General features: G+C 47.9%; 5 pseudogenes; all 5 read left to right on the forward strand.

Annotated features, from left to right (window-relative positions):
- The first annotated feature begins 9563 nt into the window (after positions 1–9563).
- On the forward strand, positions 9564–10604 carry LOC129782943 (NADH-ubiquinone oxidoreductase chain 2-like; annotated as a pseudogene).
- Positions 10605–20606: 10002 nt separating this feature from the next.
- On the forward strand, positions 20607–21173 carry LOC129782973 (NADH-ubiquinone oxidoreductase chain 2-like; annotated as a pseudogene).
- A 10834-nt stretch (positions 21174–32007) lies between these two features.
- On the forward strand, positions 32008–33048 carry LOC129782935 (NADH-ubiquinone oxidoreductase chain 2-like; annotated as a pseudogene).
- A 6777-nt stretch (positions 33049–39825) lies between these two features.
- LOC129782940 (NADH-ubiquinone oxidoreductase chain 2-like) lies at positions 39826–40866 on the forward strand (annotated as a pseudogene).
- Positions 40867–51225: 10359 nt separating this feature from the next.
- Positions 51226–52266, forward strand: LOC129782949 (NADH-ubiquinone oxidoreductase chain 2-like; annotated as a pseudogene).
- The last annotated feature ends 19823 nt before the right edge of the window (positions 52267–72089 follow it).

Genomic DNA, 72089 nt, shown 5'->3' on the forward strand with positions numbered 1-72089 from the left:
CCATGCTGGCGCCTCAGTAGACCTAGCCATCTTCTCCCTACACCTCGCAGGTGTGTCTTCCATCTTAGGGGCCATCAACTTTAACACAACAGCCATTAACATAACCCCCCCTGCCTTATCGCAATATCCAACTCCCCTATTCGTATGATCCGTACTCCTATTGCCCTCACTTCCAGTCCTGGCCGCCGGCATCACCATACTACTGACCGACCGAAACCTAAACACTACATTCTTTGACCCCGCTGGAGGGGGAGACCCCATTCTCTACCAGCACCTGTTCTGATTCTTTGGCCACCAGGAAGTTTACATCTTAATCCTTCCCGGCTTTGGAATCATCTCACATGTTGTAACGTATTACGCAGGCAAAAAAGAACCATTCGGCTACATAGGAATAGTAGGGCTATACTATCGATTGGATTCCTGGGCATTGTCGTATGAGCCCACCACATATTCACTGTAGGAATAGACGTAGACAGCCGAGCATACTTCATCTCCGCCACTATAATCATCGCCATCCCATCCGGCATTCAGGTATTCAGCTGACTAGCCACACCACACGGAGGCACCATCAAATGAGATCCACCGATACTGTGAGCCTTGGGCTTCATCTTCCTCTTCACACTTGCCAATGAGGTGTCGGTGGAATTGGTGGTCAGCCTTGATTACTGCGTAATCCATCCCGTGGATCTAAAAAGAATTTTATATATATATAATATTGTACGCACATACATACATATATATATTATATAGGGCCAGGTAGGACAGGCCACCGCTTCTGTCTCGTGCCCTAAGTAACTGCCTACTGCCAGTATTGGCACTGACTCACCAGCGGTCAGCTACAAGCACTTCTGCTCTTCAGCAGAGCACAAGCATTCCTCTGCTTTGAGAAGAGAGCATTGTGCTCATGAAACACTGAAAAGACTGACTTCTATGCCTCTCCAGCTATAACCAAGAGAATCCTTCCTTCTCCGCACCAAAAAAATTAATGCTGACTTTTCAAGGATGCTATGGATGAGCTTCATAACCAAGGGGTGTCATCCACCTGGCCACACAATTTGTCTCCTGCAAGTTCGATTAAGCATGCCAAGACATCCTATGGATGTGACAAACACCTCATCACCTCTGCTCTGTTGCCCCTTCTTCCCCCAGTTTCTTACTGGAACTAGTAACTCCAGCTCACCAGTTCCTTGAGCATGGCTTCAATCGGTTCCTGAGCCACATGCACATCTTCTGTAGGTCCTTCCAAAGTGATGTTATCCTGTGGCGAGCAGCCTCACAGTTTGCCCTCTTGCCTGTGATAACAATTGTCTCCGAGTTGCTGTTCTTTGCTGGGAGATCAATTTTGGTGTTGCTTTCTTTACGGATCTGCCACAAAGGAAAAAAAAAAAAAAAATCATCTCAGAAGTGTCCCATGTCAGAAGAAAAACCCTCGCAGGCTATATTGGACACCACCAATGGGCAGGAGAGAGCATCCAGTGGGATTTTGCTGCAGGCAGTGATCATCACGAGCACTTGAGTTAGGAGCAATATCTCACCTTCTTGATGTTGGCACCTCCTTTCCCTACGATGTTCTTGTGGAACTGTTTGCAGATGGGGACAGAAATAGAAAAGCTGTTTTCAACCTAAGGGAGAAAGGAAGGGAGAACTGAAGATTACACTGTCGTGGCAAGGGAGGCCCGACTTCAGGAACTCTGATAAACGAGCTTTTGAAAAGAGGCTTAGACCCAAGGAAGTTCTCTATACGAGGGACTTGTAAGACTAAACAAAGGCAAGGACGTTCCCCTATAGCCTTCCCATAACAGGTACTACCCCCTGCCTCCATTCAGCCAAAACAGCGTCGACAGCTCCCTCCTCTTGAGGTGTTTTAGCTCTACCCAAGCCAGTAGAGCTCTGCTTTGCCCCAGGGTTATCCAGGCACGTAGGAGGGAAGTGCAGGCAGAAGACCTCCTTACCAGGTCTGCCACCGTCTTTGGCATGTACTCGGTGCACTTCTCCCCCTCGTTTTTGGGACCTCGGAGTTGGACGATGTCACTCTTGTGTGCAGGGTCTGGGAAGTTGATGATAACCTGCAGGAGCGGTCATTTATAGTTAGCTCAAGCAAAAGCAAGAACCCTTGTGTCAGACACATGCAAAGGTTGGGGGGATCCTACACATGCCCTTTTCCCATTCAGAAAAGGGGAACCGTGTTAGCGGCCTCTGGCTAAAAGAACTATCTTCTCAGACACTTGCGCTACAGAGCCACTAAAGTTACGACTTCTGTGACGACAGGCCTACTACCCATGTAGGAAATAACCCCTCTGGATTCCTCCTCTCCTACAAAGCCTTACCTCTGGGAATTGCTCCCGGATTTCCCAGACCCGCTCAGCCTTCTGCCCAGTGATGGTCCGGTGGAATTTCTGCTCAACGATTAGGTCCGCAGCGTGTTGATTTTCCTGACGGGAACAGAGGGCACACTGAGTGTTCAGCCGGAGAGCCATCTACTTTGACTTAGCGGTTTGCTGCCCGACGGTTTACTTGCCAGCACTGTCCCTCTTTTCTCCAGACCAAATTCACTCTGCGTTGACAGAGAAGGGCTACCCGAGGGAACAGGGGAAGACATTTGTGAAGAGGAACTTGCACTTGTCATGAGATCCAAGTGCTCCGTGGGCAAGGGGCACACACTCGCACCAGAAGGTTACAAGGGAACACGAGAGCCCAAACCCTGCAGTCTCCCAAACATCACGTCCTACCCACTCACCATACGGGAAGCGAGTTCCAGCAGCTCTTTCTTGGCCTGTGGGACCCCCTGTGGGTCTCCTTCCATTCTGATCGGGTTGCTCTTCTCGTTGTCCGGGGGAATGCGCACAGACACCTTGTACAGATCCTTCATCCTGTTCACTTCGAGGCAAGGACTGTGGTGACGCCGTCTGCTAGGCAAAGACCTGGAAGCAAGGCACCTTGATTATCGCTGCTCAGAGGCTGTTGAAGAAGTAAAGCCGCCTCTGGGAAGGGCTCGGTGGGGTAGGGTTGAGCCAGGGGAAATTGCCTCTTCCCCCTGGAGTTCAGCGAGAGCAGGCCTGTGCCACACGAGAGCCTGTCCAAGTAAATACCGTGGCATCTACAGAGCCCATTGTTCCCTTGTCAGAGCGAGGCGTGTTTCTTCCCCAAACAGTATCACATTTAGAGCAGAGGATAATCGTTCCTTTCTACCCCAAACTCTTGGCTGGGGACACGTTGCAGTGCTATCAAACTAGCAGACCGCAACAAGGCTTTAGCGTTGGCCATATTCTACTGCCGGTGCTGTAGCACCTTCCTCCAGAGGCCAGACCACACTGCTCCTCCTCCAGCTGACACCCTCTCCCACAAGCCACAGGGCTATTTAACCCCTTAGCGGGAACCAGCTACACCTGCACATCGTCCATGTCAATCAACCCACTGCCTCTGAGGCAAGGCCACAGCTGCGTGTTATCAATGCTAATCAACCCACCGCCTTCATTCCTCTACAGGGAGAAGCTCACCAAGCACATTTCCACCACCCACAACTGGCTGCTAAAATGTCATTCGCACAGAGCAACGTGTGGAAAAAAAAAAAAAAAAAAAAATTCCTCCAGGACACATCAAAGTAATTCCACTACTGTTCAGGCTCCCAAGGTACTTTCACCCGTTAAAGCCATCACAAGGCCTGACGGCCCATTTCTCTCCTTGTACCACCACCACTCCAGAAAAGCAGAGGAAATGTGATGGAGACAGCACACTGGGTGAGCTACAGAGCCCCTGATACCATCTCCTAAACACGAAGAGTGTGAGCATGGGAAGGACTAGAAAGGCACTCCACTTACCGTTTAGCTGCTTTCTTGCCAATGAGGTGTCGGTGGAATTGGTGGTCAGCCTTGATTATTGCGTAATCCGTCCCGTGGATCTAAAAAGAATTCTATTTTTTATATCTATCTATATATGTATGTATGTACATTATTTTATATTATAATATATAGGGCCAGGTAGGACAGGCCACCGCTTCTGTCTCGTGCCCTAAGTAACTGCCTACTGCCAGTATTGGCACTGACTCACCAGCGGTCAGCTACAAGCACTTCTGCTCTTCAGCAGAGCACAAGCATTCCTCTGCTTTGAGAAGAGAGCATTGTGCTCATGAAACATTGAAAAGACTGACTTCTATGCCTCTCCAGCTATAACCAAGAGAATCCTTCCTTCTCCGCACCAAAAAAATTAATGCTGACTTTTCAAGGATGCTATGGATGAGGTTCATAACCAAGGGGTGTCATCCACCTGGCCACACAATTTGTCTCCTGCAAGTTCGATTAAGCATGCCAAGACATCCTATGGATGTGACAAACACCTCATCACCTCTGCTCTGTTGCCCCTTCTTCCCCCAGCTCCTGTTCTCCTTCATAATACCTAGTTGTTCTCTCATTATGAATCCTCCCTTCCCCTTATCAGTGTCAATGGAATCTTCGTTCCATGGACAATGAGTCGTCCCGTTCCCCCGCTTGGTCCGAGAGTATTACCTCTGTTCAGTGGCTTGATCCAGGGTGATAGTGCTCGTTCTAGGCGCTGTAAAAAGCGAAATCTATATCCTATGTCCTGATTTTGGGTAGCTAACATTAATGCAAAACAGTAATCCTCACACAGTTTTTATTTCATTCTGTAGCGTCGGTGTCGGTATCAGCTGCCTGCGGTAAAGGTTCACGGAAAGGTCTTACATTCTTTGCTGGGATCCATCTAGGGCCTTTTTCTGTAGAGACACAAGCATAACCTTTTCCCCGTGTAACAAGAGGATATGGTCCCATAATTTTACCTGTTTCTGCATCTCGGACCGATACCGGGCCTTTAACCCGTGCCTCGACGGAGGTAGCTGCAGTGAAACGTCGACCTATCGGTGGGCCGTTATCTATTCAAGAACAATTCAAAAAATTAAAAACATACAACGCTTTCTGTAACCGTTCCTCGGGAATAGCCATGCCCATTCCCCCTTTTTGTTGTTGTCATAAACGTTTCAGAGACCGATGAGACCCTTCAATGAGAGATCGACCGGTGGGGGAATGAGCAATGCCGGTAATATGAGTTCTACCCCATAGGGCAAAAGAGGTTTTTACAGTTGTTGAAACGTAAAGATAACGACAGATAACGGTCCAGCTTAAGGGGATACCTAAAGCAGCAAAAGCACGCATTAAATGTCTACGAACAGCTCGTGCCTTTTCTCCTGTGTGACACGAGGCAACCAAGGCACCTGAAAATGTATCAATGGAAGAGTGGATATATTTAAGGCTACCAAATTCAGAATCATGCGTGACATCTGTTTGCCATAACGGTAGGCTTTGTAATCCTCTAGGATTAACTCCTGCAGCAACTGATGGGAAAGAATGTTTTTGACAATCGGGACAGACAGCAATAATACTTGATGCTTGTTGAGCAGCAAGGCCAAACTGTCGCTTAAGAGCTCCAGCGTTTCGATGGAAAAAAAGAGTGACTTCGCTTAGCTTGTGCAATACGGTCTGGCAGTACTTGAACTGGTCACGGCAATAGGTCAGCTCGTCGATTGCCTTCTGCAAGAAAACCAGGTAGCGAGGTATGAGACCTAATATGCATAACAAAATAAGGCGCAGATCGAGAGTCCAAAAGGAAAATAAGTTCCTGTAACAGGGTAAAGAGTTGTGAATGCGAAACACTCCGCAGCACAGAAGCTTCAGCTCGTGGAACAATACCTGCAACATAAGCAGAATCAGTAACAAGGTGGAGCGGTACATTCCATTCTCGGAAAACACGAACAACTGCATTCAGTTCTCCTGTTTGAGGTGAACCGGAGACCGTCTCTATGTCCGAATCCCATTGCCTCCGTTGATCATCCCACCACAGAAGAACAGATTTATGCGATTGGCCCTATCCATCTGTAAACACAGTAAGCGCCGGTAAGGGTTGTTTGCTTCTTCTGGGTTTAACATCAGACGAAAATCAACGTTAAACAGTTTGTGTGAAGGTGGATGGGAAGTTATTCGACCTGTATGTTCTCGCCCGGCACCTCCCCGGGACCTACAGCTTGACAAACTATTGCTGTACAATTCAACCACGAGAACCTCTAACACCTTTACCGCTCAAACCTAGCCTTCTCCTTAACATCTTATCTATCCCATAAACACCACCTACCCAAAACCTCAGCACTAAAATCATATTAACCCAAACCCCCCATACACACACGCCCCTAAGACTATAGGCGCCCAAACAGCCAACGAAACCAACAAAACCAACGAAACCACGTCCCCGTAGCTTACAATCCAAAGCGTGGCACTGAAGATGCCAAGATGGCGTCCAATATGAAAGCCGAGGACAAAAGACTTAGCCCTAACCTTACGGTTGGCTCCTGCTAGACCTAGACGTGCAAGTATCTGCGGCCCAGTGTAAATGCCCTAGGCCTCCTGCTAAGACCGAAGGAGCAGGCATCAGGCACACGCTACCAACTGTAGCCCAAGACGCCTTGCTCAGCCACACCCCCACGGGCACTCAGCAGTAATTAACAGTAAGCAAGAAGCGCAAGCTTGACTTAGTCACGGCAGCCTTCAGGGTTGGTAAATCTCGTGCCAGCCGCCGCGGTCACACCAGAAACCCAAGCCAACAGTCACACGGCGTAGAGAGCGGACCAGAGCCTGTCAGAATAACTAGGAAACCGAAACACAACTAAGCTGTCGTAAGCCCGAGATACCCCTAAGGCCAACCGAAAGATGATCCTAGTAAACCTGACTGTGGCCAATGAAGAGACGGGACGCAGCTTGATGCAAGCAAATGTCAATGCGTTGTGCAGAAGCACGAGGTTTTATACGCTTGCAGAAGCTGCGCGTTTTAAACCAATTGCTTCTTGAGGCTAAGCCTTGCATACTAGGCAATCCCTGATTGGTGGTTAACTACCGGCACTTAACAGCAAGGTGTTACCTTTCCTTGGCGCCATCCGTCTCCCACTCCCCTGTGCTCTGTAAACATGCCCCATCATGTTGTTAATTGTTGTCTAGACAAGCTCGAGCACACTCCCCTCAGCTGACCCATTGCCACGCGTGGTCCTAGTTTCCAGCCCGCTCCTGCACCTCCCCCTTCCTGTTGCACAAAAGAACCTTTGAAAGCGAACGAGGAAAAACAAGGCCTAAGCAACAGAACAAATAAAAAACCAACTAAGACATATTATCACTGTCAAAATAACCCACTGCCTTTGTTCCGTACAATTCTACAATTTCCCCTTTTTGTTTTTGAACAGCTAGTACCAGGTTTGCCATGTTCCGCAGGGCCCTTGCAAACATGACAGCAACCAAGGTAATAGCAAACAAACAATACTGCCAATCGAGGGAATGGATGCCAGAAAAGGCTGAAATTTTCTCAGATTTTGATAACATGTTGCTGCAGTGGGGCGCCTAAAATCCACGCAGCACATACCATCAAAATCCTCACAGCCACGTCCTTGAACCAACAACAAAAAGCAGCGGCAATTTTGACTCACATTCTTAACTGCCTACCAAACAAGGTGATTTAACTCTTTAATGCTTTCCCTGCTGTTACTCTGCATAAGAGAAGAACCGCTGCGACACGTTCCCATCCTAGCCTCCTACTACATTAGCATCTACAGAAAGACAATGCTCGACACGCAAAGTGTAAACAACATCACCTTCTTTTGGATTAAGGTTATACGTAGGCGGAAGGGCACACCAAACAAGAACCGTTTCCGTCAAAAAGTTCGAAACATAGCATGCCTTCTCTGAACATACCTCTGGGGTCATCCCCTTCATTCCCTCCTTTTGATGCAAAGAGAGACACTTTACCCTAACAGAAGCCCCTGTTTACATCTCTGAGCCAGGACACAAGCCGCAGCTGTGCGCGCCACCAGGCTCAGGGCAGAAACCACTCCTGTAGTTACCTAACTATATATCTCGACAAGCGTGCAGACACCTATTAAACACTAAACAACCATGTTTATCGTTCCTGTTCTCCTTCATAATACCTAGTTGTTCTCTCATTATGAATCCTCCCTTCCCCTTATCAGTGTCAATGGAATCATCGTTCCATGGACAATGAGTCGTCCCGTTCCCCCGCTTGGTCCGAGAGTATTACCTCTGTTCAGTGGCTTGATCCAGGGTGATAGTGCTCGTTCTAGGCGCTGTAAAAAGCGAAATCTATATCCTATGTCCTGATTTTGGGTAGCTAACATTAATGCAAAACAGTAATCCTCACACAGTTTTTATTTCATTCTGTAGCGTCGGTGTCGCTATCAGCTGCCTGCGGTAAAGGTTCACGGAAAGGTCTGACATTCTTCGCTGGGATCCATCTAGGTCCTTTTTCTGTAGAGACACAAGCATAACCTTTTCCCCGTGTAACAAGAGGTTATGGTCCCATAATTTTACCTGTTTCTGCATCTCGGACCGATACCGGGCCTTTAACCCGTGCCTCGACGGAGGTAGCTGCAGTGAAACGTCGACCTATCGGTGGGCCGTTATCTATTCAAGAACAATTCAAAAAATTAAAAACATACAACGCTTTCTGTAACCGTTCCTCGGGAATAGCCATGCCCATTCCCCCTTTTTGTTGTTGTCATAAACGTTTCAGAGACCGATGAGACCCTTCAATGAGAGATCGACCGGTGGGGGAATGAGGAATGCCGGTAATATGAGTTCTACCCCATAGGGCAAAAGAGGTTTTTACAGTTGTTGAAACGTAAAGATAAAGACCGATAACGGTCCAGCTTAAGGGGATACCTAAAGCAGCAAAAGCACGCATTAAATGTCTACGAACAGCTCGTGCCTTTTCTCCTGTGTGACACGAGGCAACCAAGGCACCTGAAAATGTATCAATGGAAGAGTGGATATATTTAAGGCTACCAAATTCAGAATCATGCGTGACATCTGTTTGCCATAACGGTAGGCTTTGTAATCCTCTAGGGTTAACTCCTGCAGCAACTGATGGGAAAGAATGTTTTTGACAATCGGGACAGACAGCAATAATACTTGATGCTTGTTGAGCAGCAAGGCCAAACTGTCGCTTAAGAGCTCCAGCGTTTCAATGGAAAAAAAGAGTGACTTCGCTTAGCTTGTGCAATACGGTCTGGCAGTACTTGAACTGGTCACGGCAATAGGTCAGCTCGTCGATTGCCTTCTGCAAGAAAACCAGGTAGCGAGGTATGAGACCTAATATGCATAACAAAATAAGGCGCAGATCGAGAGTCCAAAAGGAAAATAAGTTCCTGTAACAGGGTAAAGGGTTGTGAATGCGAAACACTCCGCAGCACAGAAGCTTCAGCTCGTGGAACAATACCTGCAACATAAGCAGAATCAGTAACAAGGTGGAGCGGTACATTCCATTCTCGGAAAACACGAACAACTGCATTCAGTTCTCCTGTTTGAGGTGAACCGGAGACCGTCTCTATGTCCGAATCCCATTGCCTCCGTTGAAAACCTTAGGAAGACAGGAATTGAACCTGCACAGAAGAGATCAAAGCGCTCCATACTCCCCTTATATTACTTCCCAGTAGGGTCAGCTAAACAAAAGCTATCGGGCCCATACCCCGAAAATGATGGTTTAACCTCTTCCTCTACTAAATGAGCCCCGTCACAAAACTAACGTTCTCCTTAAGCCTTCTACTAGGAACAACCATCACAATTTCAAGCAACCACTGACTGCTAGCCTGGCCTGGCCTAGAAATCAACACCCTTGCCATTATCCCCTTCCTTTCAAAATCACACCACCCTCGAGCTATGGAAGCTGCAATCAAATACTTTCTCGTCCAAGCAACCGCCTCCGCATTAATCCTCTTCTCAAGCACAATCAACGCACAGTTCACCGGACAATGAGACATTCCGCGACTAAGCCACCCAACAGCCTCCCTACTACTAACTACAGCAGTCGCAATAAAACTAGGCCTAGTACCCTTTCACTTCTGATGTCCAGAGGTCATACGAGGCTCACCTATAACCACTGCCCTACTCGTCTCTACATGAATAAAACTCCCCCCACTCACTCTTCTTTTCTTAGCTGCCCCCTCACTGAACCCACTCCTACTGACAACCGTGGCCATTGCATCCGCAGCCATCGGAGGGCGAACAGGACTCAACCAAACACAAATCCGAAAAGTCCTAGCTTTCTCATCGATCGCCCACCTAGGCTGAATAACCATCATCCTCATATACAACCCCAAGCTAACATTAATAACCTTCTACCTATACTCCTTAAGAACCGCCTCCATTTTCTTAGCCCTCAACACAACCAACTCCTCAAAACTATCCACAATAATAACCTCCTGAACAAAAATACCATCACTAAACGCATCCTTGATGCTAGCACTACTATCCCTAGCCGGCCTGCCCCCACTCACTGGCTTTTTACCAAAATGACTCATTATCCAGGAACTAACTAAGCAAGAGATATCAACCGCAGCCATAATTATTTCAATACTCTCCCTACTAGGTTTATTTTTCTACCTACGCCTTGCATATTGCTCCACAATCACACTCCCACCAAACACTACAAGCTTCATAAAACAATGATACAATAACAAATCCACAGGCACACCAATTGCTACCTTAATTTCTCTGTCAGTCCTCCTTCTCCCCCCTTCTCCCGCAATCCTGACCGTTACCTAAGAAACTTAGGATCCCCTGCCTACCAAACCGAAGGCCTTCAAAGCCTTAACTAAGAGTTAAATCCTCTTAGTTTCTGCCCACACCACTAAGGCCCGCAGGACACTAAACCTGCACCATCTAAATGCAACGCAGATACTCTAATGCAGCTAGGGCCTCCACGATAAGCCTAGACAGACGGGCCTCGATCCCATAAACTTCTAATTAACAGCTAGACGCTCAAACCAACGAGCTTCTGTCTACCAGACTCCGGCACACTCTCAGCGTACATCAATGAGTTTGCAACTCAACATGAACTTCACCACAGAGTCGATAAGAAGAGGAATTCAACCTCTGTAAAAAGGACTACAGCCTAACGCCTAAACACTCAGCCATCTGACCCGTGACCTTCATCAACCGATGACTATTTTCAACAAACCACAATGACATCGGCACCCTATAGCTACTCTTCGGAGCATGGGCAGGCATAGCCGAGTACCGCCCTCAGCCTCCTTATTCGAGCAGAACTTGGCCAACCAGGAACTCTCCTAGGAGACGACCAAATCTACAATGTCATCATCACCGCCCATGCCTTCGTAAGAATCTTCTTCACAGTTATAGCCATTATAATCGAAGGGTTTGGAAACTGACTAGTCCCCCTTATAATTGGAGCCCCAGACATAGCATTCCCCCGCATAAACAACATCAGTTTCTGAACTACTTCCTCCGTCCTTCCTACTGCTCCTAGCGTCCTCCACGGTAGAAGCTGGAGTCGGAACAGGATGAACCATATACCCGCCCCTAGCAGGCAACCTAGCCCATGCTGGCGCCTCAGTAGACCTAGCCATCTTCTCCCTACACCTCGCAGGTGTGTCTTCCATCTTAGGGGCCATCAACTTTAACACAACAGCCATTAACATAACCCCCCCTGCCTTATCGCAATATCCAACTCCCCTATTCGTATGATCCGTACTCCTATTGCCCTCACTTCCAGTCCTGGCCGCCGGCATCACCATACTACTGACCGACCGAAACCTAAACACTACATTCTTTGACCCCGCTGGAGGGGGAAACCCCATTCTCTACCAGCACCTGTTCTGATTCTTTGGCCACCAGGAAGTTTACATCTTAATCCTTCCCGGCTTTGGAATCATCTCACATGTTGTAACGTATTACGCAGGCAAAAAAGAACCATTCGGCTACATAGGAATAGTCTGAGCTATACTATCGATTGGATTCCTGGGCTTTGTCATATGAGCCCACCACATATTCACTGTCGGAATAGACGTAGACAGCCGAGCATACTTCATCTCCGCCACTATAATCATCGCCATCCCATCCGGCATTCAGGTATTCAGCTGACTAGCCACACCACACGGAGGCACCATCAAATGAGATCCACCGATACTGTGAGCCTTGGGCTTCATCTTCCTCTTCACACTTGCCAATGAGGTGTCGGTGGAATTGGTGGTCAGCCTTGATTACTGCGTAATCCATCCCGTGGATCTAAAAAGAATTTTATATATATATAATATTGTACGCACATACATACATATATATATTATATAGGGCCAGGTAGGACAGGCCACCGCTTCTGTCTCGTGCCCTAAGTAACTGCCTACTGCCAGTATTGGCACTGACTCACCAGCGGTCAGCTACAAGCACTTCTGCTCTTCAGCAGAGCACAAGCATTCCTCTGCTTTGAGAAGAGAGCATTGTGCTCATGAAACATTGAAAAGACTGACTTCTATGCCTCTCCAGCTATAACCAAGAGAATCCTTCCTTCTCCGCACCAAAAAAATTAATGCTGACTTTTCAAGGATGCTATGGATGAGGTTCATAACCAAGGGGTGTCATCCACCTGGCCACACAATTTGTCTCCTGCAAGTTCGATTAAGCATGCCAAGACATCCTATGGATGTGACAAACACCTCATCACCTCTGCTCTGTTGCCCCTTCTTCCCCCAGTTTCTTACTGGAACTAGTAACTCCAGCTCACCAGTTCCTTGAGCATGGCTTCAATCGGTTCCTGAGCCACATGCACATCTTCTGTAGGTCCTTCCAAAGTGATGTTATCCTGTGGCGAGCAGCCTCACAGTTTGCCCTCTTGCCTGTGATAACAATTGTCTCCGAGTTGCTGTTCTTTGCTGGGAGATCAATTTTGGTGTTGCTTTCTTTACGGATCTGCCACAAAGGAAAAAAAAAAAAAAAAAAATCATCTCAGAAGCGTCCCATGTCAGAAGAAAAACCCTCGCAGGCTATATTGGACACCACCAATGGGCAGGAGAGAGCATCCAGTGGGATTTTGCTGCAGGCAGTGATCATCACGAGCACTTGAGTTAGGAGCAATATCTCACCTTCTTGATGTTGGCACCTCCTTTCCCTACGATGTTCTTGTGGAACTGTTTGCAGATGGGGACAGAAATAGAAAAGCTGTTTTCAACCTAAGGGAGAAAGGAAGGGAGAACTGAAGATTACACTGTCGTGGCAAGGGAGGCCCGACTTCAGGAACTCTGATAAACGAGCTTTTGAAAAGAGGCTTAGACCCAAGGAAGTTCTCTATACGAGGGACTTGTAAGACTAAACAAAGGCAAGGACGTTCCCCTATAGCCTTCCCATAACAGGTACTACCCCCTGCCTCCATTCAGCCAAAACAGCGTCGACAGCTCCCTCCTCTTGAGGTGTTTTAGCTCTACCCAAGCCAGTAGAGCTCTGCTTTGCCCCAGGGTTATCCAGGCACGTAGGAGGGAAGTGCAGGCAGAAGACCTCCTTACCAGGTCTGCCACCATCTTTTGCATGTACTCGGTGCACTTCTCCACCTCGTTTTTGGGACCTCGGAGTTGGACGATGTCACTCTTGTGTGCAGGGTCTGGGAAGTTGATGATAACCTGCAGGAGCCGTCATTTATAGTTAGCTCAAGCAAAAGCAAGAACCCTTGTGTCAGACACATGCAAAGGTTGGGGGGACCCTACACATGCCCTTTTCCCATTCAGAAAAGGGGAACCGTGTTAGCGGCCTCTGGCTAAAAGAACTATCTTCTCAGACACTTGCGCTACAGAGCCACTAAAGTTACGACTTCTGTGACGACAGGCCTACTACCCATGTAGGAAATAACCCCTCTGGATTCCTCCTCTCCTACCAAGCCCTACCTCTGGGAATTGCTCCCGGATTTCCCAGACCCGCTCAGCCTTCTGCCCAGTGATGGTCCGGTGGAATTTCTGCTCAACGATTAGGTCCGCAGCGTGTTGATTTTCCTGACGGGAACAGAGGGCACACTGAGTGTTCAGCCGGAGAGCCATCTACTTTGACTTAGCGGTTTGCTGCCCGACGGTTTACTTGCCAGCACTGTCCCTCTTTTCTCCAGACCAAATTCACTCTGCGTTGACAGAGAAGGGCTACCCGAGGGAACAGGGGAAGACATTTGTGAAGAGGAACTTGCACTTCTCATGAGATCCAAGTGCTCCGTGGGCAAGGGGCACACACTCGCACCAGAAGGTTACAAGGGAACACGAGAGCCCAAACCCTGCAGTCTCCCAAACATCACGTCCTACCCACTCACCATACGGGAAGCGAGTTCCAGCAGCTCTTTCTTGGCCTCTGGGACCCCCTGTGGGTCTCCTTCCATTCTGATCGGGTTGCTCTTCTCGTTGTCCGGGGGAATGCGCACAGACACCTTGTACAGATCCTTCATCCTGTTCACTTCGAGGCAAGGACTGTGGTGACGCCGTCTGCTAGGCAAAGACCTGGAAGCAAGGCACCTTGATTATCACTGCTCAGAGGCTGTTGAAGAAGTAAAGCCGCCTCTGGGAAGGGCTCAGTGGGGTAGGGTTGAGCCAGGGGAAATTGCCTCTTCCCCCTGGAGTTCAGCGAGAGCAGACCTGTGCCACACGAGAGCCTGTCCAAGTAAATACCGTGGCATCTACAGAGCCCATTGTTCCCTTGTCAGAGCGAGGCGTGTTTCTTCCCCAAACAGTATCACATTTAGAGCAGAGGATAATCGTTCCTTTCTACCCCAAACTCTTGGCTGGGGACACGTTGCAGTGCTATCAAACTAGCAGACCGCAACAAGGCTTTAGCGTTGGCCATATTCTACTGCCGGTGCTGTAGCACCTTCCTCCAGAGGCCAGACCACACTGCTCCTCCTCCAGCTGACACCCTCTCCCACAAGCCACAGGGCTATTTAACCCCTTAGCGGGAACCAGCTACACCTGCACATCGTCCATGTCAATCAACGCACTGCCTCTGAGGCAAGGCCACAGCTGCGTGTTATCAATGCTAATCAACCCACCGCCTTCATTCCTCTACAGGGAGAAGCTCACCAAGCACATTTCCACCACCCACAACTGGCTACTAAAATGTCATTCGCACAGAGCAACGTCTGGAGAAAAAAAAAAAAAAAATTCCTCCAGGACACATCAAAGTAATTCCACTACTGTTCAGGCTCCCAAGGTACTTTCACCCGTTAAAGCCATCGCAAGGCCTGACGGCCCATTTCTCTCCTTGTACCACCACCACTCCAGAAAAGCAGAGGAAATGTGATGGAGACAGCACACTGGGTGAGCTACAGAGCCCCTGATACCATCTACTAAACACGAAGAGTGTGAGCATGGGAAGGACTAGAAAGGCACTCCACTTACCGTTTAGCTGCTTTCTTGCCAATGAGGTGTCGGTGGAATTGGTGGTCAGCCTTGATTATTGCGTAATCCGTCCCGTGGATCTAAAAAGAATTCTATTTTTTATATCTATCTATCTATGTATGTATGTACATTATTTTATATTATAATATATAGGGCCAGGTAGGGCAGGCCACCGCTTCTGTCTCGTGCCCTAAGTAACTGCCTACTGCCATTATTGGCACTGACTCACCAGCGGTCAGCTACAAGCACTTCTGCTCTTCAGCAGAGCACAAGCATTCCTCTGCTTTGAGAAGAGAGCATTGTGCTCATGAGACATTGAAAAGACTGACTTCTATGCCTCTCCAGCTATAACCAAGAGAATCCTTCCTTCTCCGCACCAAAAAAATTAATGCTGACTTTTCAAGGATGCTATGGATGAGGTTCATAACCAAGGGGTGTCATCCACCTGGCCACACAATTTGTCTCCTGCAAGTTCGATTAAGCATGCCAAGACATCCTATGGATGTGACAAACACCTCATCACCTCTGCTCTGTTGCCCCTTCTTCCCCCAGTTTCTTACTGGAACTAGTAACTCCAGCTCACCAGTTCCTTGAGCATGGCTTCAATCGGTTCCTGAGCCACATGCACATCTTCTGTAGGTCCTTCCAAAGTGATGTTATCCTGTGGCGAGCAGCCTCACAGTTTGCCCTCTTGCCTGTGATAACAATTGTCTCCGAGTTGCTGTTCTTTGCTGGGAGATCAATTTTGGTCTTGCTTTCTTTACGGATCTGCCACAAAGGAAAAAAAAAAAAAAAAATCATCTCAGAAGTGTCCCATGTCAGAAGAAAAACCCTCGCAGGCTATATTGGACACCACCAATGGGCAGGAGAGAGCATCCAGTGGGATTTTGCTGCAGGCAGTGATCATCACGAGCACTTGAGTTAGGAGCAATATCTCACCTTCTTGATGTTGGCACCTCCTTTCCCTACGATGTTCTTGTGGAACTGTTTGCAGATGGGGACAGAAATAGAAAAGCTGTTTTCAACCTAAGGGAGAAAGGAAGGGAGAACTGAAGATTACACTGTCGTGGCAAGGGAGGCCCGACTTCAGGAACTCTGATAAACGAGCTTTTGAAAAGAGGCTTAGACCCAAGGAAGTTCTCTATACGAGGGACTTGTAAGACTAAACAAAGGCAAGGACGTTCCCCTATAGCCTTCCCATAACAGGTACTACCCCCTGCCTCCATTCAGCCAAAACAGCATCGACAGCTCCCTCCTCTTGAGGTGTTTTAGCTCTACCCAAGCCAGTAGAGCTCTGCTTTGCCCCAGGGTTATCCAGGCACGTAGGAGGGAAGTGCAGGCAGAAGACCTCCTTACCAGGTCTGCCACCCTCTTTTGCATGTACTCGGTGCACTTCTCCACCTCGTTTTTGGGACCTCGGAGTTGGACGATGTCACTCTTGTGTGCAGGGTCTGGGAAGTTGATGATAACCTGCAGGAGCGGTCATTTATAGTTAGCTCAAGCAAAAGCAAGAACCCTTGTGTCAGACACATGCAAAGGTTGGGGGGATCCTACACATGCCCTTTTCCCATTCAGAAAAGGGGAACCGTGTTAGCGGCCTCTGGCTAAAAGAACTATCTTCTCAGACACTTGCGCTACAGAGCCACTAAAGTTACGACTTCTGTGACGACAGGCCTACTACCCATGTAGGAAATAACCCCTCTGGATTCCTCCTCTCCTACAAAGCCCTACCTCTGGGAATTGCTCCCGGATTTCCCAGACCCGCTCAGCCTTCTGCCCAGTGATGGTCCGGTGGAATTTCTGCTCAACGATTAGGTCCGCAGCGTGTTGATTTTCCTGACGGGAACAGAGGGCACACTGAGTGTTCAGCCGGAGAGCCATCTACTTTGACTTAGCGGTTTGCTGCCCGACGGTTTACTTGCCAGCACTGTCCCTCTTTTCTCCAGACCAAATTCACTCTGCGTTGACAGAGAAGGGCTACCCGAGGGAAGAGGGGAAGACATTTGTGAAGAGGAACTTGCACTTGTCATGAGATCCAAGTGCTCCGTGGGCAAGGGGCACACACTCGCACCAGAAGGTTACAAGGGAACACGAGAGCCCAAACCCTGCAGTCTCCCAAACATCACGTCCTACCCACTCACCATACGGGAAGCGAGTTCCAGCAGCTCTTTCTTGGCCTCTGGGACCCCCTGTGGGTCTCCTTCCATTCTGATCGGGTTGCTCTTCTCGTTGTCCGGGGGAATGCGCACAGACACCTTGTACAGATCCTTCATCCTGTTCACTTCGAGGCAAGGACTGTGGTGACGCCGTCTGCTAGGCAAAGACCTGGAAGCAAGGCACCTTGATTATCGCTGCTCAGAGGCTGTTGAAGAAGTAAAGCCGCCTCTGGGAAGGGCTCAGTGGGGTAGGGTTGAGCCAGGGGAAATTGCCTCTTCCCCCTGGAGTTCAGCGAGAGCAGGCCTGTGCCACACGAGAGCCTGTCCAAGTAAATACCGTGGCATCTACAGAGCCCATTGTTCCCTTGTCAGAGCGAGGCGTGTTTCTTCCCCAAACAGTATCACATTTAGAGCAGAGGATAATCGTTCCTTTCTACCCCAAACTCTTGGCTGGGGACACGTTGCAGTGCTATCAAACTAGCAGACCGCAACAAGGCTTTAGCGTTGGCCATATTCTACTGCCGGTGCTGTAGCACCTTCCTCCAGAGGCCAGACCACACTGCTCCTCCTCCAGCTGACACCCTCTCCCACAAGCCACAGGGCTATTTAACCCCTTAGCGGGAACCAGCTACACCTGCACATCGTCCATGTCAATCAACCCACTGCCTCTGAGGCAAGGCCACAGCTGCGTGTTATCAATGCTAATCAACCCACCGCCTTCATTCCTCTACAGGGAGAAGCTCACCAAGCACATTTCCACCACCCACAACTGGCTGCTAAAATGTCATTCGCACAGAGCAACGTGTGGAAAAAAAAAAAAAAAAAAAAAAAATCCTCCAGGACACATCAAAGTAATTCCACTACTGTTCAGGCTCCCAAGGTACTTTCACCCGTTAAAGCCATCGCAAGGCCTGACGGCCCATTTCTCTCCTTGTACCACCACCACTCCAGAAAAGCAGAGGAAATGTGATGGAGACAGCACACTGGGTGAGCTACAGAGCCCCTGATACCATCTCCTAAACACGAAGAGTGTGAGCATGGGAAGGACTAGAAAGGCACTCCACTTACCGTTTAGCTGCTTTCTTGCCAATGAGGTGTCGGTGGAATTGGTGGTCAGCCTTGATTATTGCGTAATCCGTCCCGTGGATCTAAAAAGAATTATATTTTTTATATCTATCTATCTATGTATGTATGTACATTATTTTATATTATAATATATAGGGCCAGGTAGGACAGGCCACCGCTTCTGTCTCGTGCCCTAAGTAACTGCCTACTGCCAGTATTGGCACTGACTCACCAGCGGTCAGCTACAAGCACTTCTGCTCTTCAGCAGAGCACAAGCATTCCTCTGCTTTGAGAAGAGAGCATTGTGCTCATGAAACATTGAAAAGACTGACTTCTATGCCTCTCCAGCTATAACCAAGAGAATCCTTCCTTCCCCGCACCAAAAAAATTAATGCTGACTTTTCAAGGATGCTATGGATGAGGTTCATAACCAAGGGGCGTCATCCACCTGGCCACACAATTTGTCTCCTGCAAGTTCGATTAAGCATGCCAAGACATCCTATGGATGTGACAAACACCTCATCACCTCTGCTCTGCTGCCCCTTCTTCCCCCAGCTCCTGTTCTCCTTCATAATACCTAGTTGTTCTCTCATTATGAATCCTCCCTTCCCCTTATCAGTGTCAATGGAATCATCGTTCCATGGACAATGAGTCATCCCGTTCCCCCGCTTGGTCCGAGAGTATTACCTCTGTTCAGTGGCTTGATCCAGGGTGATAGTGCTCGTTCTAGGCGCTGTAAAAAGCGAAATCTATATCCTATGTCCTGTTTTTGGGTAGCTAACATTAATGCAAAATAGTCATCCTCACACAGTTTTTATTTCATTCTGTAGCGTCGGTGTCGGTATCAGCTGCCTGCGGTAAAGGTTCACGGAAAGGTCTGACATTCTTCGCTGGGATCCATCTAGGTCCTTTTTCTGTAGAGACACAAGCATAACCTTTTCCCCGTGTAACAAGAGGATATGGTCCCATAATTTTACCTGTTTCTGCATCTCGGACCGATACCGGGCCTTTAACCCGTGCCTCGACGGAGGTAGCTGCAGTGAAACGTCGACCTATCGGTGGGTCGTTATCTATTCAAGAACAATTCAAAAAATTAAAAACATACAACGCTTTCTGTAACCGTTCCTCGGGAATAGCCATGCCCATTCCCCCTTTTTGTTGTTGTCATAAACGTTTCAGAGACCGACGAGACCCTTCAATGAGAGATCGACCGGTGGGGGAATGAGCAATGCCGGTAATATGAGTTCTACCCCATAGGGCAAAAGAGGTTTTTACAGTTGTTGAAACGTAAAGATAAAGACCGATAACGGTCCAGCTTAAGGGGATACCTAAAGCAGCAAAAGCACGCATTAAATGTCTACGAACAGCTCGTGCCTTTTCTCCTGTGTGACACGAGGCAACCAAGGCACCTGAAAATGTATCAATGGAAGAGTGGATATATTTAAGGCTACCAAATTCAGAATCATGCGTGACATCTGTTTGCCCTAACGGTAGGCTTTGTAATCCTCTAGGATTAACTCCTGCAGCAACTGATGGGAAAGAATGTTTTTGACAATCGGGACAGACAGCAATAATACTTGATGCTTGTTGAGCAGCAAGGCCAAACTGTCGCTTAAGAGCTCCGGCGTTTCGATGGAAAAAAAGAGTGACTTCGCTTAGCTTGAGCCATACGGTCTGGCAGTACTTGAACTGGTCACGGCAATAGGTCAGCTCGTCGATTGCCTTCTGCAAGAAAACCAGGTAGCGAGGTATGAGACCTAATATGCATAACAAAATAAGGCGCAGATCGAGAGTCCAAAAGGAAAATAAGTTCCTGTAACAGGGTAAAGGGTTGTGAATGCGAAACACTCCGCAGCACAGAAGCTTCAGCTCGTGGAACAATACCTGCAACATAAGCAGAATCAGTAACAAGGTGGAGCGGTACATTCCATTCTCGGAAAACACGAACAACTGCATTCAGTTCTCCTGTTTGAGGTGAACCGGAGACCGTCTCTATGTCCGAATCCCATTGCCTCCGTTGAAAACCTTAGGAAGACAGGAATTGAACCTGCACAGAAGAGATCAAAGCGCTCCATACTCCCCTTATATTACTTCCCAGTAGGGTCAGCTAAACAAAAGCTATCGGGCCCATACCCCGAAAATGATGGTTTAACCTCTTCCTCTACTAAATGAGCCCCGTCACAAAACTAACGTTCTCCTTAAGCCTTCTACTAGGAACAACCATCACAATTTCAAGCAACCACTGACTGCTAGCCTGGCCTGGCCTAGAAATCAACACCCTTGCCATTATCCCCTTCCTTTCAAAATCACACCACCCTCGAGCTATGGAAGCTGCAATCAAATACTTTCTCGTCCAAGCAACCGCCTCCGCATTAATCCTCTTCTCAAGCACAATCAACGCACAGTTCACCGGACAATGAGACATTCCGCGACTAAGCCACCCAACAGCCTCCCTACTACTAACTACAGCAGTCGCAATAAAACTAGGCCTAGTACCCTTTCACTTCTGATGTCCAGAGGTCATACGAGGCTCACCTATAACCACTGCCCTACTCGTCTCTACATGAATAAAACTCCCCCCACTCACTCTTCTTTTCTTAACTGCCCCCTCACTGAACCCACTCCTACTGACAACCGTGGCCATTGCATCCGCAGCCATCGGAGGGCCAACAGGACTCAACCAAACACAAATCCGAAAAGTCCTAGCTTTCTCATCGATCGCCCACCTAGGCTGAATAACCATCATCCTCATATACAACCCCAAGCTAACATTAATAACCTTCTACCCATACTCCTTAAGAACCGCCTCCATTTTCTTAGCCCTCAACACAACCAACTCCTCAAAACTATCCACAATAATAACCTCCTGAACAAAAATACCATCACTAAACGCATCCTTGACGCTAGCACTACTATCCCTAGCCGGCCTGCCCCCACTCACTGGCTTTTTACCAAAATGACTCATTATCCAGGAACTAACTAAGCAAGAGATATCAACCGCAGCCATAATTATTTCAATACTCTCCCTACTAGGTTTATTTTTCTACCTACGCCTTGCATATTGCTCCACAATCACACTCCCACCAAACACTACAAGCTTCATAAAACAATGATACAATAACAAATCCACAGGCACACCAATTGCTACCTTAATTTCTCTGTCAGTCCTCCTTCTCCCCCCTTCTCCCGCAATCCTGACCGTTACCTAAGAAACTTAGGATCCCCTGCCTACCAAACCGAAGGCCTTCAAAGCCTTAACTAAGAGTTAAATCCTCTTAGTTTCTGCCACCACCACTAAGGCCCGCAGGACACTAAACCTGCACCATCTAAATGCAACGCAGATACTCTAATGCAGCTAGGGCCTCCACGATAAGCCTAGACAGACGGGCCTCGATCCCATAAACTTCTAATTAACAGCTAGACGCTCAAACCAACAAGCTTCTGTCTACCAGACTCCGGCACACTCTCAGCGTACATCAATGAGTTTGCAACTCAACATGAACTTCACCACAGAGTCGATAAGAAGAGGAATTCAACCTCTGTAAAAAGGACTACAGCCTAACGCCTAAACACTCAGCCATCTGACCCGTGACCTTCATCAACCGATGACTAGTTTCAACAAACCACAATGACATCGGCACCCTATAGCTACTCTTCGGAGCATGGGCAGGCATAGCCGAGTACCGCCCTCAGCCTCCTTATTCGAGCAGAACTTGGCCAACCAGGAACTCTCCTAGGAGACGACCAAATCTACAATGTCATCATCACCGCCCATGCCTTCGTAAGAATCTTCTTCACAGTTATAGCCATTATAATCGAAGGGTTTGGAAACTGACTAGTCCCCCTTATAATTGGAGCCCCAGACATAGCATTCCCCCGCATAAACAACATCAGTTTCTGAACTACTTCCTCCGTCCTTCCTACTGCTCCTAGCGTCCTCCACGGTAGAAGCTGGAGTCGGAACAGGATGAACCATATACCCGCCCCTAGCAGGCAACCTAGCCCATGCTGGCGCCTCAGTAGACCTAGCCATCTTCTCCCTACACCTCGCAGGTGTGTCTTCCATCTTAGGGGCCATCAACTTTAACACAACAGCCATTAACATAACCCCCCCTGCCTTATCGCAATATCCAACTCCCCTATTCGTATGATCCGTACTCCTATTGCCCTCACTTCCAGTCCTGGCCGCCGGCATCACCATACTACTGACCGACCGAAACCTAAACACTACATTCTTTGACCCCGCTGGAGGGGGAGACCCCATTCTCTACCAGCACCTGTTCTGATTCTTTGGCCACCAGGAAGTTTACATCTTAATCCTTCCCGGCTTTGGAATCATCTCACATGTTGTAACGTATTACGCAGGCAAAAAAGAACCATTCGGCTACATAGGAATAGTCTGAGCTATACTATCGATTGGATTCCTGGGCTTTGTCGTATGAGCCCACCACATATTCACTGTAGGAATAGACGTAGACAGCCGAGCATACTTCATCTCCGCCACTATAATCATCGCCATCCCATCCGGCATTCAGGTATTCAGCTGACTAGCCACACCACACGGAGGCACCATCAAATGAGATCCACCGATACTGTGAGCCTTGGGCTTCATCTTCCTCTTCACACTTGCCAATGAGGTGTCGGTGGAATTGGTGGTCAGCCTTGATTACTGCGTAATCCATCCCGTGGATCTAAAAAGAATTTTATATATATATAATATTGTACGCACATACATACATATATATATTATATAGGGCCAGGTAGGACAGGCCACCGCTTCTGTCTCGTGCCCTAAGTAACTGCCTACTGCCAGTATTGGCACTGACTCACCAGCGGTCAGCTACAAGCACTTCTGCTCTTCAGCAGAGCACAAGCATTCCTCTGCTTTGAGAAGAGAGCATTGTGCTCATGAAACATTGAAAAGACTGACTTCTATGCCTCTCCAGCTATAACCAAGAGAATCCTTCCTTCTCCGCACCAAAAAAATTAATGCTGACTTTTCAAGGATGCTATGGATGAGGTTCATAACCAAGGGGTGTCATCCACCTGGCCACACAATTTGTCTCCTGCAAGTTCGATTAAGCATGCCAAGACATCCTATGGATGTGACAAACACCTCATCACCTCTGCTCTGTTGCCCCTTCTTCCCCCAGTTTCTTACTGGAACTAGTAACTCCAGCTCACCAGTTCCTTGAGCATGGCTTCAATCTGTTCCTGAGCCACATGCACATCTTCTGTAGGTCCTTCCAAAGTGATGTTTTCCTGTGGCGAGCAGCCTCACAGTTTGCCCTCTTGCCTGTGATAACAATTGTCGCCCAGTTGCTGTTCTTTGCTGGGAGATCAATTTTGGTGTTGCTTTCTTTACGGATCTGCCACAAAGGGAAAAAAAAAAAAAATCATCTCAGAAGCGTCCCATGTCAGAAGAAAAACCCTCGCAGGCTATATTGGACACCACCAATGGGCAGGAGAGAGCATCCAGTGGGATTTTGCTGCAGGCAGTGATCATCACGAGCACTTGAGTTAGGAGCAATATCTCACCTTCTTGATGTTGGCACCTCCTTTCCCTACGATGTTCTTGTGGAACTGTTTGCAGATGGGGACAGAAATAGAAAAGCTGTTTTCAACCTAAGGGAGAAAGGAAGGGAGAACTGAAGATTACACTGTCGTGGCAAGGGAGGCCCGACTTCAGGAACTCTGATAAACGAGCTTTTGAAAAGAGGCTTAGACCCAAGGAAGTTCTCTATACGAGGGACTTGTAAGACTAAACAAAGGCAAGGACGTTCCCCTATAGCCTTCCCATAACAGGTACTACCCCCTGCCTCCATTCAGCCAAAAGAGCGTCGACAGCTCCCTCCTCTTGAGGTGTTTTAGCTCTACCCAAGCCAGTAGAGCTCTGCTTTGCCCCAGGGTTATCCAGGCACGTAGGAGGGAAGTGCAGGCAGAAGACCTCCTTACCAGGTCTGCCACCCTCTTTTGCATGTACTCGGTGCACTTCTCCACCTCGTTTTTGGGACCTCGGAGTTGGACGATGTCACTCTTGTGTGCAGGGTCTGGGAAGTTGATGATAACCTGCAGGAGCGGTCATTTATAGTTAGCTCAAGCAAAAGCAAGAACCCTTGTGTCAGACACATGCAAAGGTTGGGGGGATCCTACACATGCCCTTTTCCCATTCAGAAAAGGGGAACCGTGTTAGCGGCCTCTGGCTAAAAGAACTATCTTCTCAGACACTTGCGCTACAGAGCCACTAAAGTTACGACTTCTGTGACGACAGGCCTACTACCCATGTAGGAAATAACCCCTCTGGATTCCTCCTCTCCTACCAAGCCTTACCTCTGGGAATTGCTCCCGGATTTCCCAGATCCGCTCAGCCTTCTGCCCAGTGATGGTCCGGTGGAATTTCTGCTCAACGATTAGGTCCGCAGCATGTTCATTTTCCTGATGGGAACAGAGGGCACACTGAGTGTTCAGCCGGAGAGCCATCTACTTTGACTTAGCGGTTTGCTGCCCGACGGTTTACTTGCCAGCACTGTCCCTCTTTTCTCCAGACCAAATTCACTCTGCGTTGACAGAGAAGGGCTACCCGAGGGAACAGGGGAAGACATTTGTGAAGAGGAACTTGCACTTGTCCTGAGATCCAAGTGCTCCGTGGGCAAGGGGCACACACTCGCACCAGAAGGTTACAAGGGAACACGAGAGCCCAAACTCTGCAGTCTCCCAAACATCACATCCTACCCACTCACCATACGGGAAGCGAATTCCAGCAGCTCTTTCTTGGCCTCTGGGACCCCCTTTGGGTCTCCTTCAATTCTGATCGGGTTGCTCTTCTCGTTATCCGGGGGAATGCGCACAGACACCTTGTACAGATCCTTCATCCTGTTCACTTCGAGGCAAGGACTGTGGTGACGCCGTCTGCTAGGCAAAGACCTGGAAGCAAGGCACCTTGATTATCGCTGCTCAGAGGCTGTTGAAGAAGTAAAGCCGCCTCTGGGAAGGGCTCAGTGGGGTAGGGTTGAGCCAGGGGAAATTGCCTCTTCCCCCTGGAGTTCAGCGAGAGCAGGCCTGTGCCACACGAGAGCCTGTCCAAGTAAATACCGTGGCATCTACAGAGCCCATTGTTCCCTTGTCAGAGCGAGGCGTGTTTCTTCCCCAAACAGTATCACATTTAGAGCAGAGGATAATCGTTCCTTTCTACCCCAAACTCTTGGCTGGGGACACGTTGCAGTGCTATCAAACTAGCAGACCGCAACAAGGCTTTAGCGTTGGCCATATTCTACTGCCGGTGCTGTAGCACCTTCCTCCAGAGGCCAGACCACACTGCTCCTCCTCCAGCTGACACCCTCTCCCACAAGCCACAGGGCTATTTAACCCCTTAGCGGGAACCAGCTACACCTGCACATCGTCCATGTCAATCAACCCACTGCCTCTGAGGCAAGGCCACAGCTGCGTGTTATCAATGCTAATCAACCCACCGCCTTCATTCCTCTACAGGGAGAAGCTCACCAAGCACATTTCCACCACCCACAACTGGCTGCTAAAATGTCATTCGCACAGAGCAACGTGTGGAAAAAAAAAAAAAAAAAAAAAAATCCTCCAGGACACATCAAAGTAATTCCACTACTGTTCAGGCTCCCAAGGTACTTTCACCCGTTAAAGCCATCGCAAGGCCTGACGGCCCATTTCTCTCCTTGTACCACCACCACTCCAGAAAAGCAGAGGAAATGTGATGGAGACAGCACACTGGGTGAGCTACAGAGCCCCTGATACCATCTCCTAAACACGAAGAGTGTGAGCATGGGAAGGACTAGAAAGGCACTCCACTTACCGTTTAGCTGCATTCTTGCCAATGAGGTGTCGGTGGAATTGGTGGTCAGCCTTGATTATTGCGTAATCCGTCCCGTGGATCTAAAAAGAATTATATTTTTTATATCTATCTATATATGTATGTATGTACATTATTTTATATTAGAATATATAGGGCCAGGTAGGGCAGGCCACCGCTTCTGTCTCGTGCCCTAAGTAACTGCCTACTGCCAGTATTGGCACTGACTCACCAGCGGTCAGCTACAAGCACTTCTGCTCTTCAGCAGAGCACAAGCATTCCTCTGCTTTGAGAAGAGAGCATTGTGCTCATGAAACATTGAAAAGACTGACTTCTATGCCTCTCCAGCTATAACCAAGAGTATCCTTCCTTCCCCGCACCAAAGAAATTAATGCTGACTTTTCAAGGATGCTATGGATGAGGTTCATAACCAAGGGGCGTCATCCACCTGGCCACACAATTTGTCTCCTGCAAGTTCGATTAAGCATGCCAAGACATCCTATGGATGTGACAAACACCTCATCACCTCTGCTCTGTTGCCCCTTCTTCCCCCAGCTCCTGTTCTCCTTCATAATACCTAGTTGTTCTCTCATTATGAATCCTCCCTTCCCCTTATCAGTGTCAATGGAATCATCGTTCCATGGACAATGAGTCGTCCCGTTCCCCCGCTTGGTCCGAGAGTATTACCTCTGTTCAGTGGCTTGATCCAGGGTGATAGTGCTCATTCTAGGCGCTGTAAAAAGCGAAATCTATATCCTATGTCCTGATTTTGGGTAGCTAACATTAATGCAAAACAGTAATCCTCACACAGTTTTTATTTCATTCTGTAGCGTCGGTGTCGCTATCAGCTGCCTGCGGTAAAGGTTCACGGAAAGGTCTGACATTCTTCGCTGGGATCCATCTAGGTCCTTTTTCTGTAGAGACACAAGCATAACCTTTTCCCCGTGTAACAAGAGGTTATGGTCCCATAATTTTACCTGTTTCTGCATCTCGGACCGATACCGGGCCTTTAACCCGTGCCTCGACGGAGGTAGCTGCAGTGAAACGTCGACCTATCGGTGGGCCGTTATCTATTCAAGAACAATTCAAAAAATTAAAAACATACAACGCTTTCTGTAACCGTTCCTCGGGAATAGCCATGCCCATTCCCCCTTTTTGTTGTTGTCATAAACGTTTCAGAGACCGATGAGACCCTTCAATGAGAGATCGACCGGTGGGGGAATGAGCAATGCCGGTAATATGAGTTCTACCCCATAGGGCAAAAGAGGTTTTTACAGTTGTTGAAACGTAAAGATAAAGACCGATAACGGTCCAGCTTAAGGGGATACCTAAAGCAGCAAAAGCACGCATTAAATGTCTACGAACAGCTCGTGCCTTTTCTCCTGTGTGACACGAGGCAACCAAGGCACCTGAAAATGTATCAATGGAAGAGTGGATATATTTAAGGCTACCAAATTCAGAATCATGCGTGACATCTGTTTGCCCTAACGGTAGGCTTTGTAATCCTCTAGGGTTAACTCCTGCAGCAACTGATGGGAAAGAATGTTTTTGACAATCGGGACAGACAGCAATAATACTTGATGCTTGTTGAGCAGCAAGGCCAAACTGTCACTTAAGAGCTCCAGCGTTTCGATGGAAAAAAAGAGTGACTTCGCTTAGCTTGTGCAATACGGTCTGGCAGTACTTGAACTGGTCACGGCAATAGGTCAGCTCGTCGATTGCCTTCTGCAAGAAAACCAGGTAGCGAGGTATGAGACCTAATATGCATAACAAAATAAGGCGCAGATCGAGAGTCCAAAAGGAAAATAAGTTCCTGTAACAGGGTAAAGGGTTGTGAATGCGAAACACTCCGCAGCACAGAAGCTTCAGCTCGTGGAACAATACCTGCAACATAAGCAGAATCAGTAACAAGGTGGAGCGGTACATTCCATTCTCGGAAAACACGAACAACTGCATTCAGTTCTCCTGTTTGAGGTGAACCGGAGACCGTCTCTATGTCCGAATCCCATTGCCTCCGTTGATCATCCCACCACAGAAGAACAGATTTATGCGATTGGCCCAATCCATCTGTAAACACAGTAAGCGCCGGTAAGGGTTGTTCGCTTCTTCTGGGTTTAACATCAGACGAAAATCAACGTTAAACAGTTTGTGTGAAGGTGGATGGGAAGTTATTCGACCTGTATGTTCTCGCCCGGCACCTCCCCGGGACCTACAGCTTGACAAACTATTGCTGTACAATTCAACCACGAGAACCTCTAACACCTTTACCGCTCAAACCTAGCCTTCTCCTTAACATCTTATCTATCCCATAAACACCACCTACCCAAAACCTCAGCACTAAAATCATATTAACCCAAACCCCCCATACACACACGCCCCTAAGACTATAGGCACCCAAACAGCCAACGAAACCAACAAAACCAACGAAACCACGTCCCCGTAGCTTACAATCCAAAGCGTGGCACTGAAGATGCCAAGATGGCGTCCAATATGAAAGCCGAGGACAAAAGACTTAGCCCTAACCTTACGGTTGGCTCCTGCTAGACCTAGACGTGCAAGTATCTGCGGCCCAGTGTAAATGCCCTAGGCCTCCTGCTAAGACCGAAGGAGCAGGCATCAGGCACACGCTACCAACTGTAGCCCAAGACGCCTTGCTCAGCCACACCCCCACGGGCACTCAGCAGTAATTAACAGTAAGCAAGAAGCGCAAGCTTGACTTAGTCACGGCAGCCTTCAGGGTTGGTAAATCTCGTGCCAGCCGCCGCGGTCACACCAGAAACCCAAGCCAACAGTCACACGGCGTAGAGAGCGGACCAGAGCCTGTCAGAATAACTAGGAAACCGAAACACAACTAAGCTGTCGTAAGCCCGAGATACCCCTAAGGCCAACCGAAAGATGATCCTAGTAAACCTGACTGCGGCCAATGAAGAGACGGGACGCAGCTTGATGCAAGCAAATGTCAATGCGTTGTGCAGAAGCACGAGGTCTTATACGCTTGCAGAAGCTGCGCGTTTTAAACCAATTGCTTCTTGAGGCTAAGCCTTGCATACTAGGCAATCCCTGATTGGTGGTTAACTACCGGCACTTAACAGCAAGGTGTTACCTTTCCTTGGCGCCATCCGTCTCCCACTCCCCTGTGCTCTGTAAACATGCCCCATCATGTTGTTAATTGTTGTCTAGACAAGCTCGAGCACACTCCCCTCAGCTGACCCATTGCCACGCGTGGTCCTAGTTTCCAGCCCGCTCCTGCACCTCCCCCTTCCTGTTGCACAAAAGAACCTTTGAAAGTGAACGAGGAAAAACAAGGCCTAAGCAACAGAACAAATAAAAAACCAACTAAGACATATTATCACTGTCAAAATAACCCACTGCCTTTGTTCCGTACAATTCTACAATTTCCCCTTTTTGTTTTTGAACAGCTAGTACCAGGTTTGCCATGTTCCGCAGGGCCCTTGCAAACATGACAGCAACCAAGGTAATAGCAAACAAACAATACTGCCAATCGAGGGAATGGATGCCAGAAAAGGCTGAAATTTTCTCAGATTTTGATAACATGTTGCTGCAGTGGGGCGCCTAAAATCCACGCAGCACATACCATCAAAATCCTCACAGCCACGTCCTTGAACCAACAACAAAAAGCAGCGGCAATTTTGACTCACATGCTTAACTGCCTACCAAACAAGGTGATTTAACTCTTTAATGCTTTCCCTGCTGTTACTCTGCATAAGAGAAGAACCGCTGCGACACGTTCCCATCCTAGCCTCCTACTACATTAGCATCTACAGAAAGACAATGCTCGACATGCAAAGTGTAAACAACATCACCTTCTTTTGGATTAAGGTTATACGTAGGCGGAAGGGCACACCAAACAAGAACCGTTTCCGTCAAAAAGTTCGAAACATAGCATGCCTTCTCTGAACATACCTCTGGGGTCATCCCCTTCATTCCCTCCTTTTGATGCAAAGAGAGACACTTTACCCTAACAGAGAAGCCCCTGTTTACATCTCTGAGCCAGGACACAAGCCGCAGCTGTGCGCGCCACCAGGCTCAGGGCAGAAACCACTCCTGTAGTTACCTAACTAGATATCTCGACAAGCGTGCAGACACCTATTAAACACTAAACAACCATGTTTATCGTTCCTGTTCTCCTTCATAATACCTAGTTGTTCTCTCATTATGAATCCTCCCTTCCCCTTATCAGTGTCAATGGAATCATCGTTCCATGGACAATGAGTCGTCCCGTTCCCCCGCTTGGTCCGAGAGTATTACCTCTGTTCAGTGGCTTGATCCAGGGTGATAGTGCTCGTTCTAGGCGCTGTAAAAAGCGAAATCTATATCCTATGTCCTGATTTTGGGTAGCTAACATTAATGCAAAACAGTCATCCTCACACAGTTTTTATTTCATTCTGTAGCGTCGGTGTCGGTATCAGCTGCCTGCGGTAAAGGTTCACGGAATGGTCTGACATTCTTCGCTGGGATCCATCTAGGTCCTTTTTCTGTAGAGACACAAGCATAACCTTTTCCCCGTGTAACAAGAGGATATGGTCCCATAATTTTACCTGTTTCTGCATCTCGGACCGATACCGGGCCTTTAACCCGTGCCTCGACGAAGGTAGCTGCAGTGAAACGTCGACCTATCGGTGGGCCGTTATCTATTCAAGAACAATTCAAAAAATTAAAAACATACAACGCTTTCTGTAACCATTCCTCGGGAATAGCCATGCCCATTCCCCCTTTTTGTTGTTGTCATAAACGTTTCAGAGACCGATGAGACCCTTCAATGAGAGATCGACCGGTGGGGGAATGAGCAATGCCGGTAATATGAGTTCTACCCCATAGGGCAAAAGAGGTTTTTACAGTTGTTGAAACGTAAAGATAACGACAGATAACGGTCCAGCTTAAGGGGATACCTAAAGCAGCAAAAGCACGCATTAATTGTCTACGAACAGCTCGTGCCTTTTCTCCTGCGTGACACGAGGCAACCAAGGCACCTGAAAATGTATCAATGGAAGAGTGGATATATTTAAGGCTACCAAATTCAGAATCATGCGTGACATCTGTTTGCCCTAACGGTAGGCTTTGTAATCCTCTAGGGTTAACTCCTGCAGCAACTGATGGGAAAGAATGTTTTTGACAATCGGGACAGACAGCAATAATACTTGATGCTTGTTGAGCAGCAAGGCCAAACTGTCGCTTAAGAGCTCCGGCGTTTCGATGGAAAAAAAGAGTGACTTCGCTTAGCTTGTGCAATACGGTCTGGCAGTACTTGAACTGGTCACGGCAATAGGTCAGCTCGTCGATTGCCTTCTGCAAGAAAACCAGGTAGCGAGGTATGAGACCTAATATGCATAACAAAATAAGGCGCAGATCGAGAGTCCAAAAGGAAAATAAGTTCCTGTAACAGGGTAAAGGGTTGTGAATGCGAAACACTCCGCAGCACAGAAGCTTCAGCTCGTGGAACAATACCTGCAACATAAGCAGAATCAGTAACAAGGTGGAGCGGTACATTCCATTCTCGGAAAACACGAACAACTGCATTCAGTTCTCCTGTTTGAGGTGAACCGGAGACCGTCTCTATGTCCGAATCCCATTGTCTCCGTTGAAAACCTTAGGAAGACAGGAATTGAACCTGCACAGAAGAGATCAAAGCGCTCCATACTCCCCTTATATTACTTCCCAGTAGGGTCAGCTAAACAAAAGCTATCGGGCCCATACCCCGAAAATGATGGTTTAACCTCTTCCTCTACTAAATGAGCCCCGTCACAAAACTAACGTTCTCCTTAAGCCTTCTACTAGGAACAACCATCACAATTTCAAGCAACCACGGACTGCTAGCCTGGCCTGGCCTAGAAATCAACACCCTTGCCATTATCCCCTTCCTTTCAAAATCACACCACCCTCGAGCTATGGAAGCTGCAATCAAATACTTTCTCGTCCAAGCAACCGCCTCCGCATTAATCCTCTTCTCAAGCACAATCAACGCACAGTTCACCGGACAATGAGACATTCCGCGACTAAGCCACCCAACAGCCTCCCTACTACTAACTACAGCAGTCGCAATAAAACTAGGCCTAGTACCCTTTCACTTCTGATGTCCAGAGGTCATACGAGGCTCACCTATAACCACTGCCCTACTCGTCTCTACATGAATAAAACTCCCCCCACTCACTCTTCTTTTCTTAACTGCCCCCTCACTGAACCCACTCCTACTGACAACCGTGGCCATTGCATCCGCAGCCATCGGAGGGCCAACAGGACTCAACCAAACACAAATCCGAAAAGTCCTAGCTTTCTCATCGATCGCCCACCTAGGCTGAATAACCATCATCCTCATATACAACCCCAAGCTAACATTAATAACCTTCTACCTATACTCCTTAAGAACCGCCTCCATTTTCTTAGCCCTCAACACAACCAACTCCTCAAAACTATCCACAATAATAACCTCCTGAACAAAAATACCATCACTAAACGCATCCTTGACGCTAGCACTACTATCCCTAGCCGGCCTGCCCCCACTCACTGGCTTTTTACCAAAATGACTCATTATCCAGGAACTAACTAAGCAAGAGATATCAACCGCAGCCATAATTATTTCAATACTCTCCCTACTAGGTTTATTTTTCTACCTACGCCTTGCATATTGCTCCACAATCACACTCCCACCAAACACTACAAGCTTCATAAAACAATGATACAATAACAAATCCACAGGCACACCAATTGCTACCTTAATTTCTCTGTCAGTCCTCCTTCTCCCCCCTTCTCCCGCAATCCTGACCGTTACCTAAGAAACTTAGGATCCCCTGCCTACCAAACCGAAGGCCTTCAAAGCCTTAACTAAGAGTTAAATCCTCTTAGTTTCTGCCACCACCACTAAGGCCCGCAGGACACTAAACCTGCACCATCTAAATGCAACGCAGATACTCTAATGCAGCTAGGGCCTCCACGATAAGCCTAGACAGACGGGCCTCGATCCCATAAACTTCTAATTAACAGCTAGACGCTCAAACCAACGAGCTTCTGTCTACCAGACTCCGGCACACTCTCAGCGTACATCAATGAGTTTGCAACTCAACATGAACTTCACCACAGAGTCGATAAGAAGAGGAATTCAACCTCTGTAAAAAGGACTACAGCCTAACGCCTAAACACTCAGCCATCTGACCCGTGACCTTCATCAACCGATGACTAGTTTCAACAAACCACAATGACATCGGCACCCTATAGCTACTCTTCGGAGCATGGGCAGGCATAGCCGAGTACCGCCCTCAGCCTCCTTATTCGAGCAGAACTTGGCCAACCAGGAACTCTCCTAGGAGACGACCAAATCTACAATGTCATCATCACCGCCCATGCCTTCGTAAGAATCTTCTTCACAGTTATAGCCATTATAATCGAAGGGTTTGGAAACTGACTAGTCCCCCTTATAATTGGAGCCCCAGACATAGCATTCCCCCGCATAAACAACATCAGTTTCTGAACTACTTCCTCCGTCCTTCCTACTGCTCCTAGCGTCCTCCACAGTAGAAGCTGGAGTCGGAACAGGATGAACCATATACCCGCCCCTAGCAGGCAACCTAGCCCATGCTGGCGCCTCAGTAGACCTAGCCATCTTCTCCCTACACCTCGCAGGTGTGTCTTCCATCTTAGGGGCCATCAACTTTAACACAACAGCCATTAACATAACCCCCCCTGCCTTATCGCAATATCCAACTCCCCTATTCGTATGATCCGTACTCCTATTGCCCTCACTTCCAGTCCTGGCCGCCGGCATCACCATACTACTGACCGACCGAAACCTAAACACTACATTCTTTGACCCCGCTGGAGGGGGAGACCCCATTCTCTACCAGCACCTGTTCTGATTCTTTGGCCACCAGGAAGTTTACATCTTAATCCTTCCCGGCTTTGGAATCATCTCACATGTTGTAACGTATTACGCAGGCAAAAAAGAACCATTCGGCTACATAGGAATAGTCTGAGCTATACTATCGATTGGATTCCTGGGCTTTGTCGTATGAGCCCACCACATATTCACTGTAGGAATAGACGTAGACAGCCGAGCATACTTCATCTCCGCCACTATAATCATCGCCATCCCATCCGGCATTCAGGTATTCAGCTGACTAGCCACACCACACGGAGGCACCATCAAATGAGATCCACCGATACTGTGAGCCTTGGGCTTCATCTTCCTCTTCACACTTGCCAATGAGGTGTCGGTGGAATTGGTGGTCAGCCTTGATTACTGCGTAATCCATCCCGTGGATCTAAAAAGAATTTTATATATATATAATATTGTACGCACATACATACATATATATATTATATAGGGCCAGGTAGGACAGGCCACCGCTTCTGTCTCGTGCCCTAAGTAACTGCCTACTGCCAGTATTGGCACTGACTCACCAGCGGTCAGCTACAAGCACTTCTGCTCTTCAGCAGAGCACAAGCATTCCTCTGCTTTGAGAAGAGAGCATTGTGCTCATGAAACATTGAAAAGACTGACTTCTATGCCTCTCCAGCTATAACCAAGAGAATCCTTCCTTCTCCGCACCAAAAAAATTAATGCTGACTTTTCAAGGATGCTATGGATGAGGTTCATAACCAAGGGGTGTCATCCACCTGGCCACACAATTTGTCTCCTGCAAGTTCGATTAAGCATGCCAAGACATCCTATGGATGTGACAAACACCTCATCACCTCTGCTCTGTTGCCCCTTCTTCCCCCAGTTTCTTACTGGAACTAGTAACTCCAGCTCACCAGTTCCTTGAGCATGGCTTCAATCGGTTCCTGAGCCACATGCACATCTTCTGTAGGTCCTTCCAAAGTGATGTTATCCTGTGGCGAGCAGCCTCACAGTTTGCCCTCTTGCCTGTGATAACAATTGTCGCCGAGTTGCTGTTCTTTGCTGGGAGATCAATTTTGGTGTTGCTTTCTTTACGGATCTGCCACAAAGGGAAAAAAAAAAAAAATCATCTCAGAAGCGTCCCATGTCAGAAGAAAAACCCTCGCAGGCTATATTGGACACCACCAATGGGCAGGAGAGAGCATCCAGTGGGATTTTGCTGCAGGCAGTGATCATCACGAGCACTTGAGTTAGGAGCAATATCTCACCTTCTTGATGTTGGCACCTCCTTTCCCTACGATGTTCTTGTGGAACTGTTTGCAGATGGGGACAGAAATAGAAAAGCTGTTTTCAACCTAAGGGAGAAAGGAAGGGAGAACTGAAGATTACACTGTCGTGGCAAGGGAGGCCCGACTTCAGGAACTCTGATAAACGAGCTTTTGAAAAGAGGCTTAGACCCAAGGAAGTTCTCTATACGAGGGACTTGTAAGACTAAACAAAGGCAAGGACGTTCCCCTATAGCCTTCCCATAACAGGTACTACCCCCTGCCTCCATTCAGCCAAAACAGCGTCGACAGCTCCCTCCTCTTGAGGTGTTTTAGCTCTACCCAAGCCAGTAGAGCTCTGCTTTGCCCCAGGGTTATCCAGGCACGTAGGAGGGAAGTGCAGGCAGAAGACCTCCTTACCAGGTCTGCCACCGTCTTTTGCATGTACTCGGTGCACTTCTCCACCTCGTTTTTGGGACCTCGGAGTTGGACGATGTCACTCTTGTGTGCAGGGTCTGGGAAGTTGATGATAACCTGCAGGAGCCGTCATTTATAGTTAGCTCAAGCAAAAGCAAGAACCCTTGTGTCAGACACATGCAAAGGTTGGGGGGACCCTACACATGCCCTTTCCCCATTCAGAAAAGGGGAACCGTGTTAGCGGCCTCTGGCTAAAAGAACTATCTTCTCAGACACTTGCGCTACAGAGCCACTAAAGTTACGACTTCTGTGACGACAGGCCTACTACCCATGTAGGAAATAACCCCTCTGGATTCCTCCTCTCCTACCAAGCCTTACCTCTGGGAATTGCTCCCGGATTTCCCAGACCCGCTCAGCCTTCTGCCCAATGACGGTCCGGTGGAATTTCTGCTCAACGATTAGGTCCGCAGCATGTTCATTTTCCTGACGGGAACAGAGGGCACACTGAGTGTTCAGCCGGAGAGCCATCTACTTTGACTTAGCGGTTTGCTGCCCGACGGTTTACTTGCCAGCACTGTCCCTCTTTTCTCCAGACCAAATTCACTCTGCGTTGACAGAGAAGGGCTACCCGAGGGAACAGGGGAAGACATTTGTGAAGAGGAGCTTGCACTTGTCATGAGATCTAAGTGCTCCGTGGGCAAGGGGCACACACTCGCGCCAGAAGGTTACAAGGGAACACGAGAGCCCAAACTCTGCAGTCTCCCAAACATCACGTCCTACCCACTCACCATACGGGAAGCGAGTTCCAGCAGCTCTTTCTTGGCCTGTGGGACCCCCTGTGGGTCTCCTTCAATTCTGATCGGGTTGCTCTTCTCGTTGTCCGGGGGAATGCGCACAGACACCTTGTACAGATCCTTCATCCTGTTCACTTCGAGGCAAGGACTGTGGTGACGCCGTCTGCTAGGCAAAGACCTGGAAGCAAGGCACCTTGATTATCGCTGCTCAGAGGCTGTTGAAGAAGTAAAGCCGCCTCTGGGAAGGGCTCAGTGGGGTAGGGTTGAGCCAGGGGAAATTGCCTCTTCCCCCTGGAGTTCAGCGAGAGCAGGCCTGTGCCACACGAGAGCCTGTCCAAGTAAATACCGTGGCATCTACAGAGCCCATTGTTCCCTTGTCAGAGCGAGGCGTGTTTCTTCCCCAAACAGTATCACATTTAGAGCAGAGGATAATCGTTCCTTTCTACCCCAAACTCTTGGCTGGGGACACGTTGCAGTGCTATCAAACTAGCAGACCGCAACAAGGCTTTAGCGTTGGCCATATTCTACTGCCGGTGCTGTAGCACCTTCCTCCAGAGGCCAGACCACACTGCTCCTCCTCCAGCTGACACCCTCTCCCACAAGCCACAGGGCTATTTAACCCCTTAGCGGGAACCAGCTACACCTGCACATCGTCCATGTCGATCAACCCACTGCCTCTGAGGCAAGGCCACAGCTGCGTGTTATCAATGCTAATCAACCCACCGCCTTCATTCCTCTACAGGGAGAAGCTCACCAAGCACATTTCCACCACCCACAACTGGCTGCTAAAATGTCATTCGCACAGAGCAACGTGTGGAAAAAAAAAAAAAAAAAAAAAATCCTCCAGGACACATCAAAGTAATTCCACTACTGTTCAGGCTCCCAAGGTACTTTCACCCGTTAAAGCCATCGCAAGGCCTGACGGCCCATTTCTCTCCTTGTACCACCACCACTCCAGAAAAGCAGAGGAAATGTGATGGAGACAGCACACTGGGTGAGCTACAGAGCCCCTGATACCATCTCCTAAACACGAAGAGTGTGAGCATGGGAAGGACTAGAAAGGCACTCCACTTACCGTTTAGCTGCTTTCTTGCCAATGAGGTGTCGGTGGAATTGGTGGTCAGCCTTGATTATTGCGTAATCCGTCCCGTGGATCTAAAAAGAATTATATTTTTTATATCTATCTATCTATGTATGTATGTACATTATTTTATATTATAATATATAGGGCCAGGTAGGACAGGCCACCGCTTCTGTCTCGTGCCCTAAGTAACTGCCTACTGCCAGTATTGGCACTGACTCACCAGCGGTCAGCTACAAGCACTTCTGCTCTTCAGCAGAGCACAAGCATTCCTCTGCTTTGAGAAGAGAGCATTGTGCTCATGAAACATTGAAAAGACTGACTTCTATGCCTCTCCAGCTATAACCAAGAGAATCCTTCCTTCCCCGCACCAAAAAAATTAATGCTGACTTTTCAAGGATGCTATGGATGAGGTTCATAACCAAGGGGTGTCATCCACCTGGCCACACAATTTGTCTCCTGCAAGTTCGATTAAGCATGCCAAGACATCCTATGGATGTGACAAACACCTCATCACCTCTGCTCTGTTGCCCCTTCTTCCCCCAGCTCCTGTTCTCCTTCATAATACCTAGTTGTTCTCTCATTATGAATCCTCCCTTCCCCTTATCAGTGTCAATGGAATCATCGTTCCATGGACAATGAGTCATCCCGTTCCCCCGCTTGGTCCGAGAGTATTACCTCTGTTCAGTGGCTTGATCCAGGGTGATAGTGCTCGTTCTAGGCGCTGTAAAAAGCGAAATCTATATCCTATGTCCTGATTTTGGGTAGCTAACATTAATGCAAAACAGTCATCCTCACACAGTTTTTATTTCATTCTGTAGCGTCGGTGTCGGTATCAGCTGCCTGCGGTAAAGGTTCACGGAAAGGTCTGACATTCTTCGCTGGGATCCATCTAGGTCCTTTTTCTGTAGAGACACAAGCATAACCTTTTCCCCGTGTAACAAGAGGATATGGTCCCATAATTTTACCTGTTTCTGCATCTCGGACCGATACCGGGCCTTTAACCCGTGCCTCGACGGAGGTAGCTGCAGTGAAACGTCGACCTATCGGTGGGTCGTTATCTATTCAAGAACAATTCAAAAAATTAAAAACATACAACGCTTTCTGTAACCGTTCCTCGGGAATAGCCATGCCCATTCCCCCTTTTTGTTGTTGTCATAAACGTTTCAGAGACCGACGAGACCCTTCAATGAGAGATCGACCGGTGGGGGAATGAGCAATGCCGGTAATATGAGTTCTACCCCATAGGGCAAAAGAGGTTTTTACAGTTGTTGAAACGTAAAGATAACGACAGATAACGGTCCAGCTTAAGGGGATACCTAAAGCAGCAAAAGCACGCATTAAATGTCTACGAACAGCTCGTGCCTTTTCTCCTGTGTGACACGAGGCAACCAAGGCACCTGAAAATGTATCAATGGAAGAGTGGATATATTTAAGGCTACCAAATTCAGAATCATGCGTGACATCTGTTTGCCCTAACGGTAGGCTTTGTAATCCTCTAGGATTAACTCCTGCAGCAACTGATGGGAAAGAATGTTTTTGACAATCGGGACAGACAGCAATAATACTTGATGCTTGTTGAGCAGACAGGCCAAACTGTCGCTTAAGAGCTCCAGCGTTTCGATGGAAAAAAAGAGTGACTTCGCTTAGCTTGAGCCATACGGTCTGGCAGTACTTGAACTGGTCACGGCAATAGGTCAGCTCGTCGATTGCCTTCTGCAAGAAAACCAGGTAGCGAGGTATGAGACCTAATATGCATAACAAAATAAGGCGCAGATCGAGAGTCCAAAAGGAAAATAAGTTCCTGTAACAGGGTAAAGGGTTGTGAATGCGAAACACTCCGCAGCACAGAAGCTTCAGCTTGTGGAACAATACCTGCAACATAAGCAGAATCAGTAACAAGGTGGAGCGGTACATTCCATTCTCGGAAAACACGAACAACTGCATTCAGTTCTCCTGTTTGAGGTGAACCGGAGACCGTCTCTATGTCCGAATCCCATTGCCTCCGTTGAAAACCTTAGGAAGACAGGAATTGAACCTGCACAGAAGAGATCAAAGCGCTCCATACTCCCCTTATATTACTTCCCAGTAGGGTCAGCTAAACAAAAGCTATCGGGCCCATACCCCGAAAATGATGGTTTAACCTCTTCCTCTACTAAATGAGCCCCGTCACAAAACTAACGTTCTCCTTAAGCCTTCTACTAGGAACAACCATCACAATTTCAAGCAACCACTGACTGCTAGCCTGGCCTGGCCTAGAAATCAACACCCTTGCCATTATCCCCTTCCTTTCAAAATCACACCACCCTCGAGCTATGGAAGCTGCAATCAAATACTTTCTCGTCCAAGCAACCGCCTCCGCATTAATCCTCTTCTCAAGCACAATCAACGCACAGTTCACCGGACAATGAGACATTCCGCGACTAAGCCACCCAACAGCCTCCCTACTACTAACTACAGCAGTCGCAATAAAACTAGGCCTAGTACCCTTTCACTTCTGATGTCCAGAGGTCATACGAGGCTCACCTATAACCACTGCCCTACTCGTCTCTACATGAATAAAACTCCCCCCACTCACTCTTCTTTTCTTAACTGCCCCCTCACTGAACCCACTCCTACTGACAACCGTGGCCATTGCATCCGCAGCCATCGGAGGGCCAACAGGACTCAACCAAACACAAATCCGAAAAGTCCTAGCTTTCTCATCGATCGCCCACCTAGGCTGAATAACCATCATCCTCATATACAACCCCAAGCTAACATTAATAACCTTCTACCTATACTCCTTAAGAACCGCCTCCATTTTCTTAGCCCTCAACACAACCAACTCCTCAAAACTATCCACAATAATAACCTCCTGAACAAAAATACCATCACTAAACGCATCCTTGACGCTAGCACTACTATCCCTAGCCGGCCTGCCCCCACTCACTGGCTTTTTACCAAAATGACTCATTATCCAGGAACTAACTAAGCAAGAGATATCAACCGCAGCCATAATTATTTCAATACTCTCCCTACTAGGTTTATTTTTCTACCTACGCCTTGCATATTGCTCCACAATCACACTCCCACCAAACACTACAAGCTTCATAAAACAATGATACAATAACAAATCCACAGGCACACCAATTGCTACCTTAATTTCTCTGTCAGTCCTCCTTCTCCCCCCTTCTCCCGCAATCCTGACCGTTACCTAAGAAACTTAGGATCCCCTGCCTACCAAACCGAAGGCCTTCAAAGCCTTAACTAAGAGTTAAATCCTCTTAGTTTCTGCCACCACCACTAAGGCCCGCAGGACACTAAACCTGCACCATCTAAATGCAACGCAGATACTCTAATGCAGCTAGGGCCTCCACGATAAGCCTAGACAGACGGGCCTCGATCCCATAAACTTCTAATTAACAGCTAGACGCTCAAACCAACGAGCTTCTGTCTACCAGACTCCGGCACACTCTCAGCGTACATCAATGAGTTTGCAACTCAACATGAACTTCACCACAGAGTCGATAAGAAGAGGAATTCAACCTCTGTAAAAAGGACTACAGCCTAACGCCTAAACACTCAGCCATCTGACCCGTGACCTTCATCAACCGATGACTAGTTTCAACAAACCACAATGACATCGGCACCCTATAGCTACTCTTCGGAGCATGGGCAGGCATAGCCGAGTACCGCCCTCAGCCTCCTTATTCGAGCAGAACTTGGCCAACCAGGAACTCTCCTAGGAGACGACCAAATCTACAATGTCATCATCACCGCCCATGCCTTCGTAAGAATCTTCTTCACAGTTATAGCCATTATAATCGAAGGGTTTGGAAACTGACTAGTCCCCCTTATAATTGGAGCCCCAGACATAGCATTCCCCCGCATAAACAACATCAGTTTCTGAACTACTTCCTCCGTCCTTCCTACTGCTCCTAGCGTCCTCCACAGTAGAAGCTGGAGTCGGAACAGGATGAACCATATACCCGCCCCTAGCAGGCAACCTAGCCCATGCTGGCGCCTCAGTAGACCTAGCCATCTTCTCCCTACACCTCGCAGGTGTGTCTTCCATCTTAGGGGCCATCAACTTTAACACAACAGCCATTAACATAACCCCCCCTGCCTTATCGCAATATCCAACTCCCCTATTCGTATGATCCGTACTCCTATTGCCCTCACTTCCAGTCCTGGCCGCCGGCATCACCATACTACTGACCGACCGAAACCTAAACACTACATTCTTTGACCCCGCTGGAGGGGGAGACCCCATTCTCTACCAGCACCTGTTCTGATTCTTTGGCCACCAGGAAGTTTACATCTTAATCCTTCCCGGCTTTGGAATCATCTCACATGTTGTAACGTATTACGCAGGCAAAAAAGAACCATTCGGCTACATAGGAATAGTCTGAGCTATACTATCGATTGGATTCCTGGGCTTTGTCGTATGAGCCCACCACATATTCACTGTAGGAATAGACGTAGACAGCCGAGCATACTTCATCTCCGCCACTATAATCATCGCCATCCCATCCGGCATTCAGGTATTCAGCTGACTAGCCACACCACACGGAGGCACCATCAAATGAGATCCACCGATACTGTGAGCCTTGGGCTTCATCTTCCTCTTCACACTTGCCAATGAGGTGTCGGTGGAATTGGTGGTCAGCCTTGATTACTGCGTAATCCATCCCGTGGATCTAAAAAGAATTTTATATATATATAATATTGTACGCACATACATACATATATATATTATATAGGGCCAGGTAGGACAGGCCACCGCTTCTGTCTCGTGCCCTAAGTAACTGCCTACTGCCAGTATTGGCACTGACTCACCAGCGGTCAGCTACAAGCACTTCTGCTCTTCAGCAGAGCACAAGCATTCCTCTGCTTTGAGAAGAGAGCATTGTGCTCATGAAACATTGAAAAGACTGACTTCTATGCCTCTCCAGCTATAACCAAGAGAATCCTTCCTTCTCCGCACCAAAAAAATTAATGCTGACTTTTCAAGGATGCTATGGATGAGGTTCATAACCAAGGGGCGTCATCCACCTGGCCACACAATTTGTCTCCTGCAAGTTCGATTAAGCATGCCAAGACATCCTATGGATGTGACAAACACCTCATCACCTCTGCTCTGTTGCCCCTTCTTCCCCCAGTTTCTTACTGGAACTAGTAACTCCAGCTCACCAGTTCCTTGAGCATGGCTTCAATCTGTTCCTGAGCCACATGCACATCTTCTGTAGGTCCTTCCAAAGTGATGTTTTCCTGTGGCGAGCAGCCTCACAGTTTGCCCTCTTGCCTGTGATAACAATTGTCGCCCAGTTGCTGTTCTTTGCTGGGAGATCAATTTTGGTGTTGCTTTCTTTACGGATCTGCCACAAAGGGAAAAAAAAAAAAAATCATCTCAGAAGCGTCCCATGTCAGAAGAAAAACCCTCGCAGGCTATATTGGACACCACCAATGGGCAGGAGAGAGCATCCAGTGGGATTTTGCTGCAGGCAGTGATCATCACGAGCACTTGAGTTAGGAGCAATATCTCACCTTCTTGATGTTGGCACCTCCTTTCCCTACGATGTTCTTGTGGAACTGTTTGCAGATGGGGACAGAAATAGAAAAGCTGTTTTCAACCTAAGGGAGAAACGAAGGGAGAACTGAAGATTACACTGTCGTGGCAAGGGAGGCCCGACTTCAGGAACTCTGATAAACGAGCTTTTGAAAAGAGGCTTAGACCCAAGGAAGTTCTCTATACGAGGGACTTGTAAGACTAAACAAAGGCAAGGACGTTCCCCTATAGCCTTCCCATAACAGGTACTACCCCCTGCCTCCATTCAGCCAAAAGAGCGTCGACAGCTCCCTCCTCTTGAGGTGTTTTAGCTCTACCCAAGCCAGTAGAGCTCTGCTTTGCCCCAGGGTTATCCAGGCACGTAGGAGGGAAGTGCAGGCAGAAGACCTCCTTACCAGGTCTGCCACCGTCTTTTGCATGTACTCGGTGCACTTCTCCACCTCGTTTTTGGGACCTCGGAGTTGGACGATGTCACTCTTGTGTGCGGGGTCTGGGAAGTTGATGATAACCTGCAGGAGCGGTCATTTATAGTTAGCTCAAGCAAAAGCAAGAACCCTTGTGTCAGACACATGCAAAGGTTGGGGGGACCCTACACATGCCCTTTTCCCATTCAGAAAAGGGGAACTGTGTTAGCGGCCTCTGGCTAAAAGAACTATCTTCTCAGACACTTGCGCTACAGAGCCACTAAAGTTACGACTTCTGTGACGACAGGCCTACTACCCATGTAGGAAATAACCCCTCTGGATTCCTCCTCTCCTACCAAGCCTTACCTCTGGGAATTGCTCCCGGATTTCCCAGATCCGCTCAGCCTTCTGCCCAGTGATGGTCCGGTGGAATTTCTGCTCAACGATTAGGTCCGCAGCATGTTCATTTTCCTGATGGGAACAGAGGGCACACTGAGTGTTCAGCCGGAGAGCCATCTACTTTGACTTAGCGGTTTGCTGCCCGACGGTTTACTTGCCAGCACTGTCCCTCTTTTCTCCAGACCAAATTCACTCTGCGTTGACAGAGAAGGGCTACCCGAGGGAACAGGGGAAGACATTTGTGAAGAGGAACTTGCACTTGTCCTGAGATCCAAGTGCTCCGTGGGCAAGGGGCACACACTCGCACCAGAAGGTTACAAGGGAACACGAGAGCCCAAACTCTGCAGTCTCCCAAACATCACATCCTACCCACTCACCATACGGGAAGCGAATTCCAGCAGCTCTTTCTTGGCCTCTGGGACCCCCTTTGGGTCTCCTTCCATTCTGATCGGGTTGCTCTTCTCGTTGTCCGGGGGAATGCGCACAGACACCTTGTACAGATCCTTCATCCTGTTCACTTCGGGGCAAGGACTGTGGTGACGCCGTCTGCTAGGCAAAGACCTGGAAGCAAGGCACCTTGATTATCGCTGCTCAGAGGCTGTTGAAGAAGTAAAGCCGCCTCTGGGAAGGGCTCAGTGGGGTAGGGTTGAGCCAGGGGAAATTGCCTCTTCCCCCTGGAGTTCAGCGAGAGCAGGCCTGTGCCACACGAGAGCCTGTCCAAGTAAATACCGTGGCATCTACAGAGCCCATTGTTCCCTTGTCAGAGCCAGGCGTGTTTCTTCCCCAAACAGTATCACATTTAGAGCAGAGGATAATCGTTCCTTTCTACCCCAAACTCTTGGCTGGGGACACGTTGCAGTGCTATCAAACTAGCAGACCGCAACAAGGCTTTAGCGTTGGCCATATTCTACTGCCGGTGCTGTAGCACCTTCCTCCAGAGGCCAGACCACACTGGTCCTCCTCCAGCTGACACCCTCTCCCACAAGCCACAGGGCTATTTAACCCCTTAGCGGGAACCAGCTACACCTGCACATCGTCCATGTCAATCAACCCACTGCCTCTGAGGCAAGGCCACAGCTGCGTGTTATCAATGCTAATCAACCCACCGCCTTCATTCCTCTACAGGGAGAAGCTCACCAAGCACATTTCCACCACCCACAACTGGCTGCTAAAATGTCATTCGCACAGAGCAACGTGTGGAAAAAAAAAAAAAAAAAAAAAATCCTCCAGGACACATCAAAGTAATTCCACTACTGTTCAGGCTCCCAAGGTACTTTCACCCGTTAAAGCCATCGCAAGGCCTGACGGCCCATTTCTCTCCTTGTACCACCACCACTCCAGAAAAGCAGAGGAAATGTGATGGAGACAGCACACTGGGTGAGCTACAGAGCCCCTGATACCATCTCCTAAACACGAAGAGTGTGAGCATGGGAAGGACTAGAAAGGCACTCCACTTACCGTTTAGCTGCTTTCTTGCCAATGAGGTGTCGGTGGAATTGGTGGTCAGCCTTGATTATTGCGTAATCCGTCCCGTGGATCTAAAAAGAATTCTATTTTTTATATCTATCTATATATGTATGTATGTACATTATTTTATATTAGAATATATAGGGCCAGGTAGGGCAGGCCACCGCTTCTGTCTCGTGCCCTAAGTAACTGCCTACTGCCAGTATTGGCACTGACTCACCAGCGGTCAGCTACAAGCACTTCTGCTCTTCAGCAGAGCACAAGCATTCCTCTGCTTTGAGAAGAGAGCATTGTGCTCATGAAACATTGAAAAGACTGACTTCTATGCCTCTCCAGCTATAACCAAGAGTATCCTTCCTTCCCCGCACCAAAGAAATTAATGCTGACTTTTCAAGGATGCTATGGATGAGGTTCATAACCAAGGGGCGTCATCCACCTGGCCACACAATTTGTCTCCTGCAAGTTCGATTAAGCATGCCAAGACATCCTATGGATGTGACAAACACCTCATCACCTCTGCTCTGTTGCCCCTTCTTCCCCCAGCTCCTGTTCTCCTTCATAATACCTAGTTGTTCTCTCATTATGAATCCTCCCTTCCCCTTATCAGTGTCAATGGAATCATCGTTCCATGGACAATGAGTCGTCCCGTTCCCCCGCTTGGTCCGAGAGTATTACCTCTGTTCAGTGGCTTGATCCAGGGTGATAGTGCCCATTCTAGGCGCTGTAAAAAGCGAAATCTATATCCTATGTCCTGATTTTGGGTAGCTAACATTAATGCAAAACAGTAATCCTCACACAGTTTTTATTTCATTCTGTAGCGTCGGTGTCGCTATCAGCTGCCTGCGGTAAAGGTTCACGGAAAGGTCTGACATTCTTCGCTGGGATCCATCTAGGTCCTTTTTCTGTAGAGACACAAGCATAACCTTTTCCCCGTGTAACAAGAGGATATGGTCCCATAATTTTACCTGTTTCTGCATCTCGGACCGATACCGGGGCTTTAACCCGTGCCTCGACGGAGGTAGCTGCAGTGAAACGTCGACCTATCGGTGGGCCGTTATCTATTCAAGAACAATTCAAAAAATTAAAAACATACAACGCTTTCTGTAACCGTTCCTCGGGAATAGCCATGCCCATTCCCCCTTTTTGTTGTTGTCATAAACGTTTCAGAGACCGATGAGACCCTTCAATGAGAGATCGACCGGTGGGGGAATGAGCAATGCCGGTAATATGAGTTCTACCCCATAGGGCAAAAGAGGTTTTTACAGTTGTTGAAACGTAAAGATAAAGACCGATAACGGTCCAGCTTAAGGGGATACCTAAAGCAGCAAAAGCACGCATTAAATGTCTACGAACAGCTCGTGCCTTTTCTCCTGTGTGACACGAGGCAACCAAGGCACCTGAAAATGTATCAATGGAAGAGTGGATATATTTAAGGCTACCAAATTCAGAATCCTGCGTGACATCTGTTTGCCCTAACGGTAGGCTTTGTAATCCTCTAGGATTAACTCCTGCAGCAACTGATGGGAAAGAATGTTTTTGACAATCGGGACAGACAGCAATAATACTTGATGCTTGTTGAGCAGCAAGGCCAAACTGTCGCTTAAGAGCTCCAGCGTTTCGATGGAAAAAAAGAGTGACTTCGCTTAGCTTGAGCCATACGGTCTGGCAGTACTTGAACTGGTCACGGCAATAGGTCAGCTCGTCGATTGCCTTCTGCAAGAAAACCAGGTAGCGAGGTATGAGACCTAATATGCATAACAAAATAAGGCGCAGATCAAGAGTCCAAAAGGAAAATAAGTTCCTGTAACAGGGTAAAGGGTTGTGAATGCGAAACACTCCGCAGCACAGAAGCTTCAGCTCGTGGAACAATACCTGCAACATAAGCAGAATCAGTAACAAGGTGGAGCGGTACATTCCATTCTCGGAAAACACGAACGACTGCAATCAGTTCTCCTGTTTGAGGTGAACCGGAGACCGTCTCTATGTCCGAATCCCATTGCCTCCGTTGATCATCCCACCACAGAAGAACAGATTTATGCGATTGGCCCAATCCATCTGTAAACACAGTAAGCGCCGGTAAGGGTTGTTCGCTTCTTCTGGGTTTAACATCAGACGAAAATCAACGTTAAACAGTTTGTGTGAAGGTGGATGGGAAGTTATTCGACCTGTATGTTCTCGCCCGGCACCTCCCCGGGACCTACAGCTTGACAAACTATTGCTGTACAATTCAACCACGAGAACCTCTAACACCTTTACCGCTCAAACCTAGCCTTCTCCTTAACATCTTATCTATCCCATAAACACCACCTACCCAAAACCTCAGCACTAAAATCATATTAACCCAAACCCCCCATACACACACGCCCCTAAGACTATAGGCGCCCAAACAGCCAACGAAACCAACAAAACCAACGAAACCACGTCCCCGTAGCTTACAATCCAAAGCGTGGCACTGAAGATGCCAAGATGGCGTCCAATATGAAAGCCGAGGACAAAAGACTTAGCCCTAACCTTACGGTTGGCTCCTGCTAGACCTAGACGTGCAAGTATCTGCGGCCCAGTGTAAATGCCCTAGGCCTCCTGCTAAGACCGAAGGAGCAGGCATCAGGCACACGCTACCAACTGTAGCCCAAGACGCCTTGCTCAGCCACACCCCCACGGGCACTCAGCAGTAATTAACAGTAAGCAAGAAGCGCAAGCTTGACTTAGTCACGGCAGCCTTCAGGGTTGGTAAATCTCGTGCCAGCCGCCGCGGTCACACCAGAAACCCAAGCCAACAGTCACACGGCGTAGAGAGCGGACCAGAGCCTGTCAGAATAACTAGGAAACCGAAACACAACTAAGCTGTCGCAAGCCCGAGATACCCCTAAGGCCAACCGAAAGATGATCCTAGTAAACCTGACTGCAGCCAATGAAGAGACGGGACGCAGCTTGATGCAAGCAAATGTCAATGCGTTGTGCAGAAGCACGAGGTCTTATACGCTTGCAGAAGCTGCGCGTTTTAAACCAATTGCTTCTTGAGGCTAAGCCTTGCATACTAGGCAATCCCTGATTGGTGGTTAACTACCGGCACTTAACAGCAAGGTGTTACCTTTCCTTGGCGCCATCCGTCTCCCACTCCCCTGTGCTCTGTAAACATGCCCCATCATGTTGTTAATTGTTGTCTAGACAAGCTCGAGCACACTCCCCTCAGCTGACCGATTGCCACGCGTGGTCCTAGTTTCCAGCCCGCTCCTGCACCTCCCCCTTCCTGTTGCACAAAAGAACCTTGGAAAGCGAACGAGGAAAAACAAGGCCTAAGCAACAGAACAAATAAAAAACCAACTAAGACATATTATCACTGTCAAAATAACCCACTGCCTTTGTTCCGTACAATTCTACAATTTCCCCTTTTTGTTTTTGAACAGCTAGTACCAGGTTTGCCATGTTCCGCAGGGCCCTTGCAAACATGACAGCAACCAAGGTAATAGCAAACAAACAATACTGCCAATCGAGGGAATGGATGCCAGAAAAGGCTGAAATTTTCTCAGATTTTGATAACATGTTGCTGCAGTGGGGCGCCTAAAATCCACGCAGCACATACCATCAAAATCCTCACAGCCACGTCCTTGAACCAACAACAAAAAGCAGCGGCAATTTTGACTCACATTCTTAACTGCCTACCAAACAAGGTGATTTAACTCTTTAATGCTTTCCCTGCTGTTACTCTGCATAAGAGAAGAACCGCTGCGACACGTTCCCATCCTAGCCTCCTACTACATTAGCATCTACAGAAAGACAATGCTCGACATGCAAAGTGTAAACAACATCACCTTCTTTTGGATTAAGGTTATACGTAGGCGGAAGGGCACACCAAACAAGAACCGTTTCCGTCAAAAAGTTCGAAACATAGCATGCCTTCTCTGAACATACCTCTGGGGTCATCCCCTTCATTCCCTCCTTTTGATGCAAAGAGAGACACTTTACCCTAACAGAGAAGCCCCTGTTTACATCTCTGAGCCAGGACACAAGCCGCAGCTGTGCGCGCCACCAGGCTCAGGGCAGAAACCACTCCTGTAGTTACCTAACTATATATCTCGACAAGCGTGCAGACACCTATTAAACACTAAACAACCATGTTTATCGTTCCTGTTCTCCTTCATAATACCTAGTTGTTCTCTCATTATGAATCCTCCCTTCCCCTTATCAGTGTCAATGGAATCATCGTTCCATGGACAATGAGTCGTCCCGTTCCCCCGCTTGGTCCGAGAGTATTACCTCTGTTCAGTGGCTTGATCCAGGGTGATAGTGCTCGTTCTAGGCGCTGTAAAAAGCGAAATCTATATCCTATGTCCTGATTTTGGGTAGCTAACATTAATGCAAAACAGTCATCCTCACACAGTTTTTATTTCATTCTGTAGCGTCGGTGTCGGTATCAGCTGCCTGCGGTAAAGGTTCACGGAAAGGTCTGACATTCTTCGCTGGGATCCATCTAGGTCCTTTTTCTGTAGAGACACAAGCATAACCTTTTCCCCGTGTAACAAGAGGATATGGTCCCATAATTTTACCTGTTTCTGCATCTCGGACCGATACCGGGCCTTTAACCCGTGCCTCGACGAAGGTAGCTGCAGTGAAACGTCGACCTATCGGTGGGTCGTTATCTATTCAAGAACAATTCAAAAAATTAAAAACATACAACGCTTTCTGTAACCGTTCCTCGGGAATAGCCATGCCCATTCCCCCTTTTTGTTGTTGTCATAAACGTTTCAGAGACCGATGAGACCCTTCAATGAGAGATCGACCGGTGGGGGAATGAGCAATGCCGGTAATATGAGTTCTACCCCATAGGGCAAAAGAGGTTTTTACAGTTGTTGAAACGTAAAGATAAAGACCGATAACGGTCCAGCTTAAGGGGATACCTAAAGCAGCAAAAGCACGCATTAAATGTCTACGAACAGCTCGTGCCTTTTCTCCTGTGTGACACGAGGCAACCAAGGCACCTGAAAATGTATCAATGGAAGAGTGGATATATTTAAGGCTACCAAATTCAGAATCATGCGTGACATCTGTTTGCCATAACGGTAGGCTTTGTAATCCTCTAGGATTAACTCCTGCAGCAACTGATGGGAAAGAATGTTTTTGACAATCGGGACAGACAGCAATAATACTTGATGCTTGTTGAGCAGACAGGCCAAACTGTCGCTTAAGAGCTCCGGCGTTTCGATGGAAAAAAAGAGTGACTTCGCTTAGCTTGTGCAATACGGTCTGGCAGTACTTGAACTGGTCACGGCAATAGGTCAGCTCGTCGATTGCCTTCTGCAAGAAAACCAGGTAGCGAGGTATGAGACCTAATATGCATAACAAAATAAGGCGCAGATCGAGAGTCCAAAAGGAAAATAAGTTCCTGTAACAGGGTAAAGGGTTGTGAATGCGAAACACTCCGCAGCACAGAAGCTTCAGTTCGTGGAACAATACCTGCAACATAAGCAGAATCAGTAACAAGGTGGAGCGGTACATTCCATTCTCGGAAAACACGAACAACTGCATTCAGTTCTCCTGTTTGAGGTGAACCGGAGACCGTCTCTATGTCCGAATCCCATTGCCTCCGTTGAAAACCTTAGGAAGACAGGAATTGAACCTGCACAGAAGAGATCAAAGCGCTCCATACTCCCCTTATATTACTTCCCAGTAGGGTCAGCTAAACAAAAGCTATCGGGCCCATACCCCGAAAATGATGGTTTAACCTCTTCCTCTACTAAATGAGCCCCGTCACAAAACTAACGTTCTCCTTAAGCCTTCTACTAGGAACAACCATCACAATTTCAAGCAACCACTGACTGCTAGCCTGGCCTGGCCTAGAAATCAACACCCTTGCCATTATCCCCTTCCTTTCAAAATCACACCACCCTCGAGCTATGGAAGCTGCAATCAAATACTTTCTCGTCCAAGCAACCGCCTCCGCATTAATCCTCTTCTCAAGCACAATCAACGCACAGTTCACCGGACAATGAGACATTCCGCGACTAAGCCACCCAACAGCCTCCCTACTACTAACTACAGCAGTCGCAATAAAACTAGGCCTAGTACCCTTTCACTTCTGATGTCCAGAGGTCATACGAGGCTCACCTATAACCACTGCCCTACTCGTCTCTACATGAATAAAACTCCCCCCACTCACTCTTCTTTTCTTAGCTGCCCCCTCACTGAACCCACTCCTACTGACAACCGTGGCCATTGCATCCGCAGCCATCGGAGGGCCAACAGGACTCAACCAAACACAAATCCGAAAAGTCCTAGCTTTCTCATCGATCGCCCACCTAGGCTGAATAACCATCATCCTCATATACAACCCCAAGCTAACATTAATAACCTTCTACCTATACTCCTTAAGAACCGCCTCCATTTTCTTAGCCCTCAACACAACCAACTCCTCAAAACTATCCACAATAATAACCTCCTGAACAAAAATACCATCACTAAACGCATCCTTGACGCTAGCACTACTATCCCTAGCCGGCCTGCCCCCACTCACTGGCTTTTTACCAAAATGACTCATTATCCAGGAACTAACTAAGCAAGAGATATCAACCGCAGCCATAATTATTTCAATACTCTCCCTACTAGGTTTATTTTTCTACCTACGCCTTGCATATTGCTCCACAATCACACTCCCACCAAACACTACAAGCTTCATAAAACAATGATACAATAACAAATCCACAGGCACACCAATTGCTACCTTAATTTCTCTGTCAGTCCTCCTTCTCCCCCCTTCTCCCGCAATCCTGACCGTTACCTAAGAAACTTAGGATCCCCTGCCTACCAAACCGAAGGCCTTCAAAGCCTTAACTAAGAGTTAAATCCTCTTAGTTTCTGCCACCACCACTAAGGCCCGCAGGACACTAAACCTGCACCATCTAAATGCAACGCAGATACTCTAATGCAGCTAGGGCCTCCACGATAAGCCTAGACAGACGGGCCTCGATCCCATAAACTTCTAATTAACAGCTAGACGCTCAAACCAACGAGCTTCTGTCTACCAGACTCCGGCACACTCTCAGCGTACATCAATGAGTTTGCAACTCAACATGAACTTCACCACAGAGTCGATAAGAAGAGGAATTCAACCTCTGTAAAAAGGACTACAGCCTAACGCCTAAACACTCAGCCATCTGACCCGTGACCTTCATCAACCGATGACTAGTTTCAACAAACCACAATGACATCGGCACCCTATAGCTACTCTTCGGAGCATGGGCAGGCATAGCCGAGTACCGCCCTCAGCCTCCTTATTCGAGCAGAACTTGGCCAACCAGGAACTCTCCTAGGAGACGACCAAATCTACAATGTCATCATCACCGCCCATGCCTTCGTAAGAATCTTCTTCACAGTTATAGCCATTATAATCGAAGGGTTTGGAAACTGACTAGTCCCCCTTATAATTGGAGCCCCAGACATAGCATTCCCCCGCATAAACAACATCAGTTTCTGAACTACTTCCTCCGTCCTTCCTACTGCTCCTAGCGTCCTCCACAGTAGAAGCTGGAGTCGGAACAGGATGAACCATATACCCGCCCCTAGCAGGCAACCTAGCCCATGCTGGCGCCTCAGTAGACCTAGCCATCTTCTCCCTACACCTCGCAGGTGTGTCTTCCATCTTAGGGGCCATCAACTTTAACACAACAGCCATTAACATAACCCCCCCTGCCTTATCGCAATATCCAACTCCCCTATTCGTATGATCCGTACTCCTATTGCCCTCACTTCCAGTCCTGGCCGCCGGCATCACCATACTACTGACCGACCGAAACCTAAACACTACATTCTTTGACCCCGCTGGAGGGGGAGACCCCATTCTCTACCAGCACCTGTTCTGATTCTTTGGCCACCAGGAAGTTTACATCTTAATCCTTCCCGGCTTTGGAATCATCTCACATGTTGTAACGTATTACGCAGGCAAAAAAGAACCATTCGGCTACATAGGAATAGTCTGAGCTATACTATCGATTGGATTCCTGGGCTTTGTCGTATGAGCCCACCACATATTCACTGTAGGAATAGACGTAGACAGCCGAGCATACTTCATCTCCGCCACTATAATCATCGCCATCCCATCCGGCATTCAGGTATTCAGCTGACTAGCCACACCACACGGAGGCACCATCAAATGAGATCCACCGATACTGTGAGCCTTGGGCTTCATCTTCCTCTTCACACTTGCCAATGAGGTGTCGGTGGAATTGGTGGTCAGCCTTGATTACTGCGTAATCCATCCCGTGGATCTAAAAAGAATTTTATATATATATAATATTGTACGCACATACATACATATATATATTATATAGGGCCAGGTAGGACAGGCCACCGCTTCTGTCTCGTGCCCTAAGTAACTGCCTACTGCCAGTATTGGCACTGACTCACCAGCGGTCAGCTACAAGCACTTCTGCTCTTAAGCAGAGCACAAGCATTCCTCTGCTTTGAGAAGAGAGCATTGTGCTCATGAAACTCTGAAAAGACTGACTTCTATGCCTCTCCAGCTATAACCAAGAGAATCCTTCCTTCTCCGCACCAAAAAAATTAATGCTGACTTTTCAAGGATGCTATGGATGAGGTTCATAACCAAGGGGTGTCATCCACCTGGCCACACAATTTGTCTCCTGCAAGTTCGATTAAGCATGCCAAGACATCCTATGGATGTGACAAACACCTCATCACCTCTGCTCTGTTGCCCCTTCTTCCCCCAGTTTCTTACTGGAACTAGTAACTCCAGCTCACCAGTTCCTTGAGCATGGCTTCAATCGGTTCCTGAGCCACATGCACATCTTCTGTAGGTCCTTCCAAAGTGATGTTATCCTGTGGCGAGCAGCCTCACAGTTTGCCCTCTTGCCTGTGATAACAATTGTCGCCGAGTTGCTGTTCTTTGCTGGGAGATCAATTTTGGTGTTGCTTTCTTTACGGATCTGCCACAAAGGAAAAAAAAAAAAAATCATCTCAGAAGCGTCCCATGTCAGAAGAAAAACCCTCGCAGGCTATATTGGACACCACCAATGGGCAGGAGAGAGCATCCAGTGGGATTTTGCTGCAGGCAGTGATCATCACGAGCACTTGAGTTAGGAGCAATATCTCACCTTCTTGATGTTGGCACCTCCTTTCCCTACGATGTTCTTGTGGAACTGTTTGCAGATGGGGACAGAAATAGAAAAGCTGTTTTCAACCTAAGGGAGAAAGGAAGGGAGAACTGAAGATTACACTGTCGTGGCAAGGGAGGCCCGACTTCAGGAACTCTGATAAACGAGCTTTTGAAAAGAGGCTTAGACCCAAGGAAGTTCTCTATACGAGGGACTTGTAAGACTAAACAAAGGCAAGGACGTTCCCCTATAGCCTTCCCATAACAGGTACTACCCCCTGCCTCCATTCAGCCAAAACAGCATCGACAGCTCCCTCCTCTTGAGGTGTTTTAGCTCTACCCAAGCCAGTAGAGCTCTGCTTTGCCCCAGGGTTATCCAGGCACGTAGGAGGGAAGTGCAGGCAGAAGACCTCCTTACCAGGTCTGCCACCGTCTTTTGCATGTACTCGGTGCACTTCTCCACCTCGTTTTTGGGACCTCGGAGTTGGACGATGTCACTCTTGTGTGCAGGGTCTGGGAAGTTGATGATAACCTGCAGGAGCGGTCATTTATAGTTAGCTCAAGCAAAAGCAAGAACCCTTGTGTCAGACACATGCAAAGGTTGGGGGGATCCTACACATGCCCTTTTCCCATTCAGAAAAGGGGAACCGTGTTAGCGGCCTCTGGCTAAAAGAACTATCTTCTCAGGCACTTGCGCTACAGAGCCACTAAAGTTACGACTTCTGTGATGACAGGCCTACTACCCATGTAGGAAATAACCCCTCTGGATTCCTCCTCTCCTACCAAGCCTTACCTCTGGGAATTGCTCCCGGATTTCCCAGACCCGCTCAGCCTTCTGCCCAGTGATGGTCCGGTGGAATTTCTGCTCAACGATTAGGTCCGCAGCGTGTTGATTTTCCTGACGGGAACAGAGGGCACACTGAGTGTTCAGCCGGAGAGCCATCTACTTTGACTTAGCGGTTTGCTGCCCGACGGTTTACTTGCCAGCACTGTCCCTCTTTTCTCCAGACCAAATTCACTCTGCGTTGACAGAGAAGGGCTACCCGAGGGAAGAGGGGAAGACATTTGTGAAGAGGAACTTGCACTTGTCATGAGATCCAAGTGCTCCGTGGGCAAGGGGCACACACTCGCACCAGAAGGTTACAAGGGAACACGAGAGCCCAAACCCTGCAGTCTCCCAAACATCACGTCCTACCCACTCACCCTACGGGAAGCGAGTTCCAGCAGCTCTTTCTTGGCCTGTGGGACCCCCTGTGGGTCTCCTTCAATTCTGATCGGGTTGCTCTTCTCGTTGTCCGGGGGAATGCGCACAGACACCTTGTACAGATCCTCCATCCTGTTAACTTCGAGGCAAGGACTGTGGTGACGCCGTCTGCTAGGCAAAGACCTGGAAGCAAGGCACCTTGATTATCACTGCTCAGAGGCTGTTGAAGAAGTAAAGCCGCCTCTGGGAAGAGCTCGGTGGGGTAGGGTTGAGCCAGGGGAAATTGCCTCTTCCCCCTGGAGTTCAGCGAGAGCAGACCTGTGCCACACGAGAGCCTGTCCAAGTAAATACCGTGGCATCTACAGAGCCCATTGTTCCCTTGTCAGAGCGAGGCGTGTTTCTTCCCCAAACAGTATCACATTTAGAGCAGAGGATAATCGTTCCTTTCTACCCCAAACTCTTGGCTGGGGACACGTTGCAGTGCTATCAAACTAGCAGACCGCAACAAGGCTTTAGCGTTGGCCATATTCTACTGCCGGTGCTGTAGCACCTTCCTCCAGAGGCCAGACCACACTGCTCCTCCTCCAGCTGACACCCTCTCCCACAAGCCACAGGGCTATTTAACCCCTTAGCGGGAAGCAGCTACACCTGCACATCGTCCATGTCGATCAACCCACTGCCTCTGAGGCAAGGCCACAGCTGCGTGTTATCAATGCTAATCAACCCACCGCCTTCATTCCTCTACAGGGAGAAGCTCACCAAGCACATTTCCACCACCCACAACTGGCTGCTAAAATGTCATTCGCACAGAGCAACGTGTGGAAAAAAAAAAAAAAAAAAAAATCCTCCAGGACACATCAAAGTAATTCCACTACTGTTCAGGCTCCCAAGGTACTTTCACCCGTTAAAGCCATCGCAAGGCCTGACGGCCCATTTCTCTCCTTGTACCACCACCACTCCAGAAAAGCAGAGGAAATGTGATGGAGACAGCACACTGGGTGAGCTACAGAGCCCCTGATACCATCTCCTAAACACGAAGAGTGTGAGCATGGGAAGGACTAGAAAGGCACTCCACTTACCGTTTAGCTGCTTTCTTGCCAATGAGGTGTCGGTGGAATTGGTGGTCAGCCTTGATTATTGCGTAATCCGTCCCGTGGATCTAAAAAGAATTATATTTTTTATATCTATCTATATATGTATGTATGTACATTATTTTATATTAGAATATATAGGGCCAGGTAGGACAGGCCACCGCTTCTGTCTCGTGCCCTAAGTAACTGCCTACTGCCAGTATTGGCACTGACTCACCAGCGGTCAGCTACAAGCACTTCTGCTCTTCAGCAGAGCACAAGCATTCCTCTGCTTTGAGAAGAGAGCATTGTGCTCATGAAACATTGAAAAGACTGACTTCTATGCCTCTCCAGCTATAACCAAGAGAATCCTTCCTTCTCCGCACCAAAAAAATTAATGCTGACTTTTCAAGGATGCTATGGATGAGGTTCATAACCAAGGGGCGTCATCCACCTGGCCACACAATTTGTCTCCTGCAAGTTCGATTAAGCATGCCAAGACATCCTATGGATGTGACAAACACCTCATCACCTCTGCTCTGTTGCCCCTTCTTCCCCCAGCTCCTGTTCTCCTTCATAATACCTAGTTGTTCTCTCATTATGAATCCTCCCTTCCCCTTATCAGTGTCAATGGAATCATCGTTCCATGGACAATGAGTCGTCCCGTTCCCCCGCTTGGTCCGAGAGTATTACCTCTGTTCAGTGGCTTGATCCAGGGTGATAGTGCTCGTTCTAGGCGCTGTAAAAAGCGAAATCTATATCCTATGTCCTGATTTTGGGTAGCTAACATTAATGCAAAACAGTCATCCTCACACAGTTTTTATTTCATTCTGTAGCGTCGGTGTCGGTATCAGCTGCCTGCGGTAAAGGTTCACGGAATGGTCTGACATTCTTCGCTGGGATCCATCTAGGTCCTTTTTCTGTAGAGACACAAGCATAACCTTTTCCCCGTGTAACAAGAGGATATGGTCCCATAATTTTACCTGTTTCTGCATCTCGGACCGATACCGGGCCTTTAACCCGTGCCTCGACGGAGGTAGCTGCAGTGAAACGTCGACCTATCGGTGGGCCGTTATCTATTCAAGAACAATTCAAAAAATTAAAAACATACAACGCTTTCTGTAACCGTTCCTCGGGAATAGCCATGCCCATTCCCCCTTTTTGTTGTTGTCATAAACGTTTCAGAGACCGATGAGACCCTTCAATGAGAGATCGACCGGTGGGGGAATGAGCAATGCCGGTAATATGAGTTCTACCCCATAGGGCAAAAGAGGTTTTTACAGTTGTTGAAACGTAAAGATAAAGACCGATAACGGTCCAGCTTAAGGGGATACCTAAAGCAGCAAAAGCACGCATTAAATGTCTACGAACAGCTCGTGCCTTTTCTCCTGTGTGACACGAGGCAACCAAGGCACCTGAAAATGTATCAATGGAAGAGTGGATATATTTAAGGCTACCAAATTCAGAATCATGCGTGACATCTGTTTGCCCTAACGGTAGGCTTTGTAATCCTCTAGGATTAACTCCTGCAGCAACTGATGGGAAAGAATGTTTTTGACAATCGGGACAGACAGCAATAATACTTGATGCTTGTTGAGCAGCAAGGCCAAACTGTCGCTTAAGAGCTCCGGCGTTTCGATGGAAAAAAAGAGTGACTTCGCTTAGCTTGAGCCATACGGTCTGGCAGTACTTGAACTGGTCACGGCAATAGGTCAGCTCGTCGATTGCCTTCTGCAAGAAAACCAGGTAGCGAGGTATGAGACCTAATATGCATAACAAAATAAGGCGCAGATCGAGAGTCCAAAAGGAAAATAAGTTCCTGTAACAGGGTAAAGGGTTGTGAATGCGAAACACTCCGCAGCACAGAAGCTTCAGCTCGTGGAACAATACCTGCAACATAAGCAGAATCAGTAACAAGGTGGAGCGGTACATTCCATTCTCGGAAAACACGAACAACTGCATTCAGTTCTCCTGTTTGAGGTGAACCGGAGACCGTCTCTATGTCCGAATCCCATTGCCTCCGTTGATCATCCCACCACAGAAGAACAGATTTATGCGATTGGCCCAATCCATCTGTAAACACAGTAAGCGCCGGTAAGGGTTGTTCGCTTCTTCTGGGTTTAACATCAGACGAAAATCAACGTTAAACAGTTTGTGTGAAGGTGGATGGGAAGTTATTCGACCTGTATGTTCTCGCCCGGCACCTCCCCGGGACCTACAGCTTGACAAACTATTGCTGTACAATTCAACCACGAGAACCTCTAACACCTTTACCGCTCAAACCTAGCCTTCTCCTTAACATCTTATCTATCCCATAAACACCACCTACCCAAAACCTCAGCACTAAAATCATATTAACCCAAACCCCCCATACACACACGCCCCTAAGACTATAGGCGCCCAAACAGCCAACGAAACCAACAAAACCAACGAAACCACGTCCCCGTAGCTTACAATCCAAAGCGTGGCACTGAAGATGCCAAGATGGCGTCCAATATGAAAGCCGAGGACAAAAGACTTAGCCCTAACCTTACGGTTGGCTCCTGCTAGACCTAGACGTGCAAGTATCTGCGGCTCAGTGTAAATGCCCTAGGCCTCCTGCTAAGACCGAAGGAGCAGGCATCAGGCACACGCTACCAACTGTAGCCCAAGACGCCTTGCTCAGCCACACCCCCACGGGCACTCAGCAGTAATTAACAGTAAGCAAGAAGCGCAAGCTTGACTTAGTCACGGCAGCCTTCAGGGTTGGTAAATCTCGTGCCAGCCGCCGCGGTCACACCAGAAACCCAAGCCAACAGTCACACGGCGTAGAGAGCGGACCAGAGCCTGTCAGAATAACTAGGAAACCGAAACACAACTAAGCTGTCGTAAGCCCGAGATACCCCTAAGGCCAACCGAAAGATGATCCTAGTAAACCTGACTGCGGCCAATGAAGAGATGGGACGCAGCTTGATGCAAGCAAATGTCAATGCGTTGTGCAGAAGCACGAGGTTTTATACGCTTGCAGAAGCTGCGCGTTTTAAACCAATTGCTTCTTGAGGCTAAGCCTTGCATACTAGGCAATCCCTGATTGGTGGTTAACTACCGGCACTTAACAGCAAGGTGTTACCTTTCCTTGGCGCCATCCGTCTCCCACTCCCCTGTGCTCTGTAAACATGCCCCATCATGTTGTTAATTGTTGTCTAGACAAGCTCGAGCACACTCCCCTCAGCTGACCGATTGCCACGCGTGGTCCTAGTTTCCAGCCCGCTCCTGCACCTCCCCCTTCCTGTTGCACAAAAGAACCTTTGAAAGCGAACGAGGAAAAACAAGGCCTAAGCAACAGAACAAATAAAAAACCAACTAAGACATATTATCACTGTCAAAATAACCCACTGCCTTTGTTCCGTACAATTCTACAATTTCCCCTTTTTGTTTTTGAACAGCTAGTACCAGGTTTGCCATGTTCCGCAGGGCCCTTGCAAACATGACAGCAACCAAGGTAATAGCAAACAAACAATACTGCCAATCGAGGGAATGGATGCCAGAAAAGGCTGAAATTTTCTCAGATTTTGATAACATGTTGCTGCAGTGGGGCGCCTAAAATCCACGCAGCACATACCATCAAAATCCTCACAGCCACGTCCTTGAACCAACAACAAAAAGCAGCGGCAATTTTGACTCACATGCTTAACTGCCTACCAAACAAGGTGATTTAACTCTTTAATGCTTTCCCTGCTGTTACTCTGCATAAGAGAAGAACCGCTGCGACACGTTCCCATCCTAGCCTCCTACTACATTAGCATCTACAGAAAGACAATGCTCGACACGCAAAGTGTAAACAACATCACCTTCTTTTGGGTTAAGGTTATACGTAGGCGGAAGGGCACACCAAACAAGAACCGTTTCCGTCAAAAAGTTCGAAACATAGCATGCCTTCTCTGAACATACCTCTGGGGTCATCCCCTTCATTCCCTCCTTTTGATGCAAAGAGAGACACTTTACCCTAACAGAGAAGCCCCTGTTTACATCTCTGAGCCAGGACACAAGCCGCAGCTGTGCGCGCCACCAGGCTCAGGGCAGAAACCACTCCTGTAGTTACCTAACTAGATATCTCGACAAGCGTGCAGACACCTATTAAACACTAAATAACCATGTTTATCGTTCCTGTTCTCCTTCATAATACCTAGTTGTTCTCTCATTATGAATCCTCCCTTCCCCTTATCAGTGTCAATGGAATCATCGTTCCATGGACAATGAGTCGTCCCGTTCCCCCGCTTGGTCCGAGAGTATTACCTCTGTTCAGTGGCTTGATCCAGGGTGATAGTGCTCGTTCTAGGCGCTGTAACAAGCGAAATCGATATCCTATGTCCTGATTTTGGGTAGCTAACATTAATGCAAAACAGTAATCCTCACACAGTTTTTATTTCATTCTGTAGCGTCGGTGTCGCTATCAGCTGCCTGCGGTAAAGGTTCACGGAAAGGTCTTACATTCTTCGCTGGGATCCATCTAGGTCCTTTTTCTGTAGAGACACAAGCATAACCGTTTCCCCGTGTAACAAGAGGATATGGTCCTATAATTTTACCTGTTTCTGCATCTCGGACCGATACCGGGCCTTTAACCCGTGCCTCGACGGAGGTAGCTGCAGTGAAACGTCGACCTATCGGTGGGCCGTTATCTATTCAAGAACAATTCAAAAAATTAAAAACATACAACGCTTTCTGTTACCTCGGGAATAGCCATTCCCATTCCCCCTTTTTATTGTTGTCATAAACGTTTCAGAGACCGATGAGACCCTTCAATGAGAGATTGACCGGTGGGGGAATGAGGAATGTCGGTAATATGAGTTCTACCCCATAGGGCAAAAGAGGTTTTTACAGTTGTTGAAACGTAAAGATAACGACAGATAACGGTCCAGCTTAAGGGGATACCTAAAGCAGCAAAAGCACGCATTAAATGTCTACGAACAGCTCGTGCCTTTTCTCCTGTGTGACACGAGGCAACCAAGGCACCTGAAAATGTATCAATGGAAGAGTGGATATATTTAAGGCTACCAAATTCAGAATCATGCGTGACATCTGTTTGCCATAACGGTAGGCTTTGTAATCCTCTAGGGTTAACTCCTGCAGCAACTGATGGGAAAGAATGTTTTTGACAATCGGGACAGACAGCAATAATACTTGATGCTTGTTGAGCAGCAAGGCCAAACTGTCGCTTAAGAGCTCCAGCGTTTCGATGGAAAAAAAGAGTGACTTCGCTTAGCTTGTGCAATACGGTCTGGCAGTACTTGAACTGGTCACGGCAATAGGTCAGCTCGTCGATTGCCTTCTGCAAGAAAACCAGGTAGCGAGGTATGAGACCTAATATGCATAACAAAATAAGGCGCAGATCGAGAGTCCAAAAGGAAAATAAGTTCCTGTAACAGGGTAAAGGGTTGTGAATGCGAAACACTCCGCAGCACAGAAGCTTCAGCTCGTGGAACAATACCTGCAACATAAGCAGAATCAGTAACAAGGTGGAGCGGTACATTCCATTCTCGGAAAACACGAACAACTGCATTCAGTTCTCCTGTTTGAGGTGAACCGGAGACCGTCTCTATGTCAGAGGCTGTTGAAGAAGTAAAGCCGCCTCTGGGAAGGGCTCAGTGGGGTAGGGTTGAGCCAGGGGAAATTGCCTCTTCCCCCTGGAGTTCAGCGAGAGCAGACCTGTGCCACACGAGAGCCTGTCCAAGTAAATACCGTGGCATCTACAGAGCCCATTGTTCCCTTGTCAGAGCGAGGCGTGTTTCTTCCCCAAACAGTATCACATTTAGAGCAGAGGATAATCGTTCCTTTCTACCCCAAACTCTTGGCTGGGGACACGTTGCAGTGCTATCAAACTAGCAGACCGCAACAAGGCTTTAGCGTTGGCCATATTCTACTGCCGGTGCTGTAGCACCTTCCTCCAGAGGCCAGACCACACTGCTCCTCCTCCAGCTGACACCCTCTCCCACAAGCCACAGGGCTATTTAACCCCTTAGCGGGAAGCAGCTACACCTGCACGTCGTCCATGTCGATCAACCCACTGCCTCTGAGGCAAGGCCACAGCTGCGTGTTATCAATGCTAATCAACCCACCGCCTTCATTCCTCTACAGGGAGAAGCTCACCAAGCACATTTCCACCACCCACAACTGGCTGCTAAAATGTCATTCGCACAGAGCAACGTGTGGAAAAAAAAAAAAAAAAAAAAATCCTCCAGGACACATCAAAGTAATTCCACTACTGTTCAGGCTCCCAAGGTACTTTCACCCGTTAAAGCCATCGCAAGGCCTGACGGCCCATTTCTCTCCTTGTACCACCACCACTCCAGAAAAGCAGAGGAAATGTGATGGAGACAGCACACTGGGTGAGCTACAGAGCCCCTGATACCATCTCCTAAACACGAAGAGTGTGAGCATGGGAAGGACTAGAAAGGCACTCCACTTACCGTTTAGCTGCTTTCTTGCCAATGAGGTGTCGGTGGAATTGGTGGTCAGCCTTGATTATTGCGTAATCCGTCCCGTGGATCTAAAAAGAATTCTATTTTTTATATCTATCTATATATGTATGTATGTACATTATTTTATATTAGAATATATAGGGCCAGGTAGGACAGGCCACCGCTTCTGTCTCGTGCCCTAAGTAACTGCCTACTGCCAGTATTGGCACTGACTCACCAGCGGTCAGCTACAAGCACTTCTGCTCTTCAGCAGAGCACAAGCATTCCTCTGCTTTGAGAAGAGAGCATTGTGCTCATGAAACATTGAAAAGACTGACTTCTATGCCTCTCCGGCTAGAACCAAGAGAATCCTTCCTTCTCCGCACCAAAAAAATTAATGCTGACTTTTCAAGGATGCTATGGACGAGGTTCATAACCAAGGGGTGTCATCCACCTGGCCACACAGTTTGTCTCCTGCAAGTTCGATTAAGCATGCCAAGACATCCTATGGATGTGACAAACACCTCATCACCTCTGCTCTGTTGCCCCTTCTTCCCCCAGCTCCTGTTCTCCTTCATAATACCTAGTTGTTCTCTCATTATGAATCCTCCCTTCCCCTTATCAGTGTCAATGGAATCATCGTTCCATGGACAATGAGTCGTCCCGTTCCCCCGCTTGGTCCGAGAGTATTACCTCTGTTCAGTGGCTTGATCCAGGGTGATAGTGCTCGTTCTAGGCGCTGTAACAAGCGAAATCTATATCCTATGTCCTGATTTTGGGTAGCTAACATTAATGCAAAACAGTAATCCTCACACAGTTTTTATTTCATTCTGTAGCGTCGGTGTCGGTATCAGCTGCCTGCGGTAAAGGTTCACGCAAAGGTCTTACATTCTTCGCTGGGATCCATCTAGGTCCTTTTTCTGTAGAGACACAAGCATAACCGTTTCCCCGTGTAACAAGAGGATATGGTCCCATAATTTTACCTGTTTCTGCATCTCGGACCGATACCGGGCCTTTAACCCGTGCCTCGACGGAGGTAGCTGCAGTGAAACGTCGACCTATCGGTGGGCCGTTATCTATTCAAGAACAATTCAAAAAATTAAAAACATACAACGCTTTCTGTAACCGTTCCTCGGGAATAGCCATGCCCATTCCCCCTTTTTGTTGTTGTCATAAACGTTTCAGAGACCGATGAGACCCTTCAATGAGAGATCGACCGGTGGGGGAATGAGCAATGCCGGTAATATGAGTTCTACCCCATAGGGCAAAAGAGGTTTTTACAGTTGTTGAAACGTAAAGGTAACGACAGATAACGGTCCAGCTTAAGGGGATACCTAAAGCAGCAAAAGCACGCATTAAATGTCTACGAACAGCTCGTGCCTTTTCTCCTGTGTGACACGAGGCAAACAAGGCACCTGAAAATGTATCAATGGAAGAGTGGATATATTTAAGGCTACCAAATTCAGAATCATGCGTGACATCTGTTTGCCATAACGGTAGGCTTTGTAATCCTCTAGGGTTAACTCCTGCAGCAACTGATGGGAAAGAATGTTTTTGACAATCGGGACAGACAGCAATAATACTTGATGCTTGTTGAGCAGCAAGGCCAAACTGTCGCTTAAGAGCTCCAGCGTTTCGATGGAAAAAAAGAGTGACTTCGCTTAGCTTGTGCAATACGGTCTGGCAGTACTTGAACTGGTCACGGCAATAGGTCAGCTCGTCGATTGCCTTCTGCAAGAAAACCAGGTAGCGAGGTATGAGACCTAATATGCATAACAAAATAAGGCGCAGATCGAGAGTCCAAAAGGAAAATAAGTTCCTGTAACAGGGTAAAGGGTTGTGAATGCGAAACACTCCGCAGCACAGAAGCTTCAGCTCGTGGAACAATACCTGCAACATAAGCAGAATCAGTAACAAGGTGGAGCGGTACATTCCATTCTCGGAAAACACGAACAACTGCATTCAGTTCTCCTGTTTGAGGTGAACCGGAGACCGTCTCTATGTCCGAATCCCATTGCCTCCGTTGATCATCCCACCACAGAAGAACAGATTTATGCGATTGGCCCGATCCATCTGTAAACACAGTAAGCGCCGGTAAGGGTTGTTCGCTTCTTCTGGGTTTTAACATCAGACGAAAATCAACGTTAAACAGTTTGTGTGAAGGTGGATGGGAAGTTATTCGACCTGTATGTTCTCGCCCGGCACCTCCCCGGGACCTACAGCTTGACAAACTATTGCTGTACAATTCAACCACGAGAACCTCTAACACCTTTACCGCTCAAACCTAGCCTTCTCCTTAACATCTTATCTATCCCATAAACACCACCTACCCAAAACCTCAGCACTAAAATCATATTAACCCAAACCCCCCATACACACACGCCCCTAAGACTATAGGCGCCCAAACAGCCAACGAAACCAACAAAACCAACGAAACCACGTCCCCGTAGCTTACAATCCAAAGCGTGGCACTGAAGATGCCAAGATGGCGTCCAATATGAAAGCCGAGGACAAAAGACTTAGCCCTAACCTTACGGTTGGCTCCTGCTAGACCTAGACGTGCAAGTATCTGCGGCCCAGTGTAAATGCCCTAGGCCTCCTGCTAAGACCGAAGGAGCAGGCATCAGGCACACGCTACCAACTGTAGCCCAAGACGCCTTGCTCAGCCACACCCCCACGGGCACTCAGCAGTAATTAACAGTAAGCAAGAAGCGCAAGCTTGACTTAGTCACGGCAACCTTCAGGGTTGGTAAATCTCGTGCCAGCCGCCGCGGTCACACCAGAAACCCAAGCCAACAGTCACACGGCGTAGAGAGCGGACCAGAGCCTGTCAGAATAACTAGGAAACCGAAACACAACTAAGCTGTCGTAAGCCCGAGATACCCCTAAGGCCAACCGAAAGATGATCCTAGTAAACCTGACTGCGGCCAATGAAGAGACGGGACGCAGCTTGATGCAAGCAAATGTCAATGCGTTGTGCAGAAGCACGAGGTTTTATACGCTTGCAGAAGCTGCGCGTTTTAAACCAATTGCTTCTTGAGGCTAAGCCTTGCATACTAGGCAATCCCTGATTGGTGGTTAACTACCGGCACTTAACAGCAAGGTGTTACCTTTCCTTGGCGCCATCCGTCTCCCACTCCCCTGTGCTCTGTAAACATGCCCCATCATGTTGTTAATTGTTGTCTAGACAAGCTCGAGCACACTCCCCTCAGCTGACCGATTGCCACGCGTGGTCCTAGTTTCCAGCCCGCTCCTGTACCTCCCCCTTCCTGTTGCACAAAAGAACCTTTGAAAGCGAACGAGGAAAAACAAGGCCTAAGCAACAGAACAAATAAAAAACCAACTAAGACATATTATCACTGTCAAAATAACCCACTGCCTTTGTTCCGTACAATTCTACAATTTCCCCTTTTTGTTTTTGAACAGCTAGTACCAGGTTTGCCATGTTCCGCAGGGCCCTTGCAAACATGACAGCAACCAAGGTAATAGCAAACAAACAATACTGCCAATCGAGTGAATGGATGCCAGAAAAGGCTGAAATTTTCTCAGATTTTGATAACATGTTGCTGCAGTGGGGCGCCTAAAATCCACGCAGCACATACCATCAAAATCCTCACAGCCACGTCCTTGAACCAACAACAAAAAGCAGCGGCAATTTTGACTCACATGCTTAACTGCCTACCAAACAAGGTGATTTAACTCTTTAATGCTTTCCCTGCTGTTACTCTGCATAAGAGAAGAACCGCTGCGACACGTTCCCATCCTAGCCTCCTACTACATTAGCATCTACAGAAAGACAATGCTCGACACGCAAAGTGTAAACAACATCACCTTCTTTTGGGTTAAGGTTATACGTAGGCGGAAGGGCACACCAAACAAGAACCGTTTCCGTCAAAAAGTTCGAAACATAGCATGCCTTCTCTGAACATACCTCTGGGGTCATCCCCTTCATTCCCTCCTTTTGATGCAAAGAGAGACACTTTACCCTAACAGAGAAGCCCCTGTTTACATCTCTGAGCCAGGACACAAGCCGCAGCTGTGCGCGCCACCAGGCTCAGGGCAGAAACCACTCCTGTAGTTACCTAACTAGATATCTCGACAAGCGTGCAGACACCTATTAAACACTAAATAACCATGTTTATCGTTCCTGTTCTCCTTCATAATACCTAGTTGTTCTCTCATTATGAATCCTCCCTTCCCCTTATCAGTGTCAATGGAATCATCGTTCCATGGACAATGAGTCGTCCCGTTCCCCCGCTTGGTCCGAGAGTATTACCTCTGTTCAGTGGCTTGATCCAGGGTGATAGTGCTCGTTCTAGGCGCTGTAAAAAGCGAAATCTATATCCTATGTCCTGATTTTGGGTAGCTAACATTAATGCAAAACAGTAATCCTCACACAGTTTTTATTTCATTCTGTAGCGTCGGTGTCGGTATCAGCTGCCTGCGGTAAAGGTTCACGGAAAGGTCTTACATTCTTCGCTGGGATCCATCTAGGTCCTTTTTCTGTAGAGACACAAGCATAACCGTTTCCCCGTGTAACAAGAGGATATGGTCCTATAATTTTACCTGTTTCTGCATCTCGGACCGATACCGGGCCTTTAACCCGTGCCTCGACGGAGGTAGCTGCAGTGAAACGTCGACCTATCGGTGGGCCGTTATCTATTAAAGAACAATTCAAAAAATTAAAAACATACAACGCTTTCTGTTACCTCGGGAATAGCCATTCCCATTCCCCCTTTTTATTGTTGTCATAAACGTTTCAGAGACCGATGAGACCCTTCAATGAGAGATCGACCGGTGGGGGAATGAGCAATGCCGGTAATATGAGTTCTACCCCATAGGGCAAAAGAGGTTTTTACAGTTGTTGAAACGTAAAGATAAAGACCGATAACGGTCCAGCTTAAGGGAATACCTAAAGCAGCAAAAGCACGCATTAAATGTCTACGAACAGCTCGTGCCTTTTCTCCTGTGTGACACGAGGCAACCAAGGCACCTGAAAATGTATCAATGGAAGAGTGGATATATTTAAGGCTACCAAATTCAGAATCATGCGTGACATCTGTTTGCCATAACGGTAGGCTTTGTAATCCTCTAGGGTTAACTCCTGCAGCAACTGATGGGAAAGAATGTTTTTGACAATCGGGACAGACAGCAATAATACTTGATGCTTGTTGAGCAGCAAGGCCAAACTGTCGCTTAAGAGCTCCAGCGTTTCGATGGAAAAAAAGAGTGACTTCGCTTAGCTTGTGCAATACGGTCTGGCAGTACTTGAACTGGTCACGGCAATAGGTCAGCTCGTCGATTGCCTTCTGCAAGAAAACCAGGTAGCGAGGTATGAGACCTAATATGCATAACAAAATAAGGCGCAGATCGAGAGTCCAAAAGGAAAATAAGTTCCTGTAACAGGGTAAAGGGTTGTGAATGCGAAACACTCCGCAGCACAGAAGCTTCAGCTCGTGGAACAATACCTGCAACATAAGCAGAATCAGTAACAAGGTGGAGCGGTACATTCCATTCTCGGAAAACACGAACAACTGCATTCAGTTCTCCTGTTTGAGGTGAACCGGAGACCGTCTCTATGTCCGAATCCCATTGCCTCCGTTGATCATCCCACCACAGAAGAACAGATTTATGCGATTGGCCCGATCCATCTGTAAACACAGTAAGCGCCGGTAAGGGTTGTTCGCTTCTTCTGGGTTTTAACATCAGACGAAAATCAACGTTAAACAGTTTGTGTGAAGGTGGATGGGAAGTTATTCGACCTGTATGTTCTCGCCCGGCACCTCCCCGGGACCTACAGCTTGACAAACTATTGCTGTACAATTCAACCACGAGAACCTCTAACACCTTTACTGCTCAAACCTAGCCTTCTCCTTAACATCTTATCTATCCCATAAACACCACCTACCCAAAACCTCAGCACTAAAATCATATTAACCCAAACCCCCCATACACACACGCCCCTAAGACTATAGGCGCCCAAACAGCCAACGAAACCAACAAAACCAACGAAACCACGTCCCCGTAGCTTACAATCCAAAGCGTGGCACTGAAGATGCCAAGATGGCGTCCAATATGAAAGCCGAGGACAAAAGACTTAGCCCTAACCTTACGGTTGGCTCCTGCTAGACCTAGACGTGCAAGTATCTGCGGCCCAGTGTAAATGCCCTAGGCCTCCTGCTAAGACCGAAGGAGCAGGCATCAGGCACACGCTACCAACTGTAGCCCAAGACGCCTTGCTCAGCCACACCCCCACGGGCACTCAGCAGTAATTAACAGTAAGCAAGAAGCGCAAGCTTGACTTAGTCACGGCAACCTTCAGGGTTGGTAAATCTCGTGCCAGCCGCCGCGGTCACACCAGAAACCCAAGCCAACAGTCACACGGCGTAGAGAGCGGACCAGAGCCTGTCAGAATAACTAGGAAACCGAAACACAACTAAGCTGTCGTAAGCCCGAGATACCCCTAAGGCCAACCGAAAGATGATCCTAGTAAACCTGACTGCGGCCAATGAAGAGACGGGACGCAGCTTGATGCAAGCAAATGTCAATGCGTTGTGCAGAAGCACGAGGTTTTATACGCTTGCAGAAGCTGCGCGTTTTAAACCAATTGCTTCTTGAGGCTAAGCCTTGCATACTAGGCAATCCCTGATTGGTGGTTAACTACCGGCACTTAACAGCAAGGTGTTACCTTTCCTTGGCGCCATCCGTCTCCCACTCCCCTGTGCTCTGTAAACATGCCCCATCATGTTGTTAATTGTTGTCTAGACAAGCTCGAGCACACTCCCCTCAGCTGACCGATTGCCACGCGTGGTCCTAGTTTCCAGCCCGCTCCTGCACCTCCCCCTTCCTGTTGCACAAAAGAACCTTTGAAAGCGAACGAGGAAAAACAAGGCCTAAGCAACAGAACAAATAAAAAACCAACTAAGACATATTATCACTGTCAAAATAACCCACTGCCTTTGTTCCGTACAATTCTACAATTTCCCCTTTTTGTTTTTGAACAGCTAGTACCAGGTTTGCCATGTTCCGCAGGGCCCTTGCAAACATGACAGCAACCAAGGTAATAGCAAACAAACAATACTGCCAATCGAGGGAATGGATGCCAGAAAAGGCTGAAATTTTCTCAGATTTTGATAACATGTTGCTGCAGTGGGGCGCCTAAAATCCACGCAGCACATACCATCAAAATCCTCACAGCCACGTCCTTGAACCAACAACAAAAAGCAGCGGCAATTTTGAGTCACATGCTTAACTGCCTACCAAACAAGGTGATTTAACTCTTTAATGCTTTCCCTGCTGTTACTCTGCATAAGAGAAGAACCGCTGCGACACGTTCCCATCCTAGCCTCCTACTACATTAGCATCTACAGAAAGACAATGCTCGACACGCAAAGTGTAAACAACATCACCTTCTTTTGGGTTAAGGTTATACGTAGGCGGAAGGGCACACCAAACAAGAACCGTTTCCGTCAAAAAGTTCGAAACATAGCATGCCTTCTCTGAACATACCTCTGGGGTCATCCCCTTCATTCCCTCCTTTTGATGCAAAGAGAGACACTTTACCCTAACAGAGAAGCCCCTGTTTACATCTCTGAGCCAGGACACAAGCCGCAGCTGTGCGCGCCACCAGGCTCAGGGCACTCCTGTAGTTACCTAACTAGATATCTCGACAAGCGTGCAGACACCTATTAAACACTAAATAACCATGTTTATCGTTCCTGTTCTCCTTCATAATACCTAGTTGTTCTCTCATTATGAATCCTCCCTTCCCCTTATCAGTGTCAATGGAATCATCGTTCCATGGACAATGAGTCGTCCCGTTCCCCCGCTTGGTCCGAGAGTATTACCTCTGTTCAGTGGCTTGATCCAGGGTGATAGTGCTCGTTCTAGGCGCTGTAACAAGCGAAATCTATATCCTATGTCCTGATTTTGGGTATCTAACATTAATGCAAAACAGTAATCCTCACACAGTTTTTATTTCATTCTGTAGCGTCGGTGTCGGTATCAGCTGCCTGCGGTAAAGGTTCACGGAAAGGTCTTACATTCTTCGCTGGGATCCATCTAGGTCCTTTTTCTGTAGAGACACAAGCATAACCTTTTCCCCGTGTAACAAGAGGATATGGTCCTATAATTTTACCTGTTTCTGCATCTCGGACCGATACCGGGCTTTTAACCCGTGCCTCGACGGAGGTAGCTGCAGTGAAACGTCGACCTATCGGTGGGCCGTTATCTATTCAAGAACAATTCAAAAAATTAAAAACATACAACGCTTTCTGTTACCTCGGGAATAGCCATTCCCATTCCCCCTTTTTATTGTTGTCATAAACGTTTCAGAGACGGATGAGACCCTTCAATGAGAGATCGACCGGTGGGGGAATGAGGAATGTCGGTAATATGAGTTCTACCCCATAGGGCAAAAGAGGTTTTTACAGTTGTTGAAACGTAAAGATAAAGACCGATAACGGTCCAGCTTAAGGGAATACCTAAAGCAGCAAAAGCACGCATTAAATGTCTACGAACAGCTCGTGCCTTTTCTCCTGTGTGACACGAGGCAACCAAGGCACCTGAAAATGTATCAATGGAAGAGTGGATATATTTAAGGCTACCAAATTCAGAATCATGCGTGACATCTGTTTGCCATAACGGTAGGCTTTGTAATCCTCTAGGGTTAACTCCTGCAGCAACTGATGGGAAAGAATGTTTTTGACAATCGGGACAGACAGCAATAATACTTGATGCTTGTTGAGCAGCAAGGCCAAACTGTCGCTTAAGAGCTCCAGCGTTT

This window comes from Falco peregrinus, chromosome 21 (genome assembly GCF_023634155.1).
Source record: "Falco peregrinus isolate bFalPer1 chromosome 21, bFalPer1.pri, whole genome shotgun sequence".
NCBI classification, from domain to species: domain Eukaryota; kingdom Metazoa; phylum Chordata; class Aves; order Falconiformes; family Falconidae; genus Falco; species Falco peregrinus.